We start from the raw sequence: 72089 nt of genomic DNA, 5'->3' as shown, positions 1-72089 counted from the left end.
GCTGAGATGGGGAAGCGCTGAATTTTGGACTCGGCTGGTGACAAAATGTTCCATACACACCCCATGCACAACTCCACCGGAGAAGGTGCCAGAAAGGAGTTCTGTTGGTAGTTCTTACACTACCCCGAAAGGCAGCTGAAGGACACCACAAAAGTTGTTCTACCTGCTTTCTGGGCTGGGATGGGGAAGCGCTGAATTTCGGACTCGGCTGGTGACAAAATGTTCCATACACACCCCATGCACAACTCCACCGGGGAAGGTGCCAGAAAGGATTTCTGTTGGTACTTTTTTCATTGCTCGGGTAGGCTGTTGAAAGTCACCACAAAACTTGTTCTACCTGCTTTCTGGGCTGAGATGGGGAAGCGCTGAATTTTGGACTCGGCTGGTGACAAAATGTCCCAAACACACCCCATGCACAACCCCACCGGGGAAGGTGCCAGAAAGGACTACTCTTGGTACTTTTTACATTGCTTGGGTAGGAAGCTGAATGGCCCCACAAAACTTGTTCTACCTGCTTTCTGGGCTGAGATGGGGAAGCGCTGAATTTTGGACTCGGCTGGTGACAAAATGTTCCACACACACCCCATGCACAACTCCACCGGGGAAGGCGCCAGAAAGGACGTCTGTTTGTAGTTTTTACATTGCTCCGGTAGGCAGTTGAAAGTCACCACAAAACTTGTTCTACCTGCTTTCTGGGCTGAGATGGGGAAGCGCTGAATTTCGGACTCGGCTGGTGACAAAATGTTCCAAACACACCCCATGCACAACTCCACCGGGGAAGGGGCCAGAAAGGAGTTCTGTTGGTACTTTTTACAATACCCTGGTAGGCAGCTGAAAGGCACCACGACAGTCCTTCTACCTGCTTTCTGGGCTAGAGATGGGGAAGCGCTGAATTTTGGACTCGGCTGGTGACAAAATGTTCCAAACACACCCCATGCACAACTCCACCGGGGAAGGTGCCAGAAAGGAGTTCTCTTGGTACTTTTTACATTGCTCCGGTAGGCAGTTGAAAGTCACCACAAAACTTGTTCTACCTGCTTTCTGGGCTGAGATGGGGAAGCGCTGAATTTTGGACTTGGCTGGTGACAAAATGTTCCAAACACACCCCATGCACAACTCCACCGGGGAAGGGGCCAGAAAGGACGTCTGTTGGTAGTTTTTACATTGCCCCGGTAGGAAGCTGAAGGACACCACAAAACTTGTTCTACCTGCTTTCTGGGCTGAGATGGGGAAGCGCTGAATTTCGGACTCGGCTGGTGACAAAATGTTCCAAACACACCCCATGCACAACTCCACCGGGGAAGGTGCCAGAAAGGAGTTCTGTTGGTAGTTTTTACAGTACCCTGGTAGGCAGCTGAAAGGCACCACGACAGTCCTTCTACCTGCTTTCTGGGCTGAGATGGGGAAGCGCTGAATTTTGGACTCGGCTGGTGACAAAATGTTCCAAACACACCCCATGCACAACTCCACCGGGGAAGGTGCCAGAAAGGACGTCTGTTGTTAGTTTTTACATTGCTCCGGTAGGCAGTTGAAGGACACCACAAAACTTGTTCTACCTGCTTTCTGGGCTGAGATGGGGAAGCGCTGAATTTTGGACTCGACTGGTGACAAAATGTTCCAAACACACCCCATGCACAACTCCACCGGGGAAGGTGCCAGAAAGGACGTCTGTTTGTAGTTTTTACATTGCTCCGGTAGGCAGTAGAAAGTCACCACAAAACTTGTTCTACCTGCTTTCTGGGCTGAGATGGGGAAGCACTGAATTTTGGACTCGGCTGGTGACAAAATGTTCCAAACACACCCCATGCACAACTCCACCGGGAATGGTGCCAGAAAGGAGTTCTGTTGCTAGTTCTTACACTACCCCGGTAGGAAGCTGAAGGACACCACAAAACTTGTTCTACCTGCTTTCTGGGCTGAGATGGGGAAGCGCTGACTTTCGGACTCGGCTGGTGACAAAATGTTCCACACACCCCCCATGCACAACCCCACCGGGGAAGGTGCCAGAAAGGACTTCTGTTGGTAGTTTTTACACTACCCCGAAAGGCAGCTGAATGGCCCCACAAAAGTTGTTCTACCTGCTTTCTGGGCTGGGATGGGGAAGCGCTGAATTTTGGACTCGGCTGGTGACAAAATGTCCCAAACACACCCCATGCACAACTCCACCGGGGAAGGTGCCAGAAAGGACTTCTGTTGGTACTTTTTATACTACATCGGTAGGCAGTTGAAGGACACCACAAAACTTGTTCTACCTGCTTTCTGGGCTGAGATGGGGAAGCGCTGAATTTTGGACTCGGCTGGTGACAAAATGTTACAAACACACCCCATGCACAACTCCACCGGGAATGGTGCCAGAAAGGAGTTCTGTTGCTAGTTCTTACACTATCCCGGTAGGAAGCTGAAGGACACCACAAAACTTGTTCTACCTGCTTTCTGGGCTGAGATGGGGAAGCGCTGAATTTTGGACTTAGCTGGTGTCAAAATGTTCCAAACACACCCCATGCACAACTCCACCGGGGAAGGTGCCAGAAAGGACGTCTGTTGGTAGTTTTTACATTGCTCCGTTAGGCAGTTGAAAGTCACCACAAAACTTGTTCTACCTGCTTTCTGGGCTGAGATGGGGAAGCACTGAATTTTGGACTCGGCTGGTGACAAAATGTTCCAAACACACCCCATGCACAACTCCACCGGGAATGGTGCCAGAAAGGAGTTCTGTTGCTAGTTCTTACACTACCCCGGTAGGAAGCTGAAGGACACCACAAAACTTGTTCTACCTGCTTTCTGGGCTGAGATGGGGAAGCGCTGAATTTTGGACTCGGCTGGTGACAAAATGTTCCACACCCCCCCCATGCACAACTCCACCGGGGAAGGCGCCAGAAAGGACGTCTGTTGGTAGCTTTTACGTTGCTCCGGTAGGCAGTTGAAAGTCACCACAAAACTTGTTCTACCTGCTTTCTGGGCTGAGATGGGGAAGCGCTGAATTTTGGACTCTGCTGGTGACAAAATGTTCCAAACACACCCCATGCACAACTCCACCGGGGAAGGGGCCAGAAAGGAGTTCTGTTGGTACTTTTTACAATACCCTGGTAGGCAGCTGAAAGGCCCCACGACAGTACTTCTACCTGCTTTCTGGGCTGAGATGGGGAAGCGCTGAATTTTGGACTCGGCTGGTGACAAAATGTTCCATACACACCCCATGCACAACTCCACCGGAGAAGGTGCCAGAAAGGAGTTCTGTTGGTAGTTCTTACACTACCCCGAAAGGCAGCTGAAGGACACCACAAAAGTTGTTCTACCTGCTTTCTGGGCTGGGATGGGGAAGCGCTGAATTTCGGACTCGGCTGGTGACAAAATGTTCCATACACACCCCATGCACAACTCCACCGGGGAAGGTGCCAGAAAGGATTTCTGTTGGTACTTTTTTCATTGCTCGGGTAGGCTGTTGAAAGTCACCACAAAACTTGTTCTACCTGCTTTCTGGGCTGAGATGGGGAAGCGCTGAATTTTGGACTCGGCTGGTGACAAAATGTCCCAAACACACCCCATGCACAACCCCACCGGGGAAGGTGCCAGAAAGGACTACTCTTGGTACTTTTTACATTGCTTGGGTAGGAAGCTGAATGGCCCCACAAAACTTGTTCTACCTGCTTTCTGGGCTGAGATGGGGAAGCGCTGAATTTTGGACTCGGCTGGTGACAAAATGTTCCACACACACCCCATGCACAACTCCACCGGGGAAGGCGCCAGAAAGGACGTCTGTTTGTAGTTTTTACATTGCTCCGGTAGGCAGTTGAAAGTCACCACAAAACTTGTTCTACCTGCTTTCTGGGCTGAGATGGGGAAGCGCTGAATTTCGGACTCGGCTGGTGACAAAATGTTCCAAACACACCCCATGCACAACTCCACCGGGGAAGGGGCCAGAAAGGAGTTCTGTTGGTACTTTTTACAATACCCTGGTAGGCAGCTGAAAGGCACCACGACAGTCCTTCTACCTGCTTTCTGGGCTAGAGATGGGGAAGCGCTGAATTTTGGACTCGGCTGGTGACAAAATGTTCCAAACACACCCCATGCACAACTCCACCGGGGAAGGGGCCAGAAAGGACGTCTGTTGGTAGTTTTTACATTGCTCCGGTAGGCAGTTGAAAGTCACCACAAAACTTGTTCTACCTTCTTTCTGGGCTGAGATGGGGAAGCACTGAATTTTGGACTCGGCTGGTGACAAAATGTTCCAAACACACCCCATGCACAACTCCACCGGGAATGGTGCCAGAAAGGAGTTCTGTTGCTAGTTCTTACACTACCCCGGTAGGAAGCTGAAGGACACCACAAAACTTGTTCTACCTGCTTTCTGGGCTGAGATGGGGAAGCGCTGAATTTTGGACTCGGCTGGTGACAAAATGTTCCACACACACCCCATGCACAACTCCACCGGGGAAGGCGCCAGAAAGGACGTCTGTTTGTAGTTTTTACATTGCTCCGGTAGGCAGTTGAAAGTCACCACAAAACTTGTTCTACCTGCTTTCTGGGCTGAGATGGGGAAGCGCTGAATTTTGGACTCGGCTGGTGACAAAATGTTCCAAACACACCCCATGCACAACTCCACCGGGGAAGGGGCCAGAAAGGACGTCTGTTGGTAGCTTTTACATTGCTCCGGTAGGCAGTTGAAAGTCACCACAAAACTTGTTCTACCTGCTTTCTGGGCTGAGATGGGGAAGCGCTGAATTTTGGACTCGGCTGGTGACAAAATGTTCCAAACACACCCCATGCACAACTCCACCGGGGAAGGGGCCAGAAAGGACGTCTGTTGGTAGCTTTTACATTGCTCCGGTAGGCAGTTGAAAGTCACCACAAAACTTGTTCTACCTGCTCTCTGGGCTGAGATGGGGAAGCGCTGAATTTTGGACTCGGCTGGTGACAAAATGTTCCACACACACCCCATGCACAACTCCACCGGGGAAGGTGCCAGAAAGGACTACTCTTGGTACTTTTTACATTGCTCGGGTAGGAAGCTGAATGGCCCCACAAAACTTGTTCTACCTGCTTTCTGGGCTGAGATGGGGAAGCGCTGAATTTTGGACTCGGCTGGTGACAAAATGTTCCAAACACACCCCATGCACAACTCCACCGGGGAAGGGGCCAGAAAGGAGTTCTGTTGGTACTTTTTACAATACCCTGGTAGGCAGCTGAAAGGCCCCACGACAGTACTTCTACCTGCTTTCTGGGCTGAGATGGGGAAGCGCTGAATTTTGGACTCGGCTGGTGACAAAATGTTCCATACACACCCCATGCACAACTCCACCGGAGAAGGTGCCAGAAAGGAGTTCTGTTGGTAGTTCTTACACTACCCCGAAAGGCAGCTGAAGGACACCACAAAAGTTGTTCTACCTGCTTTCTGGGCTGGGATGGGGAAGCGCTGAATTTCGGACTCGGCTGGTGACAAAATGTTCCATACACACCCCATGCACAACTCCACCGGGGAAGGTGCCAGAAAGGATTTCTGTTGGTACTTTTTTCATTGCTCGGGTAGGCTGTTGAAAGTCACCACAAAACTTGTTCTACCTGCTTTCTGCGCTGAGATGGGGAAGCGCTGAATTTTGGACTCGGCTGGTGACAAAATGTCCCAAACACACCCCATGCACAACCCCACCGGGGAAGGTGCCAGAAAGGACTACTCTTGGTACTTTTTACATTGCTTGGGTAGGAAGCTGAATGGCCCCACAAAACTTGTTCTACCTGCTTTCTGGGCTGAGATGGGGAAGCGCTGAATTTTGGACTCGGCTGGTGACAAAATTTTCCACACACACCCCATGCACAACTCCACCGGGGAAGGCGCCAGAAAGGAGTTCTGTTGGTAGTTTTTACATTGCTCCGGTAGGCAGTTGAAAGTCACCACAAAACTTGTTCTACCTGCTTTCTGGGCTGAGATGGGGAAGCGCTGAATTTTGGATTCGGCTGGTGACAAAATGTTCCAAACACACCCCATGCACAACTCCACCGGGGAAGGTGCCAGAAAGGAGTTCTCTTGGTACTTTTTACATTGCTCCGGTAGGCAGTTGAAAGTCACCACAAAACTTGTTCTACCTGCTTTCTGGGCTGAGATGGGGAAGCGCTGAATTTTGGACTTGGCTGGTGACAAAATGTTCCAAACACACCCCATGCACAACTCCACCGGGGAAGGGGCCAGAAAGGACGTCTGTTGGTAGTTTTTACATTGCCCCGGTAGGAAGCTGAAGGACACCACAAAACTTGTTCTACCTGCTTTCTGGGCTGAGATGGGGAAGCGCTGAATTTTGGACTCGGCTGGTGACAAAATGTTCCAAACACACCCCATGCACAACTCCACCGGGGAAGGGGCCAGAAAGGAGTTCTGTTGGTACTTTTTACAATACCCTGGTAGGCAGCTGAAAGGCACCACGACAGTCCTTCTACCTGCTTTCTGGGCTGAGATGGGGAAGCGCTGAATTTTGGACTCGGCTGGTGACAAAATGTTCCAAACACACCCCATGCACAACTCCACCGGGGAAGGTGCCAGAAAGGACGTCTGTTTGTAGTTTTTACATTGCTCCGTTAGGCAGTTGAAAGTCACCACAAAACTTGTTCTACCTTCTTTCTGGGCTGAGATGGGGAAGCACTGAATTTTGGACTCGGCTGGTGACAAAATGTTCCAAACACACCCCATGCACAACTCCACCGGGAATGGTGCCAGAAAGGAGTTCTGTTGCTAGTTCTTACACTACCCCGGTAGGAAGCTGAAGGACACCACAAAACTTGTTCTACCTCCTTTCTGGGCTGAGATGGGGAAGCGCTGAATTTTGGACTCGGCTGGTGACAAAATGTTCCACACACACCCCATGCACAACTCCACCGGGGAAGGCGCCAGAAAGGACGTCTGTTTGTAGTTTTTACATTGCTCCGGTAGGCAGTTGAAAGTCACCACAAAACTTGTTCTACCTGCTTTCTGGGCTGAGATGGGGAAGCGCTGAATTTTGGACTCGGCTGGTGACAAAATGTTCCAAACACACCCCATGCACAACTCCACCGGGGAAGGTGCCAGAAAGGAGTTCTCTTGGTACTTTTTACATTGCTCCGGTAGGCAGTTGAAAGTCACCACAAAACTTGTTCTACCTGCTTTCTGGGCTGAGATGGGGAAGCGCTGAATTTTGGACTTGGCTGGTGACAAAATGTTCCAAACACACCCCATGCACAACTCCACCGGGGAAGGGGCCAGAAAGGACGTCTGTTGGTAGTTTTTACATTGCCCCGGTAGGAAGCTGAAGGACACCACAAAACTTGTTCTACCTGCTTTCTGGGCTGAGATGGGGAAGCGCTGAATTTCGGACTCGGCTGGTGACAAAATGTTCCAAACACACCCCATGCACAACTCCACCGGGGAAGGGGCCAGAAAGGAGTTCTGTTGGTACTTTTTACAATACCCTGGTAGGCAGCTGAAAGGCACCACGACAGTCCTTCTACCTGCTTTCTGGGCTGAGATGGGGAAGCGCTGAATTTTGGACTCGGCTGGTGACAAAATGTTCCAAACACACCCCATGCACAACTCCACCGGGGAAGGTGCCAGAAAGGACGTCTGTTGTTAGTTTTTACATTGCTCCGGTAGGCAGTTGAAGGACACCACAAAACTTCTTCTACCTGCTTTCTGGGCTGAGATGGGGAAGCGCTGAATTTTGGACTCGACTGGTGACAAAATGTTCCAAACACACCCCATGCACAACTCCACCGGGGAAGGTGCCAGAAAGGACGTCTGTTTGTAGTTTTTACATTGCTCCGGTAGGCAGTAGAAAGTCACCACAAAACTTGTTCTACCTGCTTTCTGGGCTGAGATGGGGAAGCACTGAATTTTGGACTCGGCTGGTGACAAAATGTTCCAAACACACCCCATGCACAACTCCACCGGGAATGGTGCCAGAAAGGAGTTCTGTTGCTAGTTCTTACACTACCCCGGTAGGAAGCTGAAGGACACCACAAAACTTGTTCTACCTGCTTTCTGGGCTGAGATGGGGAAGCGCTGACTTTCGGACTCGGCTGGTGACAAAATGTTCCACACACCCCCCATGCACAACCCCACCGGGGAAGGTGCCAGAAAGGACTTCTGTTGGTAGTTTTTACACTACCCCGAAAGGCAGCTGAATGGCCCCACAAAACTTGTTCTACCTGCTTTCTGGGCTGGGATGGGGAAGCGCTGAATTTTGGACTCGGCTGGTGACAAAATGTCCCAAACACACCCCATGCACAACTCCACCGGGGAAGGTGCCAGAAAGGACTTCTGTTGGTACTTTTTATACTACATCGGTAGGCAGTTGAAGGACACCACAAAACTTGTTCTACCTGCTTTCTGGGCTGAGATGGGGAAGCGCTGAATTTCGGACTCGGCTGGTGACAAAATGTTCCAAACACACCCCATGCACAACTCCACCGGGGAAGGGGCCAGAAAGGACGTCTGTTGGTAGTTTTTACATTGCTCCGGTAGGCAGTTGAAAGTCACCACAAAACTTGTTCTACCTGCTTTCTGGGCTGAGATGGGGAAGCGCTGAATTTTGGACTCGGCTGGTGACAAAATGTTCCAAACACACCCCATGCACAACTCCACCGGGGAAGGGGCCAGAAAGGAGTTCTCTTGGTACTTTTTACATTGCTCCGGTAGGCAGTTGAAAGTCACCACAAAACCTGTTCTACCTGCTTTCTGGGCTGAGATGGGGAAGCGCTGAATTTTGGACTCGGCTGGTGACAAAATGTTCCATACACACCCCATGCACAACTCCACCGGGGAAGGGGCCAGAAAGGACGTCTGTTGGTAGTTTTTACATTGCCCCGGTAGGAAGCTGAAGGACACCACAAAACTTGTTCTACCTGCTTTCTGGGCTGAGATGGGGAAGCGCTGAATTTCGGACTCGGCTGGTGACAAAATGTTCCAAACACACCCCATGCACAACTCCACCGGGGAAGGGGCCAGAAAGGAGTTCTGTTGGTACTTTTTACAATACCCTGGTAGGCAGCTGAATGGCACCACGACAGTCCTTCTACCTGCTTTCTGGGCTGAGATGGGGAAGCGCTGAATTTTGGACTCGACTGGTGACAAAATGTTCCAAACACACCCCATGCACAACTCCACCGGGGAAGGGGCCAGAAAGGACGTCTGTTTGTAGTTTTTACATTGCTCCGGTAGGCAGTAGAAAGTCACCACAAAACTTGTTCTACCTGCTTTCTGGGCTGAGATGGGGAAGCACTGAATTTTGGACTCGGCTGGTGACAAAATGTTCCATACACACGCCATGCACAACTCCACCGGGGAAGGTGCCAGAAAGGACTTCTGTTGGTAGTTTTTACACTACCCCGAAAGGCAGCTGAATGGCCCCACAAAAGTTGTTCTACCTGCTTTCTGGGCTGGGATGGGGAAGCGCTGAATTTTGGACTCGGCTGGTGACAAAATGTCCCAAACACACCCCATGCACAACTCCACCGGGGAAGGTGCCAGAAAGGACTTCTGTTGGTACTTTTTATACTACATCGGTAGGCAGTTGATGGACACCACAAAACTTGTTCTACCTGCTTTCTGGGCTGAGATGGGGAAGCGCTGAATTTTGGACTCGGCTGGTGACAAAATGTTCCAAACACACCCCATGCACAACTCCACCGGGGAAGGGGCCAGAAAGGACGTCTGTTGGTAGTTTTTACATTGCTCCGGTAGGCAGTTGAAAGTCACACCAAAACTTGTTCTACTTGCTTTCTGGGCTGAGATGGGGAAGCGCTGAATTTCGGACTCGGCTGGTGACAAAATGTTCCAAACACACCCCATGCACAACTCCACCGGGGAAGGTGCCAGAAAGGAGTTCTGTTGGTACTTTTTACAATACCCTGGTAGGCAGCTGAAAGGCACCACTACAGTCCTTCTACCTGTTTTCTGGGCTGAGATGGGGAAGCGCTGAATTTTGGACTCGGCTGGTGACAAAATGTTCCAAACACACCCCATGCACAACTCCACCGGGAATGGTGCCAGAATGGAGTTCTGTTGCTAGTTCTTACACTACCCCGGTAGGAAGCTGAAGGACACCACAAAGCTTGTTCTTCCTGCTTTCTGGGCTGAGATGGGGAAGCGCTGACTTTTGGACTCGGCTGGTGACAAAATGTTCCACACACCCCCAATGCACAACCCCACCGGGGAAGGTGCCAGAAAGGACTACTCTTGGTACTTTTTACATTGCTCGGGTAGGATCCTCAATGGCCCCACAAAACTTGTTCTACCTGCTTTCTGGGCTGAGATGGGGAAGCGCTGAATTTTGGACTCGGCTGGTGACAAAATGTTCCATACACACGCCATGCACAACTCCACCGGGGAAGGTGCCAGAAAGGACTTCTGTTGGTAGTTTTTACACTACCCCGAAAGGCAGCTGAATGGCCCCACAAAAGTTGTTCTACCTGCTTTCTGGGCTGGGATGGGTAAGCGCTGAATTTTGGACTCGGCTGGTGACAAAATGTCCCAAACACACCCCATGCACAACTTCACCGGGGAAGGGGCCAGAAAGGAGTTCTGTTGGTACTTTTTATACTTCATCGGTAGCCAGTTGAAGGACACCACAAAACTTGTTCTACCTGCTTTCTGGGCTGAGATGGGGAAGCGCTGAATTTTGGACTCGGCTGGTGACAAAATGTTCCACACACCCCCCATGCACAACCCCACCGGGGAAGGTGCCAGAAAGGACTACTCTTGGTACTTTTTACATTGCTCGGGTAGGAAGCTGAATGGCCCCACAAAACTTGTTCTACCTGCTTTCTGGGCTGAGATGGGGAAGCGCTGAAATTTGGACTCGGCTGGTGACAAAATGTTCCAAACACACCCCATGCACAACTCCACCGGGGAAGGGGCCAGAAAGGAGTTCTCTTTGTAGTGTTTACAATATCCTGGTAGGCAGCTAAAGGCACCACGACAGTCCTTCTACCTGCTTTCTGGGCTGAGATGGGGAAGCGCTGAATTTTGGACTCGGCTGGTGACAAAATGTCCCAAACACACCCCATGCACAACTCCACCGGGGAAGGTGCCAGAAAGGAGTTCTCTTGGTACTTTTTACATTGCTCCGGTAGGCAGTTGAAAGTCACCACAAAACTTGTTCTACCTGCTTTCTGGGCTGAGATGGGGAAGCGCTGAATTTTGGACTCGGCTGGTGACAAAATGTTCCATACACACCCCATGCACAACTCCACCGGGGAACGTGTCAGAAAGGACGTCTGTTGGTAGTTTTTACATTGCTCCGGTAGGCAGTTGAAAGTCACCACAAAACTTGTTCTAAATGCTTTCCGGGCTGAGATGGGGAAGCGCTGAATTTTGGACTTGGCTGGTGACACTATGTTCCAAACACACCCCATGCACAACTCCACCGGGGAAGGTGCCAGAAAGGAGTTCTCTTGGTACTTTTTACAATACCCTGGTAGGCAGCTGAAAGGTACCACGACAGTTCTTCTACCTGCTTTCTGGGCTGAGATGGGGAAGCGCTGAATTTTGGACTCGGCTGGTGACAAAATGTTCCAAACACACCCCATGCACAACTCCACCGGGGAAGGTGCCAGAATGGACGTCTGTTGGTTGTTCTTACTCTTCCTCGGTAGGCAGCTGAAGGACACCAGAAAACTTGTTCTACCTGCTTTCTGGGCTGAGATGGGGAAGCGCTAAATTTTGGACTCGGCTGGTGAAAAAACGTTCCATACACACCCCATGCACAACTCCACCGGAGAAGGTGCCAGAAAGGACTTCTGTTGTTAGTTCTTTCATTGCTCCGGTAGGCAGTTGAGGGACACCACAAAACTTGTTCTACCTGCTTTCTGGGCTGAGATGGGGAAGCGCTGACTTTTGGACTCGGCTGGTGACAAAATGTTACAAACACACCCCATGCACAACTCCACCGGGGAAGGTGCCAGAAATGAGTTCTGTTGGTACTTTTTACATTGCTCTGGTAGGCTGTTGAAAGTCACCACAAAACTTGTTCTACCTGCTTTCTGGGCTGAGATGGGGAAGCGCTAAATTTTGGACTCGGCTGGTGAAAAAACGTTCCATACACACCCCATGCACAACTCCACCGGAGAAGGTGCCAGAAAGGACTTCTGTTGTTAGTTCTTTCATTGCTCCGGTAGGCAGTTGAGGGACACCACAAAACTTGTTCTACCTGCTTTCTGGGCTGAGATGGGGAAGCGCTGAATTTTGGACTCGGCTGGTGACAAAATGTTCCCATGCACAACTCCACCAGGGAAGGTGCCAGAAAGGAGTTCTCTTGGTACTTTTTATATTGCTCGGGTAGGAATCTGAATGGCCCCACAAAACTTGTTCTACCTGCTTTCTGGGCTGAGATGGGGAAGCGCTGAATTTTGGACTGGGCTGGTGACAAAATGTTCCAAACACACCCCATGCACAACTCCACCGGGGAAGGGGCCAGAAAGGACGTCTGTTGGTACTTTTTACAATACCCTGGTAGGCACCTGAATGGCCCCACAAAACTTGTTCTACCTGCTTTCTGGGCTGAGATGGGGAAGCGCTGAATTTTGGACTCGGCTGGTGACAAAATGTTCCACACACACCCCATGCACAACCCCACCGGGGAAGGTGTCAGAAAGGACTACTCTTGGTAATTTTTACATTGCTTCTGTAGGAAGCTGAATGGCCCCACAAAACCTGTTCTACCTGCTTTCTGGGCTGAGATGGGGAAGCGCTGAATTTTGGACTCGGCTGGTGACAAAATGTTCCATACACACCCCATGCACAACTCCACCGAAGAAGGTGCCAGAAAGGAGTTCTGTTGCTAGTTCTTACACTACCCCGGTAGGAAGCTGAAGGACACCACAAAACTTGTTCTACCTGCTTTCTGGGCTGAGATGGGGAAGCGCTGAATTTTGGACTCGGCTGGTGACAAAATGTTCCAAACACACCCCATGCACAACTCCACCGGGGAAGGGGCCAGAAAGGACGTTTGTTGGTAGTTTTTACATTGCCCCGGGAGGAAGCTGAAGGACACCACAAAACTTGTTCTACCTGCTTTCTGGGCTGAGATGGGGAAGCGCTGAATTTCGGACTCGGCTGCTGACAAAATGTTCCAAACACACCCCATGCACAACTCCACCGGGGAAGGTGCCAGAAAGGAGTTCTGTTGGTACTTTTTACAATACCCTGGTAGGCAGCTGAAAGGCACCACGACAGTTCTTCTACCTGCTTTCTGGGCTGAGATTGGGAAGCGCTGAATTTTGGACTCGGCTGGTGACAAAATGTTCCAAACACACCCCATGCACAACTCCACCGGGAAAGGTGCCAGAAAGGACTTCTGTTTGTAGTTTTTACATTGCTCCGGTAGGCAGTTGAGGGACACCACAAAACTTGTTCTACCTGCTTTCTGGGCTGAGATGGGGAAGCGCTGAATTTTGGACTCGGCTGGTGACAAAATGTTCCAAACAGACCCCATGCACAACCCCACCGGGGAAGGTGCCAGAAAGGACTACTCTTGGTACTTTTTACATTGCTCGGGTAGGAAGCTGAATGGCCCCACAAAACCTGTTCTACCTGCTTTCTGGGCTGAGATGGGGAAGCGCTGACTTTTGGACTCGGCTGGTGACAAAATGTTCCAAACACACCCCATGCACAACTCCACCAGGGAAGGGGCCAGAAAGGAGTTCCCTTGGTAGTTTTTACATTGCTCTGGTAGGCATTTGAAAGTCACGACAAAACTTGTTCTACCTGCTTTCTGGGCTGAGATGGGGAAGCGCTGAATTTTGGACTCGGCTGGTGACAAAATGTTCCAAACATACCCCATGCACAACTCCACCGGGGAAGGTGCCAGAAAGGACGTCTGTTGGTAGCTTTTACATTGCTCCGGTAGGCAGTTGAAAGTCACACCAAAACCTGTTCTACCTCTTTTCTGGGCTGAGTTGGGGAAGCGCTGAATTTTGGACTCGGCTGGTGACAAAATGTCCCAAACACACCCCATGCACAACCCCACCGGGGAAGGTGCCAGAAAGGACTACTCTTGGTACTTTTTACATTGCTCGGGTAGGAAGTTGAATGGCCCCACAAAACTTGTTCTACCTGCTTTCTGGGCTGAGATGGGGAAGCGCTGAATTTTGGACTTGGCTGGTGACAAAATGTTCCAAACACACCCCATGCACAACTCCACCGGGAAGGGGCCAGAAAGGACGTCTGTTGGTCTTTTTACAATACCCTGGTAGGCAGCTGAAAGGCACCACAAAACTTGTTCTACCTGCTTTCTGGGCTGAGATGGGGAAGCGCTGAATTTTGGACTCGGCTGGTGACAAAATGTTCCAAACACACCCCATGCACAACTCCACCGGGGAAGGGGCCAGAAAGGACTACTCTTGGTACTTTTTACATTGCTCGGGTAGGAATCTGAATGGCCCCACAAAACCTGTTCTACCTGCTTTCTGGGCTGAGATGGGGAAGCGCTGAATTTTGGACTCGGCTGGTGACAAATCGTTCCATACACACCCCATGCACAACTCCACCGGGGAAGGTGCCAGAAAGGAGTTCTGTTGGTAGTTTTTACATTGCTCCAGTAGGCAGTTGAAGGACACCACAAAACTTGTTCTACCTGCTTTCTGGGCTGAGATGGGGAAGCGCTGAATTTTGGACTCGGCTGGTGACAAAAAGTTCCAAACACACCCCATGCACAACTCCAGCGGGGAAGGGGCCAGAAAGGAGTTCTCTTGGTAGTTTTTACTATACCCCGGTAGGCAGCTGCAAGGCACCACAAAACTTGTTCTACCTGCTTTCTGGGCTGAGATGGGGAAGTGCTGAATTTTGGACTCGGCTGGTGACAAAATGTTCCACACACACCCCATGCACAACCCCACCGGGGAAGGTGGCAGAAAGGAGTTCTCTTGGTACTTTTTACATTGCTCGGGTAGGAAGCTGAATGGCCCCACAAAACTTGTTCTACCTGCTTTCTGGGCTGAGATGGGGAAGCGCTGCATTTTGGACTCGGCTGGTAACAAAATGTTCCAAACACACCCCATGCACAACTCCACCGGGGAACGTGTCAGAAAGGACGTCTGTTGGTAGTTTTTACATTGCTCCGGTAGGCAGTTGAAAGTCACCACAAAACTTGTTCTAAATGCTTTCCGGGCTGAGATGGGGAAGCGCTGAATTTTGGACTTGGCTGGTGACACTATGTTCCAAACACACCCCATGCACAACTCCACCGGGGAAGGTGCCAGAAAGGAGTTCTCTTGGTACTTTTTACAATACCCTGGTAGGCAGCTGAAAGGTACCACGACAGTTCTTCTACCTGCTTTCTGGGCTGAGATGGGGAAGCGCTGAATTTTGGACTCGGCTGGTGACAAAATGTTCCAAACACACCCCATGCACAACTCCACCGGGGAAGGTGCCAGAATGGACGTCTGTTGGTTGTTCTTACTCTTCCTCGGTAGGCAGCTGAAGGACACCAGAAAACTTGTTCTACCTGCTTTCTGGGCTGAGATGGGGAAGCGCTAAATTTTGGACTCGGCTGGTGAAAAAACGTTCCATACACACCCCATGCACAACTCCACCGGAGAAGGTGCCAGAAAGGACTTCTGTTGTTAGTTCTTTCATTGCTCCGGTAGGCAGTTGAGGGACACCACAAAACTTGTTCTACCTGCTTTCTGGGCTGAGATGGGGAAGCGCTGACTTTTGGACTCGGCTGGTGACAAAATGTTACAAACACACCCCATGCACAACTCCACCGGGGAAGGTGCCAGAAATGAGTTCTGTTGGTACTTTTTACATTGCTCTGGTAGGCTGTTGAAAGTCACCACAAAACTTGTTCTACCTGCTTTCTGGGCTGAGATGGGGAAGCGCTAAATTTTGGACTCGGCTGGTGAAAAAACGTTCCATACACACCCCATGCACAACTCCACCGGAGAAGGTGCCAGAAAGGACTTCTGTTGTTAGTTCTTTCATTGCTCCGGTAGGCAGTTGAGGGACACCACAAAACTTGTTCTACCTGCTTTCTGGGCTGAGATGGGGAAGCGCTGAATTTTGGACTCGGCTGGTGACAAAATGTTCCCATGCACAACTCCACCAGGGAAGGTGCCAGAAAGGAGTTCTCTTGGTACTTTTTATATTGCTCGGGTAGGAATCTGAATGGCCCCACAAAACTTGTTCTACCTGCTTTCTGGGCTGAGATGGGGAAGCGCTGAATTTTGGACTGGGCTGGTGACAAAATGTTCCAAACACACCCCATGCACAACTCCACCGGGGAAGGGGCCAGAAAGGACGTCTGTTGGTACTTTTTACAATACCCTGGTAGGCACCTGAATGGCCCCACAAAACTTGTTCTACCTGCTTTCTGGGCTGAGATGGGGAAGCGCTGAATTTTGGACTCGGCTGGTGACAAAATGTTCCACACACACCCCATGCACAACCCCACCGGGGAAGGTGTCAGAAAGGACTACTCTTGGTAATTTTTACATTGCTTCTGTAGGAAGCTGAATGGCCCCACAAAACCTGTTCTACCTGCTTTCTGGGCTGAGATGGGGAAGCGCTGAATTTTGGACTCGGCTGGTGACAAAATGTTCCATACACACCCCATGCACAACTCCACCGAAGAAGGTGCCAGAAAGGAGTTCTGTTGCTAGTTCTTACACTACCCCGGTAGGAAGCTGAAGGACACCACAAAACTTGTTCTACCTGCTTTCTGGGCTGAGATGGGGAAGCGCTGAATTTTGGACTCGGCTGGTGACAAAATGTTCCAAACACACCCCATGCACAACTCCACCGGGGAAGGGGCCAGAAAGGACGTTTGTTGGTAGTTTTTACATTGCCCCGGGAGGAAGCTGAAGGACACCACAAAACTTGTTCTACCTGCTTTCTGGGCTGAGATGGGGAAGCGCTGAATTTCGGACTCGGCTGCTGACAAAATGTTCCAAACACACCCCATGCACAACTCCACCGGGGAAGGTGCCAGAAAGGAGTTCTGTTGGTACTTTTTACAATACCCTGGTAGGCAGCTGAAAGGCACCACGACAGTTCTTCTACCTGCTTTCTGGGCTGAGATTGGGAAGCGCTGAATTTTGGACTCGGCTGGTGACAAAATGTTCCAAACACACCCCATGCACAACTCCACCGGGAAAGGTGCCAGAAAGGACTTCTGTTTGTAGTTTTTACATTGCTCCGGTAGGCAGTTGAGGGACACCACAAAACTTGTTCTACCTGCTTTCTGGGCTGAGATGGGGAAGCGCTGAATTTTGGACTCGGCTGGTGACAAAATGTTCCAAACAGACCCCATGCACAACCCCACCGGGGAAGGTGCCAGAAAGGACTACTCTTGGTACTTTTTACATTGCTCGGGTAGGAAGCTGAATGGCCCCACAAAACCTGTTCTACCTGCTTTCTGGGCTGAGATGGGGAAGCGCTGACTTTTGGACTCGGCTGGTGACAAAATGTTCCAAACACACCCCATGCACAACTCCACCAGGGAAGGGGCCAGAAAGGAGTTCCCTTGGTAGTTTTTACATTGCTCTGGTAGGCATTTGAAAGTCACGACAAAACTTGTTCTACCTGCTTTCTGGGCTGAGATGGGGAAGCGCTGAATTTTGGACTCGGCTGGTGACAAAATGTTCCAAACATACCCCATGCACAACTCCACCGGGGAAGGTGCCAGAAAGGACGTCTGTTGGTAGCTTTTACATTGCTCCGGTAGGCAGTTGAAAGTCACACCAAAACCTGTTCTACCTCTTTTCTGGGCTGAGTTGGGGAAGCGCTGAATTTTGGACTCGGCTGGTGACAAAATGTCCCAAACACACCCCATGCACAACCCCACCGGGGAAGGTGCCAGAAAGGACTACTCTTGGTACTTTTTACATTGCTCGGGTAGGAAGTTGAATGGCCCCACAAAACTTGTTCTACCTGCTTTCTGGGCTGAGATGGGGAAGCGCTGAATTTTGGACTTGGCTGGTGACAAAATGTTCCAAACACACCCCATGCACAACTCCACCGGGAAGGGGCCAGAAAGGACGTCTGTTGGTCTTTTTACAATACCCTGGTAGGCAGCTGAAAGGCACCACAAAACTTGTTCTACCTGCTTTCTGGGCTGAGATGGGGAAGCGCTGAATTTTGGACTCGGCTGGTGACAAAATGTTCCAAACACACCCCATGCACAACTCCACCGGGGAAGGGGCCAGAAAGGACTACTCTTGGTACTTTTTACATTGCTCGGGTAGGAATCTGAATGGCCCCACAAAACCTGTTCTACCTGCTTTCTGGGCTGAGATGGGGAAGCGCTGAATTTTGGACTCGGCTGGTGACAAATCGTTCCATACACACCCCATGCACAACTCCACCGGGGAAGGTGCCAGAAAGGAGTTCTGTTGGTAGTTTTTACATTGCTCCAGTAGGCAGTTGAAGGACACCACAAAACTTGTTCTACCTGCTTTCTGGGCTGAGATGGGGAAGCGCTGAATTTTGGACTCGGCTGGTGACAAAAAGTTCCAAACACACCCCATGCACAACTCCAGCGGGGAAGGGGCCAGAAAGGAGTTCTCTTGGTAGTTTTTACTATACCCCGGTAGGCAGCTGCAAGGCACCACAAAACTTGTTCTACCTGCTTTCTGGGCTGAGATGGGGAAGTGCTGAATTTTGGACTCGGCTGGTGACAAAATGTTCCACACACACCCCATGCACAACCCCACCGGGGAAGGTGGCAGAAAGGAGTTCTCTTGGTACTTTTTACATTGCTCGGGTAGGAAGCTGAATGGCCCCACAAAACTTGTTCTACCTGCTTTCTGGGCTGAGATGGGGAAGCGCTGCATTTTGGACTCGGCTGGTAACAAAATGTTCCAAACACACCCCATGCACGACTCCACAGGGAAGGGGCCAGAAAGGAGTTCTGTTGGTAGTTTTTACAATACCCTGGTAGGCAGCTGAAAGGCACCACAAAACTTGTTCTACCTGCTTTCTGGGCTGAGATGGGGAAGCGCTGAATTTTGGACTCCGCTGGTGTCAAAATGTTCCAAACACCCCCCATGCACAACTCCACCGGGGAAGGTGCCAGAAAGGACTTCTGTTGGTACTTTTTACATTGCTCGGGTAGGAAGCTGAATGGCCCCACAAAACTTGTTCTACCTGCTTTCTGGGCTGAGATGGGGAAGCGCTGAATTTTGGACTCGGCTGGTGACAAAATGTTCCATACACACCCCATGCACAACTCCACCGGGGAAGTTGCCAGAAAGGAGTTCTCTTGGTAGTTTTTACATTGCTCCGGTAGGCAGCTGAAAGTCACCACAAAACTTTTTCTACCTGCTTTCTGGGCTGAGATGGGGAAGCGCTGAATTTTGGACTCGGCTGGTGACAAAATGTTCCATACACACCCCATGCACAACTCCACCGGAGAAGGTGCCAGAAAGGAGTTCTGTTGGTAGGTCTTAAAGTACCCCAGTAGGCAGCTGAAGGACACCACAAAAGTTGTTCTACCTGCTTTCTGGGCTGAGATGGGGAAGTGCTGACTTTTGGACTTGGCTGGTGACAAAATGTTCCAAACACACCCCATGCACAACTCCACCGGGGAAGGGGCCAGAAAGGACGTCTGTTGGTACTTTTTACATTGCTCGGGTAGGATGCTCAATAGCCCCACAAAATTTGTTCTACCTGCTTTCTGGGCTGAGATGGGGAAGCGCTGAATTTTGGACTCGGCTGGTGACAAAATGTTCCAAACATACCCCATGCACAACTCCACCGGGGAAGGGGCCAGAAAGGACGTCTGTTGGTAGCTTTTACATTGCTCGGGTAGGCAGTTGAAAGTCACACCAAAACTTGTTCTACCTGCTTTCTGGGCTGAGATGGGGAAGCGCTGAATTTTGGACTCGGCTGGTGACAAAATGTTCCACACACACCCCATGCACAACCCCACCGGGGAAGGTGCCAGAAAGGACGTCTGTTGGTACTTTTTACATTGCTTGGGTAGGAAGCTGAATGGCCCCACAAAACTTGTTCTACCTGCTTTCTGGGCTGAGATGGGGAAGCGCTGAATTTTGGACTCGGCTGGTGACAAAATGTTCCACACACACCCCATGCACAACCCCACCGGGGAAGGTGCCAGAAAGGACTACTCTTGGTACTTTTTACATTGCTCGGGTAGGAAGCTGAATGGCCCCACAAAACTTGTTCTACCTGCTTTCTGGGCTGAGATGGGGAAGCGCTGAATTTTGGACTTGGCTGGTGACAAAATGTTCCAAACACACCCCATGCACAACTCCACCGGAGAAGGTGCCAGAAAGGAGTTCTGTTGGTAGTTCTTAAAGTACCCCAGTAGGCAGCTGAAGGACACCACAAAAGTTGTTCTACCTGCTTTCTGGGCTGAGATGGGGAAGTGCTGAATTTTGGACTTGGCTGGTGACAAAATGTTCCAAACACACCCCATGCACAACTCCACCGGGGAAGGGGCCAGAAAGGACGTCTGTTGGTACTTTTTACATTCCTCCGGTAGGATGCTCAATAGCCCCACAAAATTTGTTCTACCTGCTTTCTGGGCTGAGATGGGGAAGCGCTGAATTTTGGACTCGGCTGGTGACAAAATGTTCCAAACATACCCCATGCACAACTCCACCGGGGAAGGGGCCAGAAAGGACGTCTGTTGGTAGCTTTTACATTGCTCGGGTAGGCAGTTGAAAGTCACACCAAAACTTGTTCTACCTGCTTTCTGGGCTGAGATGGGGAAGCGCTGAATTTTGGACTCGGCTGGTGACAAAATGTTCCACACACACCCCATGCACAACCCCACCGGGGAAGGTGCCAGAAAGGACGTCTGTTGGTACTTTTTACATTGCTTGGGTAGGAAGCTGAATGGCCCCACAAAACTTGTTCTACCTGCTTTCTGGGCTGAGATGGGGAAGCGCTGAATTTTGGACTCGGCTGGTGACAAAATGTTCCACACACACCCCATGCACAACTCCACCGGGGAAGGTGCCAGAAAGGACTACTCTTGGTACTTTTTACATTGCTCGGGTAGGAAGCTGAATGGCCCCACAAAACTTGTTCTACCTGCTTTCTGGGCTGAGATGGGGAAGCGCTGAATTTTGGACTTGGCTGGTGACAAAATGTTCCAAACACACCCCATGCACAACCCCACCGGGGAAGGTGCCAGAAAGGACTACTCCTGGTACTTTTTACATTGCTCGGGTAGGAAGCTGAATGGCCCCACAAAACTTGTTCTACCTGCTTTCTGGGCTGAGATGGGGAAGCGCTGAATTTTGGACTCGGCTGGTGACAAAATGTTCCAAACACACCCCATGCACAACTCCACCGGGGAAGGGGCCAGAAAGGACGTCTGTTGGTAGCTTTTACATTGCTCCGGTAGGCAGTTGAAAGTCACCACAAAACTTGTTCTACCTGCTTTCTGGGCTGAGATGGGGAAGCGCTGAATTTTGGACTCGGCTGGTGACAAAATGTTCCAAACACACCCCAGGCACAACTCCACCGGGGAAGGTGCCAGAAAGGACTTCTATTGGTACTTTTTAAATTGCTCGGGTAGGATGCTCAATGGCCGCACAAAACTTGTTCTACCTGCTTTCTGGGCTGAGATGGGGAAGTGCTGCATTTTGGACTCGGCTGGTGACAAAATGTTCCATACACACCCCATGCACAACTCCACCGGGGAAGGTGCCAGAAAGGAGTTCTGTTGCTAGTTCTTACAGTACCCCGGTAGGCAGCTGAAGGACACCACAAAAGTTGTTCTACCTGCTTTCTGGGCTGAGATGGGGAAGCGCTGAATTTTGGACTCGGCTGGTAACAACATGTTCCAAACACACCCCATGCACAACTCCACCGGGGAAGGGGCCAGAAAGGAGTTCTCTTGGTAGTTTTTACAATACCCCGGTAGGCAGCTAAAGGCACCACAACAGTCCTTCTATCTGCTTTCTGGGCTGAGATGGGGAAGCGCTGAATTTTGGACTCGGCTGGTGACAAAATGTTCCACACACACCCCATGCACAACTCCACCGGGGAAGGTGCCAGAAAGGACTACTCTTGGTACTTTTTACATTGCTCGGGTAGGAAGCTGAATGGCCCCACAAAACTTGTTCTACCTGCTTTCTGGGCTGAGATGGGTAAGCGCTGCATTTTGGAGTAGGCTGGTAACAAAATGTTCCAAACACACCCCATGCACGACTCCACAGGGAAGGGGCCAGAAAGGAGTTCTGTTGGTAGTTTTTACAATACCCTGGTAGGCAGCTGAAAGGCACCACAAAACTTGTTCTACCTGCTTTCTGGGCTGAGATGGGGAAGCGCTGAATTTTGGACTCGGCTGGTGACAAAATGTTCCAAACACACCCCATGCACAACTCCACCGGAGAAGGTGCCAGAAAGGAGTTCTGTTGGTAGTTTTTACATTGCTCCGGTAGGCAGTTGAAAGTCACCACAAAAGTTGTTCTACCTGCTTTCTGGGCTGAGATGGGGAAGCGCTGAATTTTGGACTCGGCTGGTGACAAAATGTTCCACACACACCCCATGCACAACCCCACCGGGGAAGGTGCCAGAAAGGACTACTCTTGGTACATTTACATTGCTCGGGTAGGAAGCTGAATGGCCCCACAAAACTTGTTCTACCTGCTTTCTGGGCTGAGATGGGGAAGCGCTGAATTTTGGACTCGGCTGGTGACAAAATGTTCCATACACACCCCATGCACAACTCCACCGGAGAAGGCGCCAGAAAGGAGTTCTGTTGGTAGTTCTTACAGTACCCCGGTAGGCAGCTGAATGACAGCACAAAAGTTGTTCTACCTGCTTTCTGGGCTGAGATGGGGAAGTGCTGAATTTTGGACTTGGCTGGTGACAAAATGTTCCAAACACACCCCATGCACAACTCCACCGGGGAAGGGGCCAGAAAGGACTTCTGTTGGTACTTTTTACATTGCTCGGGTAGGATGCTCAATAGTCCCACAAAATTTGTTCTACCTGCTTTCTGGGCTGAGATGGGGAAGCGCTGAATTTTGGACTCGGCTGGTGACAAAATGTTCCATACACACCCCATGCACAACTCCACCGGGGAAGGGGCCAGAAAGGACGTCTGTTGGTAGTTTTTACATTGCTCCGGTAGGCAGTTGAAAGTCACCACAAAACTTGTTCTACCTGCTTTCTGGGCTGAGATGGGGAAGCGCTGAATTTTGGACTCGGCTGGTGACAAAATGTTCCACACACACCCCATGCACAACCCCACCGGGGAAGGTGCCAGAAAGGACTACTCTTGGTACATTTACATTGCTCGGGTAGGAAGCTGAATGGCCCCACAAAACTTGTTCTACCTGCTTTCTGGGCTGAGATGGGGAAGCGCTGAATTTTGGACTCGGCTGGCGACAAAATGTTCCAAACACACCCCATGCACAACTCCACCGGAGAAGGTGCCAGAAAGGAGTTCTGTTGGTAGTTCTTACAGTACCCCGGTAGGCAGCTGAATGACAGCACAAAAGTTGTTCTACCTGCTTTCTGGGCTGAGATGGGGAAGCGCTGAATTTTGGACTCGGCTGGTGACAAAATGTTCCAAACACACCCCATGCACAACTCCACCGGGGAAGGGGCCAGAAAGGAGTTCTCCTGGTACTTTTTGCATTGCTCGGGTAGGATGCTCAATAGCCCCACAAAATTTGTTCTACCTGCTTTCTGGGCTGAGATGGGGAAGCGCTGAATTTTGGACTCGGCTGGTGACAAAATGTTCCATACACACCCCATGCACAACTCCACCGGGGAAGGGGCCAGAAAGGACGTCTGTTGGTAGTTTTTACATTGCTCCGGTAGGCAGTTGAAAGTCACCACAAAACTTGTTCTACCTGCTTTCTGGGCTGAGATGGGGAAGCGCTGAATTTTGGACTCGGCTGGTGACAAAATGTCCCAAACACACCCCATGCACAACTCCACCGGGGAAGGTGCCAGAAAGGACTTCTGTTGCTAGTTCTTACACTACCTTGGTAGGAAGCTGAAGGACACCACAAAACTTGTTCTACCTGCTTTCTGGGCTGAGATGGGGAAGCGCTGAATTTTGGACTCGGCTGGTGACAAAATGTTCCAAACACACCCCATGCAGAACTCCACCGGGAAAGGTGCCAGAAAGGAGTTCTCTCGGTAGTTTTTACAATACCCTGGTACGCAGCTGAAAGGTACCACGACAGTTCTTCTACCTGCTTTCTGGGCTGAGATGGGGAAGCGCTGAATTTTGGACTCGGCTGGTGACAAAATGTTCCAAACACACCCCATGCACAACTCCACCGGGGAAGGTGCCAGAAAGGACGTCTGTTGATTGTTCTTACTCTTACTCGGTAGGCAGCTGAAGGACACCACAAAACTTGTTCTACCTGCTTTCTGGGCTGAGATGGGGAAGCGCTAAATTTTGGACTCGGCTGGTGAAAAAACGTTCCATACACACCCCATGCACAACTCCACCGGAGAAGGTGCCAGAAAGGACTTCTGTTGTTACTTCTTTCATTGCTCCGGTAGGCAGTTGAGGGACACCACAAAACTTGTTCTACCTGCTTTCTGGGCTGAGATGGGGAAGCGCTAAATTTTGGACTCGGCTGGTGAAAAAACGTTCCATACACAACCCATGCACAACTCCACCGGAGAAGGTGCCAGAAAGGACTTCTGTTGTTAGTTCTTTCATTGCTCCGGTAGGCAGTTGAGGGACACCACAAAACTTGTTCTACCTGCTTTCTGGGCTGAGATGGGGGAAGCGCTGAATTTTGGACTTGGCTGGTGACAAAATGTTCCAAACACACCCCATGCACAACTCCACCGGGGAAGGTGCCAGAAAGGACTACTTTTGGTACTTTTTACATTGCTTGGGTAGGAAGCTGAATGGCCCCACAAAACTTGTTCTACCTGCTTTCTGGGCTGAGATGGGGAAGCGCTGAATTTTGGACTCGGCTGGTGACAAAATGTTCCAAACACACCCCATGCACAACTCCACCGGGGAAGGGGCCAGAAAGGACGTCTGTTGGTACTTTTTACATTGCTCCGGTAGGCAGTTGAAAGTCACCACAAACCTTGTTCTACCTGCTTTCTGGGCTGAGATGGGAAGCGCTGAATTTTGGACTCGGCTGGTGACAAAATGTTCCAAACACACCCCATGCACAACTCCACCGGGGAAGGTGCCAGAAAGGACGTCTGTTGGTTGTTCTTACTCTTACTCGGTAGGCAGCTGAAGGACACCACAAAACTTGTTCTACCTGCTTTCTGGGCTGAGATGGGGAAGCGCTAAATTTTGGACTCGGCTGGTGACAAAATGTTCCAAACACACCCCATGCACAACCCCACCGGGGAAGGTGCCAGAAAGGACTACTCTTGGTACTTTTTACATTGCTTGGGTAGGAAGCTGAATGGCCCCACAAAACTTGTTCTACCTGCTTTCTGGGCTGAGATGGGGAAGCGCTGAATTTTGGACTCGGCTGGTGACAAAATGTTCCAAACACACCCCATGCACAACTCCACCGGGGAAGGTGCCAGAAAGGACGTCTGTTGGTAGCTTTTACATTGCTCCGGTAGGCAGTTGAAAGTCACCACAAAACTTGTTCTACCTGCTTTCTGGGCTGAGATGGGGATGCGCTGAATTTTGGACTCTGCTGGTGACAAAATGTTCCACACACACCCCATGCACAACTCCACCGGGGAAGGTGCCAGAAAGGACTACTCTTGGTACTTTTTACATTGCTCGGGTAGGAAGCTGAATGGCCCCACAAAACTTGTTCTACCTGCTTTCTGGGCTGAGATGGGGAAGCGCTGAATTTTGGACTCGGCTGGTGACAAAATGTTCCAAACACACCCCATGCACAACCCCACCGGGGAAGGTGCCAGAAAGGACTACTCTTGGTACTTTTTACATTGCTTGGGTAGGAAGCTGAATGGCCCCACAAAACTTGTTCTACCTGCTTTCTGGGCTGAGATGGGGAAGCGCTGAATTTTGGACTCGGCTGGTGACAAAATGTTCCAAACACACCCCATGCACAACTCCACCGGGGAAGGGGCCAGAAAGGACGTCTGTTGGTACTTTTTACATTGCTCCGGTAGGCAGTTGAAGGACACCACAAACCTTGTTCTACCTGCTTTCTGGGCTGAGATGGGGAAGCGCTGACTTTTGGAGTCGGCTGGTGACAAAATGTTCCAAACACACCCCATGCACAACCCCACCGGGGAAGGTGCCAGAAAGGACGACTTTTGGTTGTTCTTACTCTTACTCGGTAGGCAGCTGAAGGACACCACAAAACTTGTTCTACCTGCTTTCTGGGCTGAGATGGGGAAGCGCTAAATTTTGGACTCGGCTGGTGACAAAATGTTCCAAACACACCCCATGCACAACCCCACCGGGGAAGGTGCCAGAAAGGACTACTCTTGGTACTTTTTACATTGCTTGGGTAGGAAGCTGAATGGCCCCACAAAACTTGTTCTACCTGCTTTCTGGGCTGAGATGGGGAAGCGCTGAATTTTGGACTCGGCTGGTGACAAAATGTTCCAAACACACCCCATGCACAACTCCACCGGGGAAGGTGCCAGAAAGGACGTCTGTTGGTAGCTTTTACATTGCTCCGGTAGGCAGTTGAAAGTCACCACAAAACTTGTTCTACCTGCTTTCTGGGCTGAGATGGGGACGCGCTGAATTTTGGACTCGGCTGGTGACAAAATGTTCCACACACACCCCATGCACAACTCCACCGGGGAAGGTGCCAGAAAGGACTACTCTTGGTACTTTTTACATTGCTCGGGTAGGAAGCTGAATAGCCCCACAAAACTTGTTCTACCTGCTTTCTGGGCTGAGATGGGGAAGCGCTGAATTTTGGACTCGGCTGGTGACAAAATGTTCCAAACACACCCCATGCACAACCCCACCGGGGAAGGTGCCAGAAAGGACTACTCTTGGTACTTTTTACATTGCTTGGGTAGGAAGCTGAATGGCCCCACAAAACTTGTTCTACCTGCTTTCTGGGCTGAGATGGGGAAGCGCTGAATTTTGGACTCGGCTGGTGGCAAAATGTTCCATACACACCCCATGCACAACTCCACCGGGGAAGGGGCCAGAAAGGACGTCTGTTGGTACTTTTTACATTGCTCCGGTAGGCAGTTGAAGGACACCACAAACCTTGTTCTACCTGCTTTCTGGGCTGAGATGGGGAAGCGCTGAATTTTGGACTCGGCTGGTGACAAAATGTTCCAAACACACCCCATGCACAACTCCACCGGGGAAGGTGCCAGAAAGGACGTCTTTTGGTTGTTCTTACTCTTACTCGGTAGGCAGCTGAAGGACACCACAAAACTTGTTCTACCTGCTTTCTGGGCTGAGATGGGGAAGCGCTAAATTTTGGACTCGGCTGGTGACAAAATGTTCCAAACACACCCCATGCACAACCCCACCGGGGAAGGTGCCAGAAAGGACTACTCTTGGTACTTTTTACATTGCTTGGGTAGGAAGCTGAATGGCCCCACAAAACTTGTTCTACCTGCTTTCGGGGCTGAGATGGGGAAGCGCTGAATTTTGGACTCGGCTGGTGACAAAATGTTCCAAACACACCCCATGCGCAACTCCACCGGGGAAGGTGCCAGAAAGGAGTTCTGTTGGTACTTTTTACAATACCCTGATAGGCAGCTTAAAGGCAACACGACAGTTCTTCTACCTGCTTTCTGGGCTGAGATGGGGAAGCGCTGAATTTTGGACTCGGCTGGTGACAAAATGTTCCAAACACACCCCATGCACAACTCCACCGGGGAAGGTGTCAAAAAGGACGTCTGTTGGTAGTTTTTACATTGCTTGGGTAGGCAGTTGAAAGTCACCACAAAACTTGTTCTACCTGCTTTCTGGGCTGAGATGGGGAAGCGCTGAATTTTGGACTCGGCTGGTGACAAAATGTTCCAAACACACCCCATGCACAACTGCACCGGGGAAGGTGCCAGAAAGGACGTCTGTTGGTAGTTTTTACATTGCTCCAGTAGGCAGTTGAAAGTCACCACAAAACTTGTTCTACCTGCTTTCTGGGCTGAGATGGGGAAGCGCTGAATTTTGGACTCGGCTGGTGACAAAATGTTCCAAACACACCCCATGCACAACTCCACCGTGGAAGGGGCCAGAAAGGAGTTCTGTTGGTAGTTTTTACATTGCTCTGGTAGGCAGTTGAAAGTCACCACAAAACTTGTTCTACCTGCTTTCTGGGCTGAGATGGGGAAGCGCTGAATTTTGGACTCGGCTGGTGACAAAATGTTCCAAACACACCCCATGCACAACTCCACCGGGAAAGGTGCCAGAAAGGAGGTCTGTTGGTAGTTTTTACAATACCCTGGTAGGCAGCTGAAAGGCACCACGACAGTCCTTCTACCTGCTTTCTGGGCTGAGATGGGGAAGCGCTGAATTTTGGACTCGGCTGGTGACAATATGTTCCAAACACACCCCATGCACAACTCCACCGGGGAAGGTGCCAGAAAGGACTTCTTTTGGTACTTTCTATACTACATCGGTAGGCACCTGAATGGCCCCACAGAACTTGTTCTACCTGCTTTCTGGGCTGAGATGGGGAAGCGCTGAATGTTGGACTCGGCTGGTGACAAAATGTTCCACACACCCCCCATGCACAACCCCACCGGGGAAGGTGCCAGAAAGGAGTTCTCTTGGTACTTTTTACATTGCTCCGGTAGGCAGTTGAAAGTCACCACAAAACTTGTTCTACCTGCTTTCTGGGCTGAGATGGGGAAGCGCTGAATTTTGGACTCGGCTGGCGACAAAATGTTCCAAACACACCCCATGCACAACTCCACCGGGGAAGGTGCCAGAAAGGAGTTCTGTTGGTACTTTTTACACTACGTCGGTAGGCAGTTGAAAGTCACCACAAAACTTGTTCTACCTGCTTTCTGGGCTGAGATGGGGAAGCGCTGAATTTTGGACTCGGCTGGTGACAAAATGTTCCATACACCCCCCATTTACACCCCCACCGGGGAAGGGGCCAGAAAGGACGTCTGTTGTTAGTTTTTACATTGCTCCAGTAGGCAGTTGAAAGTCACCACAAAACTTGTTCTACCTGCTTTCTGGGCTGAGATGGGGAAGCGCTGAATTTTGGACTCGGCTGGTGACAAAATGTTGCAAACACACCCCATGCACAACTCCACCGGGGAAGGGGCCAAAAAGGACGTCTGTTGGTAGTTTTTACATTGCTCCGGTAGGCAGTTGAAAGTCACCACAAAATTTGTTCTACCTGCTTTCTGGGCTGAGATGGGGAAGCGCTGAATTTTGGACTCGGCTGGTGACAAAATGTTCCAAACACACCCCATGCACAACTCCACCGGGAAAGGTGCCAGAAAGGACGTCTGTTGGTAGTTTTTTCATTGCTCCGGTAGGCAGTTGAAAGTCACCACAAAACTTGTTCTGCCTGCTTTCTGGGCTGAGATGGGGAAGCGCTGAATTTTGGACTCGGCTGGTGACAAAATGTTCCAAACACACCCCATGCACAACTCCACCGGGGAAGGGGCCAGAAAGGACGTCTGTTGGTAGTTTTTTCATTGCTCCGGTAGGCAGTTGAAAGTCACCACAAAACTTGTTCTACCTGCTTTCTGGGCTGAGATGGGGAAGCGCTGAATGTTGGACTCGGCTGGTGACAAATATTCCAAACACACCCCATGCACAACTCCACCGGGGAAGGGGCCAGAAAGGAGTTCTGTTGGTAGTTCTTACACTACCCCGAAAGGCAGCTGAAGGACACCACAAAACTTGTTCTACCTGCTTTCTGGGCTGAGATGGGGAAGCGCTGAATTTTGGACTCGGCTGGTGACAAAATGTTCCAAACACACCCCATGCACAACTCCACCGGGGAAGGGGCCAGAAAGGAGTTCTGTTGGTAGTTTTTACAATACCCCGGTAGGCACCTGAAAGGCACCACGACAGTTGTTCTACCTGCTTTCTAGGCTGAGATGGGGAAGCGCTGAATTTTGGACTCGGCTGGTGACAAAATGTTCCAAACACACCCCATGCACAACTCCACCGGGGAAGGGGCCAGAAATGAGTTCTGTTGGTAGTTTTTACAATACCCCGGTAGGCACCTGAAAGGCACCACGACAGTTGTTCTACCTGCTTTCTAGGCTGAGATGGGGAGGAAGCGCTGAATTTTGGACTCGGCTGGTGACAAAATGTTCCATACACCCCCCATTTACAACCCCACCGGGGAAGGTGCCAGAAAGGATGTCTGTTGTAGTTTTTACATTGCTCCAGTAGGCAGTTGAAAGTCACCACAAAACTTGTTCTACCTGCTTTCTGGGCTGAGATGGGGAAGCTCTGAATTTTGGACTCGGCTGGTGACAAAATGTTCCAAACACACCCCATGCACAACTCCACCGGGGAAGGGGCCAGAAAGGACGTCTGTTGGTAGTTTTTACATTGCTCCAGTAGGCAGTTGAAAGTCACCACAAAACTTGTTCTACCTGCTTTCTGGGCTGAGATGGGGAAGCGCTGAATTTTGGACTCGGCTGGTGACAAAATGTTCCAAACACACCCCATGCACAACTCCACCGGGAAAGGTGCCAGAAAGGACTTCTGTTGGTACTTTCTATACTACATCGGTAGGCACCTGAATGGCCCCACAGAACTTGTTCTACCTGCTTTCTGGGCTGAGATGGGGAAGCGCTGAATTTTGGACTCGGCTGGTGACAAAATGTTCCAAACACACCCCATGCACAACTCCACCGGGAGAAGGGGCCAGAAAGGAGTTCTCTTGGTACTTTTTACATTGCTCCGGGTAGGCAGTTGAAAGTCACCACAAAACTTGTTCTACCTGCTTTCTGGGCTGAGATGGGGAAGCGCTGAATTTTGGACTCTGCTGGTGACAAAATGTTCGAAAACACACCCCATGCACAACTCCACCGGGGAAGGGGCCAGAAAGGACTTCTGTTTGTAGTTTTTACACTACCCCGGTAGGCACCTGAAAGACACCAGAAAACTTGTTCTACCTGCTTTCTGGGCTGAGATGGGGAAGCGCTGAATTTTGGACTCGGCTGGTGACAATATGTTCCAAACACACCCCATGCACAACTCCACCGGGAAAGGTGCCAGAAAGGACTTCTGTTGGTACTTTCTATACTACATCGGTAGGCACCTGAATGGCCCCACAGAACTTGTTCTACCTGCTTTCTGGGCTGAGATGGGGAAGCGCTGAATTTTGGACTCGGCTGGTGACAAAATGTTCCACACACACCCCATGCACAACCCCACCGGGGAAGGTGCCAGAAAGGACGTCTGTTGGTACTTTTTTACATTGCTCGGGTAGGAAGCTGAATGGCCCCACAAAACCTGTTCTACCTGCTTTCTGGGCTGAGATGGGGAAGCGCTGAATTTTGGACTCGGCTGGGTGACAAAATGTTCCAAACATACCCCATGCGCAACTCCACCGGGGAAGGGGCCAGAAAGGAGTTCTGTTGGTACTTTTTACAATACCCTGGTAGGAAGCTGAAAGGCACCACGACAGTTCTTATACCTGCTTTCTGGGCTGAGATGGGGAAGCGCTGAATTTTGGACTCGGCTGGTGACAAAATGTTCCAAACACACCCCATGCACAACTCCACCAGGAAAGGTGCCAGAAAGGACTTCTGTTGGTACTTTCTATACTACATCGGTAGGCACCTGAATGGCCCCACAGAACTTGTTCTACCTGCTTTCTGGGCTGAGATGGGGAAGCGCTGAATTTTGGACTCGGCTGGTGACAAAATAATCCACACACACGCCATGCACAACCCCACCGGGGAAGGTGCCAGAATGGAGTTCTCTTGGTACTTTTTACATTGCTCGGGTAGGAATCTGTATGGCCCCACAAAACCTGTTCTACCTGCTTTCTGGGCTGAGATGGGGAAGCGCTGAATTTTGGACTCGGCTGGTGACAAAATGTTCCAAACACACCCCATGCACAACTCCACCGGGGAAGGGGCCAGAAAGTACGTCTGTTGGTAGTTTTTACATTGCTCCGGTAGGCAGTTGAAAGTCACCACAAAACTTGTTCTACCTGCTTTCTGGGCTGAGATGGGGAAGCGCTGAATGTTGGACTCGGCTGGTGACAAATATTCCAAACACACCCCATGCACAACTCCACCGGGGAAGGGGCCAGAAAGGAGTTCTGTTGGTAGTTCTTACACTACCCCGAAAGGCAGCTGAAGGACACCACAAAACTTGTTCTACCTGCTTTCTGGGCTGAGATGGGGAAGCGCTGAATTTTGGACTCGGCTGGTGACAAAATGTTCCAAACACACCCCATGCACAACTCCACCGGGGAAGGGGCCAGAAAGGAGTTCTGTTGGTAGTTTTTACAATACCCCGGTAGGCACCTGAAAGGCACCACGACAGTTGTTCTACCTGCTTTCTAGGCTGAGATGGGGAAGCGCTGAATTTTGGACTCGGCTGGTGACAAAATGTTCCAAACACACCCCATGCACAACTCCACCGGGGAAGGGGCCAGAAATGAGTTCTGTTGGTAGTTTTTACAATACCCTGGTAGGCAGCTGAAAGGCACCACAACAGTCCTTCTACCTGCTTTCTGGGCTGAGATGGGGAAGCGCTGAATTTTGGACTCGGCTGGTGACAAAATGTTCCATACACCCCCCATTTACAACCCCACCGGGGAAGGTGCCAGAAAGGATGTCTGTTGGTAGTTTTTACATTGCTCCGGTAGGCAGTTGAAAGTCACCACAAAACTTGTTCTACCTGCTTTCTGGGCTGAGATGGGGAAGCGCTGAATTTTGGACTCGGCTGGTGACAATATGTTCCAAACACACCCCATGCACAACTCCACCGGGAAAGGTGCCAGAAAGGACTTCTGTTGGTACTTTCTATACTACATCGGTAGGCACCTGAATGGCCCCACAGAACTTGTTCTACCTGCTTTCTGGGCTGAGATGGGGAAGCGCTGAATTTTGGACTCGGCTGGTGACAAAATGTTCCAAACACACCCCATGCACAACTCCACCGGGGAAGGGGCCAGAAAGGAGTTCTCTTGGTACTTTTTACATTGCTCCGGTAGGCAGTTGAAAGTCACCACAAAACTTGTTCTACCTGCTTTCTGGGCTGAGATGGGGAAGCGCTGAATTTTGGACTCTGCTGGTGACAAAATGTTCGAAACACACCCCATGCACAACTCCACCGGGGAAGGGGCCAGAAAGGACTTCTGTTTGTAGTTTTTACACTACCCCAGTAGGCACCTGAAAGACACCAGAAAACTTGTTCTACCTGCTTTCTGGGCTGAGATGGGGAAGCGCTGAATTTTGGACTCGGCTGGTGACAATATGTTCCAAACACACCCCATGCACAACTCCACCGGGAAAGGTGCCAGAAAGGACTTCTGTTGGTACTTTCTATACTACATCGGTAGGCACCTGAATGGCCCCACAGAACTTGTTCTACCTGCTTTCTGGGCTGAGATGGGGAAGCGCTGAATTTTGGACTCGGCTGGTGACAAAATGTTCCACACACACCCCATGCACAACCCCACCGGGGAAGGTGCCAGAAAGGAGTTCTCTTGGTACTTTTTACATTGCTCGGGTAGGAAGCTGAATGGCCCCACAAAACCTGTTCTACCTGCTTTCTGGGCTGAGATGGGGAAGCGCTGAATTTTGGACTCGGCTGGTGACAAAATGTTCCAAACATACCCCATGCGCAACTCCACCGGGGAAGGGGCCAGAAAGGAGTTCTGTTGGTACTTTTTACAATACCCTGGTAGGAAGCTGAAAGGCACCACGACAGTTCTTATACCTGCTTTCTGGGCTGAGATGGGGAAGCGCTGAATTTTGGACTCGGCTGGTGACAAAATGTTCCAAACACACCCCATGCACAACTCCACCAGGAAAGGTGCCAGAAAGGACTTCTGTTGGTACTTTCTATACTACATCGGTAGGCACCTGAATGGCCCCACAGAACTTGTTCTACCTGCTTTCTGGGCTGAGATGGGGAAGCGCTGAATTTTGGACTCGGCTGGTGACAAAATAATCCACACACACGCCATGCACAACCCCACCGGGGAAGGTGCCAGAATGGAGTTCTCTTGGTACTTTTTACATTGCTCGGGTAGGAATCTGTATGGCCCCACAAAACCTGTTCTACCTGCTTTCTGGGCTGAGATGGGGAAGCGCTGAATTTTGGACTCGGCTGGTGACAATATGTTCCAAACACACCCCATGCACAACTCCACCGGGAAAGGTGCCAGAAAGGACTTCTGTTGGTACTTTCTATACTACATCGGTAGGCACTTGAATGGCCCCACAGAACTTGTTCTACCTGCTTTCTGGGCTGAGATGGGGAAGCGCTGAATTTTGGACTCGGCTGGTGACAAAATGTTCCACACACACCCCCCATGCACCACCCCACCGGGGAAGGGGCCAGAAAGGAGTTCTCTTGGTACTTTTTACATTGCTCGGGTAGGAAGCTGAATGGCCCCACAAAACCTGTTCTACCTGCTTTCTGGGCTGAGATGGGGAAGCGCTGAATTTTGGACTCGGCTGGCGACAAAATGTTCCAAACACACCCCATGCGCAACTCCACCGGGGAAGGGGCCAGAAAGGAGTTCTGTTGGTACTTTTTACAATACCCTGGTAGGCAGCTGAAAGGCACCACGACAGTTCTTATACCTGCTTTCTGGGCTGAGATGGGGAAGCGCTGAATTTTGGACTCGGCTGGTGACAAAATGTTCCAAAACACACCCCATGCACAACTCCACCGGGGAAGGGGCCAGAAAGGACGTCTGTTGGTAGTTTTTACATTGCTCCGGTAGGCAGTTGAAAGTCACCACAAAACTTGATCTACCTGCTTTCTGGGCTGAGATGGGGAAGCGCTGAATTTTGGACTCGGCTGGTGACAATATGTTCCAAACACACCCCATGCACAACTCCACCGGGGAAGGTGCCAGAAAGGACTTCTGTTGGTACTTTCTATACTACATCGGTAGGCACCTGAATGGCCCCACAGAACTTGTTCTACCTGCTTTCTGGGCTGAGATGGGGAAGCGCTGAATTTTGGACTCGGCTGGTGACAAAATGTTCCAAACACACCCCATGCACAACTCCACCGGGGAAGGGGCCAGAAAGGAGTTCTCTTGGTACTTTTTACATTGCTCCGGTAGGCAGTTGAAAGTCACCACAAAACTTGTTCTACCTGCTTTCTGGGCTGAGATGGGGAAGCGCTGAATTTTGGACTCTGCTGGTGACAAAATGTTCGAAACACACCCCATGCACAACTCCACCGGGGAAGGGGCCAGAAAGGACTTCTGTTTGTAGTTTTTACACTACCCGGGTAGGCACCTGAAAGACACCAGAAAACTTGTTCTACCTGCTTTCTGGGCTGAGATGGGGAAGCGCTGAATTTTGGACTCGGCTGGTGACAATATGTTCCAAACACACCCCATGCACAACTCCACCGGGAAAGGTGCCAGAAAGGACTTCTGTTGGTACTTTCTATACTACATCGGTAGGCACCTGAATGGCCCCACAGAACTTGTTCTACCTGCTTTCTGGGCTGAGATGGGGAAGCGCTGAATTTTGGACTCGGCTGGTGACAAAATGTTCCACACACACCCCATGCACAACCCCACCGGGGAAGGTGCCAGAAAGGAGTTCTCTTGGTACTTTTTACATTGCTTGGGTAGGAAGCTGAATGGCCCCACAAAACCTGTTCTACCTGCTTTCTGGGCTGAGATGGGGAAGCGCTGAATTTTGGACTCGGCTGGCGACAAAATGTTCCAAACATACCCCATGCGCAACTCCACCGGGGAAGGGGCCAGAAAGGAGTACTGTTGGTACTATTTACAATACCCTGGTAGGAAGCTGAAAGGCACCACGACAGTTCTTATACCTGCTTTCTGGGCTGAGATGGGGAAGCGCTGAATTTTGGACTCGGCTGGTGACAAAATGTTCCAAACACACCCCATGCACAACTCCACCAGGAAAGGTGCCAGAAAGGACTTCTGTTGGTACTTTCTATACTACATCGGTAGGCACCTGAATGGCCCCACAGAACTTGTTCTACCTGCTTTCTGGGCTGAGATGGGGAAGCGCTGAATTTTGGACTCGGCTGGTGACAAAATAATCCACACACACGCCATGCACAACCCCACCGGGGAAGGTGCCAGAATGGAGTTCTCTTGGTACTTTTTACATTGCTCGGGTAGGAATCTGTATGGCCCCACAAAACCTGTTCTACCTGCTTTCTGGGCTGAGATGGGGAAGCGCTGAATTTTGGACTCGGCTGGTGACAATATGTTCCAAACACACCCCATGCACAACTCCACCGGGAAAGGTGCCAGAAAGGACTTCTGTTGGTACTTTCTATACTACATCGGTAGGCACTTGAATGGCCCCACAGAACTTGTTCTACCTGCTTTCTGGGCTGAGATGGGGAAGCGCTGAATTTTGGACTCGGCTGGCGACAAAATGTTCCAAACACACCCCATGCGCAACTCCACCGGGGAAGGGGCCAGAAAGGAGTTCTGTTGGTACTTTTTACAATACCCTGGTAGGCAGCTGAAAGGCACCACGACAGTTCTTATACCTGCTTTCTGGGCTGAGATGGGGAAGCGCTGAATTTTGGACTCGGCTGGTGACAAAATGTTCCAAACACACCCCATGCACAACTCCACCGGGGAAGGGGCCAGAAAGGACGTCTGTTGGTAGTTTTTACATTGCTCCGGTAGGCAGTTGAAAGTCACCACAAAACTTGATCTACCTGCTTTCTGGGCTGAGATGGGGAAGCGCTGAATTTTGGACTCGGCTGGTGACAATATGTTCCAAACACACCCCATGCACAACTCCACCGGGGAAGGTGCCAGAAAGGACTTCTGTTGGTACTTTCTATACTACATCGGTAGGCACCTGAATGGCCCCAGAGAACTTGTTCTACCTGCTTTCTGGGCTGAGATGGGGAAGCGCTGAATTTTGGACTCGGCTGGTGACAAAATAATCCACACACACGCCATGCACAACCCCACCGGGGAAGGTGCCAGAATGGAGTTCTCTTGGTACTTTTTACATTGCTCGGGTAGGAATCTGAATGGCCCCACAAAACCTGTTCTGACTGCTTTCTGGTCTGAGATGGGGAAGCGCTGAATTTTGGACTCGGCTGGTGACAAAATGTTCCAAACACACCCCATGCACAACTCCACCGGGGAAGGGGCCAGAAAGGAGTTCTGTTGGTACTTTTTACAATACCCTGGTAGGCAGCTGAAAGGCACCACGACAGTTCTTCTACCTGCTTTCTGGGCTGAGATGGGGAAGCGCTGAATTTTGGACTCGGCTGGTGACAAAATGTTCCAAACACACCCCATGCACAACTCCACCGGGAAAGGTGCCAGAAAGGACTTCTCTTGGTAGTTTTTACATTGCTCCGGTAGGCAGTTGAAAGTCACCACAAAACTTGTTCTACCCACTTTCTGGGCTGAGATGGGGAAGCGCTGAATTTTGGACTCGGCTGGCGACAAAATGTTCCAAACACCCCCCATGCACAACTCCACCGGGGAAGGGGCCAGAAAGGACTACTCTTGGTACTTTTTACATTGCTCGGGTAGGAATCTGAATGGCCCCACAAAACCTGTTCTACCTGCTTTCTGGGCTGAGATGGGGAAGCGCTGAATTTTGGACTCGGCTGGTGACAAAATGTTCCAAACACACCCCATGCACAACTCCACCGGGGAAGGGGCCAGAAAGGAGTTCTCTCGGTACTTTTTACAATACCCTGGTAGGCAGCTGAAAGGCACCACGACAGTTCTTCTACCTGCTTTCTGGGCTGAGATGGGGAAGCGCTGAATTTTGGACTCGGCTGGTGACAAAATGTTCCAAAAAACACCCCATGCACAACTCCACCGGGGAAGGTGTCAGAAAGGACGTCTGTTGGTAGTTTTTACATTGCTCCGGTAGGCAGTTGAAAGTCACCACAAAACTTGTTCTACCTGCTTTCTGGGCTGAGATGGGGAAGCGCTGAATTTTGGACTCGGCTGGTGACAAAATGTTCCAAACACACCCCATGCACAACTCCACCGGGGAAGGGGCCAGAAAGGACGTCTGTTGGTAGTTTTTACATTGCTCCGGTAGGCAGTTGAAAGTCACCACAAAACTTGTTCTACCTGCTTTCTGGGCTGAGATGGGGAAGCGCTGAATTTTGGACTCGGCTGGTGACAAAATGTTCCAAACACACCCCATGCACAACTCCACCGGGGAAGGGGCCAGAAAGGAGTTCTGTTGGTAGTTCTTACACTACCCCGAAAGGCACCTGAAGGACACCACGACAGTCCTTCTACCTGCTTTCTGGGCTGAGATGGGGAAGCACTGAATTTTTGTTTCGGCTGGTGACAAAATGTTCCAACCACACCCCATGCACAACTCCACCGGGGAAGGTGCCAGAAAGGACTTCTTTTGGTACTTTCTATACTCCATCGGTAGGCACCTGAATGGCCCCAGGTAACTTGTTCTACCTGCTTTCTGGGCTGAGATGGGGAAGCGCTGAATTTTGGACTCGGCTGGTGACAAAATGTTCCACACACCCCCCATGCACAACTCCACCGGGGAAGGTGCCAGAAAGGAGTTCTCTTGGTACTTTTTACATTGCTCCCGGTAGGCAGTTGAAAGTCACCACAAAACTTGTTCTTCCTGCTTTCTGGGCTGGGATGGGGAAGCGCTGAATTTTGGACTCGGCTGGTGACAAAATGTTCCATACACACCCCATGCACAACTCCACCGGAGAAGGTGCCAGAAAGGAGTTCTGTTGGTAGTTCTTACACTACCCCGAAAGGCAGCTGAAGGACACCACAAAACTTGTTCTACCTGCTTTCTGGGCTGAGATGGGGAAGCGCTGAATTTTGGACTCGGCTGGTGACAAAATGTTCCAAACACACCCCATGCACAACTCCACCGGGGAAGGGGCCAGAAAGGAGTTCTGTTGGTAGTTTTTACAATACCCTGGTAGGCAGCTGAAAGGCACCACGACAGTCCTTCTACCTGCTTTCTGGGCTGAGATTGGGAAGCGCTGAATTTTGGACTCGGCTGGTGACAAAATGTTCCATACACCCCCCATTTACAACCCCACCGGGGAAGGTGCCAGAAAGGACGTCTGTTGGTAGTTTTTACATTGCTCCGGTAGGCAGTAGAAAGTCACCACAAAACTTGTTCTACCTGCTTTCTGGGCTGAGATGGGGAAGCGCTGAATTTTGGACTCGGCTGGTGACAAAATGTTCCAAACACACCCCATGCACAACTCCACCGGGGAAGGTGCCAGAAAGGAGTTCTGTTGGTACTTTTTACAATACCCTGGTAGGCAGCTGAAAGGCACCACAAAACTTGTTCTACCTGCTTTCTGGGCTGAGATGGGGAAGCGCTGAATTTTGGATTCGGCTGGCGACAAAATGTTCCAAACACACCCCATGCACAACTCCACCGGGAAAGGTGCTAGAAAGGAGTTCTGTTGGTAGTTCTTACACTACCCCCGAAAGGCAGCTGAAGGACACCACAAAACTTGTTCTACCTGCTTTCTGGGCTGAGATGGGGAAGCGCTGAATTTTGGAATCGGCTGGTAACAAAACGTTCCATACACACCCCATGCACAATTCCACCGGAGAAGGTGCTAGAAAGGATGTCTGTTGATAGTTTTTACATTGCTCCGGTAGGCAGTTGAAAGTCACCACAAAACTTGTTCTACCTGCTTTCTGGGCTGAGATGGGGAAGCGCTGAATTTTGGACTCGGCTGGTGACAAAATGTTCCACACACACCCCATGCACAACTCCACCGGGAAAGGTGCCAGAAAGGAGTTCTCTTGGTACTTTTTATACTACATCGGTAGGCACCTGAATGGCCCCACAAAACTTGTTCTACCTGCTTTCTGGGCTGAGATGGGGAACAGCTGAATTTTGGACTCTGCTGGTGACAAAATGTTCCACACACACCCCATGCACAACTCCACCGGGGAACGTGCCAGAAAGGACTACTCTTGGTACTTTTTACATTGCTCGGGTAGGAAGCTGAATGGCCCCACAAAACCTGTTCTACCTGCTTTCTGGGCTGAGATGGGGAACAGCTGAATTTTGGACTCGGCTGGTGACAAAATGTTCCAAACACACCCCATGCACAACTCCACCGGGGAAGGGGCCAGAAAGGAGTTCTGTTGGTAGTTTTTACACTACCCCAGTAGGCACCTGAAAGACACCACAAAACTTGTTCTACCTGCTTTCTGGGCTGAGATGGGGAAGCGCTGAATTTTGGACTCGGCTGGTGACAAAATGTTCCAAACACACCCCATGCACAACCCCACCGGGGAAGGTGCCAGAAAGGACTTCTGTTGGTAGTTTTTACATTGCTCCGGTAGGCAGTAGAAAGTCACCACAAAACTTGTTCTACCTGCTTTCTGGGCTGAGATGGGGAAGCGCTGAATTTTGGACTCGGCTGGTGACAAAATGTTCCAAACACACCCCATGCACAACTCCACCGTGGAAGGTGCCAGAAAGGAGTTCTGTTGGTACTTTTTACAATACCCTGGTAGGCAGCTGAAAGGCACCACAAAACTTGTTCTACCTGCTTTCTGGGCTGAGATGGGGAAGCGCTGAATTTTGGATTCGGCTGGCGACAAAATGTTCCAAACACACCCCATGCACAACTCCACCGGGAAAGGTGCTAGAAAGGAGTTCTGTTGGTAGTTCTTACACTACCCCGAAAGGCAGCTGAAGGACACCACAAAACTTGTTCTACCTGCTTTCTGGGCTGAGATGGGGAAGCGCTGAATTTTGGAATCGGCTGGTAACAAAACGTTCCATACACACCCCATGCACAATTCCACCGGAGAAGGTGCTAGAAAGGATGTCTGTTGATAGTTTTTACATTGCTCCGGTAGGCAGTTGAAAGTCACCACAAAACTTGTTCTACCTGCTTTCTGGGCTGAGATGGGGAAGCGCTGAATTTTGGACTCGGCTGGTGACAAAATGTTCCACACACACCCCATGCACAACTCCACCGGGAAAGGTGCCAGAAAGGAGTTCTCTTGGTACTTTTTATACTACATCGGTAGGCACCTGAATGGCCCCACAAAACTTGTTCTACCTGCTTTCTGGGCTGAGATGGGGAACAGCTGAATTTTGGACTCTGCTGGTGACAAAATGTTCCACACACACCCCATGCACAACTCCACCGGGGAACGTGCCAGAAAGGACTACTCTTGGTACTTTTTACATTGCTCGGGTAGGAAGCTGAATGGCCCCACAAAACCTGTTCTACCTGCTTTCTGGGCTGAGATGGGGAACAGCTGAATTTTGGACTCGGCTGGTGACAAAATGTTCCAAACACACCCCATGCACAACTCCACCGGGGAAGGGGCCAGAAAGGAGTTCTGTTGGTAGTTTTTACACTACCCCAGTAGGCACCTGAAAGACACCACAAAACTTGTTCTACCTGCTTTCTGGGCTGAGATGGGGAAGCGCTGAATTTTGGACTCGGCTGGTGACAAAATGTTCCAAACACACCCCATGCACAACTCCATTGGGGAAGGGGCCAGAAAGGAGTTCTGTTGGTAGTTTTTACAATACCCTGGTAGGCAGCTGAAAGGCACCACGACAGTCCTTCTACCTGCTTTCTGGGCTGAGATGGGGAAGCGCTGAATTTTGGACTCGGCTGGTGACAAAATGTTCCATACACCCCCCATTTACAACCCCACCGGGGAAGGTGCCAGAAAGGACGTCTGTTGGTAGTTTTTACATTGCTCCGGTAGGCAGTAGAAAGTCACCACAAAACTTGTTCTACCTGCTTTCTGGGCTGAGATGGGGAAGCGCTGAATTTTGGACTCGGCTGGTGACAAAATGTTCCAAACACACCCCATGCACAACTCCACCGTGGAAGGTGCCAGAAAGGAGTTCTGTTGGTACTTTTTACAATACCCTGGTAGGCAGCTGAAAGGCACCACAAAACTTGTTCTACCTGCTTTCTGGGCTGAGATGGGGAAGCGCTGAATTTTGGATTCGGCTGGCGACAAAATGTTCCAAACACACCCCATGCACAACTCCACCGGGAAAGGTGCTAGAAAGGAGTTCTGTTGGTAGTTCTTACACTACCCCGAAAGGAAGCTGAAGGACACCACAAAACTTGTTCTACCTGCTTTCTGGGCTGAGATGGGGAAGCGCTGAATTTTGGAATCGGCTGGTAACAAAACGTTCCATACACACCCCATGCACAATTCCACCGGAGAAGGTGCTAGAAAGGATGTCTGTTGATAGTTTTTACATTGCTCCGGTAGGCAGTTGAAAGTCACCACAAAACTTGTTCTACCTGCTTTCTGGGCTGAGATGGGGAAGCGCTGAATTTTGGACTCGGCTGGTGACAAAATGTTCCACACACACCCCATGCACAACTCCACCGGGAAAGGTGCCAGAAAGGAGTTCTCTTGGTACTTTTTATACTACATCGGTAGGCACCTGAATGGCCCCACAAAACTTGTTCTACCTGCTTTCTGGGCTGAGATGGGGAACAGCTGAATTTTGGACTCTGCTGGTGACAAAATGTTCCACACACACCCCATGCACAACTCCACCGGGGAACGTGCCAGAAAGGACTACTCTTGGTACTTTTTACATTGCTCGGGTAGGAAGCTGAATGGCCCCACAAAACCTGTTCTACCTGCTTTCTGGGCTGAGATGGGGAACAGCTGAATTTTGGACTCGGCTGGTGACAAAATGTTCCAAACACACCCCATGCACAACTCCACCGGGGAAGGGGCCAGAAAGGAGTTCTGTTGGTAGTTTTTACACTACCCCAGTAGGCACCTGAAAGTCACCACAAAACTTGTTCTACCTGCTTTCTGGGCTGAGATGGGGAAGCGCTGAATTTTGGACTCGGCTGGTGACAAAATGTTCCAAACACACCCCATGCACAACTCCATTGGGGAAGGGGCCAGAAAGGAGTTCTGTTGGTAGTTTTTACAATACCCTGGTAGGCAGCTGAAAGGCACCACGACAGTCCTTCTACCTGCTTTCTGGGCTGAGATGGGGAAGCGCTGAATTTTGGACTCGGCTGGTGACAAAATGTTCCATACACCCCCCATTTACAACCCCACCGGGGAAGGTGCCAGAAAGGACGTCTGTTGGTAGTTTTTACATTGCTCCGGTAGGCAGTAGAAAGTCACCACAAAACTTGTTCTACCTGCTTTCTGGGCTGAGATGGGGAAGCGCTGAATTTTGGACTCGGCTGGTGACAAAATGTTCCAAACACACCCCATGCACAACTCCACCGGGGAAGGTGCCAGAAAGGAGTTCTGTTGGTACTTTTTACAATACCCTGGTAGGCAGCTGAAAGGCACCACAAAACTTGTTCTACCTGCTTTCTGGGCTGAGATGAGGAAGCGCTGAATTTTGGATTCGGCTGGCGACAAAATGTTCCAAACACACCCCATGCACAACTCCACCGGGAAAGGTGCTAGAAAGGAGTTCTGTTGGTAGTTCTTACACTACCCCGAAAGGCAGCTGAAGGACACCACAAAACTTGTTCTACCTGCTTTCTGGGCTGAGATGGGGAAGCGCTGAATTTTGGAATCGGCTGGTAACAAAACGTTCCATACACACCCCATGCACAATTCCACCGGAGAAGGTGCTAGAAAGGATGTCTGTTGATAGTTTTTACATTGCTCCGGTAGGCAGTTGAAAGTCACCACAAAACTTGTTCTACCTGCTTTCTGGGCTGAGATGGGGAAGCGCTGAATTTTGGACTCGGCTGGTGACAAAATGTTCCACACACACCCCATGCACAACTCCACCGGGAAAGGTGCCAGAAAGGAGTTCTCTTGGTACTTTTTATACTACATCGGTAGGCACCTGAATGGCCCCACAAAACTTGTTCTACCTGCTTTCTGGGCTGAGATGGGGAACAGCTGAATTTTGGACTCTGCTGGTGACAAAATGTTCCACACACACCCCATGCACAACTCCACCGGGGAACGTGCCAGAAAGGACTACTCTTGGTACTTTTTACATTGCTCGGGTAGGAAGCTGAATGGCCCCACAAAACCTCTTCTACCTGCTTTCTGGGCTGAGATGGGGAACAGCTGAATTTTGGACTCGGCTGGTGACAAAATGTTCCAAACACACCCCATGCACAACTCCACCGGGGAAGGGGCCAGAAAGGAGTTCTGTTGGTAGTTTTTACACTACCCCAGTAGGCACCTGAAAGACACCACAAAACTTGTTCTACCTGCTTTCTGGGCTGAGATGGGGAAGCGCTGAATTTTGGACTCGGCTGGCGACAAAATGTTCCAAACACACCCCATGCACAACTCCACCGGGGAAGGGGCCAGAAAGGACGTCTGTTGGTAGTTTTTACACTACGTCGGTAGGCAGTTGAAAGTCACCACAAAATTTGTTCTACCTGCTTTCTGGGCTGAGATGGGGAAGCGCTGACTTTTGGAGTCGGCTGGTGACAAAATGTTCCACACCCCCGCCCCTTGCACAACTCCACCGGGGAAGGTGCTAGAAAGGACTTCTGTTGGTAGTTCTTACACTACCCCGGTAGGCAGCTGAAGGACACCACAAAATTTGTTCTACCTGCTTTCTGGGCTGAGATGGGGAAGCGCTGAATTTTGGACTCGGCTGGTAACAAAACGTTCCATACACACCCCATGCACAATTCCACCGGATAAGGTGCTAGAAAGGATGTCTGTTGATAGTTTTTACATTGCTCCGGTAGGCAGTTGAAAGTCACCACAAAACTTGTTCTACCTGCTTTCTGGGCTGAGATGGGGAAGCGCTGAATTTTGGACTCGGCTGGTGACAAAATGTTCCAAACACACCCCATGCACAACTCCACACCGGAAGGTGCCAGAAAGGAGTTCTGTTGGTACTTTTTACAAAACCCTGGTAGGCAGCTGAAAGGCACCACAAAACTTGTTCTACCTGCTTTCTGGGCTGAGATGGGGAAGCGCTGAATTTTGGATTCGGCTGGCGACAAAATGTTCCAAACACACCCCATGCACAACTCCACCGGGAAAGGTGCCAGAAAGGACTTCTGTTGGTACTTTTTATACTACGTTGGTAGGCACCTGAATGGCCCCACAAATCTTGTTCTACCTGCTTTCTGGGCTGAGATGGGGAAGCGCTGAATTTTGGACTCGGCTGGTGACAAAATGTTCCACACACACCCCATGCACAACCCCACCGGGGAAGGTGCCAGAAAGGACGTCTGTTGGTACTTTTTATACTACATCGGTAGGCACCTGAATGGCCCCACAAAACTTGTTCTACCTGCTTTCTGGGCTGAGATGGGGAAGCGCTGAATTTTGGACTCTGCTGGTGACAAAATGTTCCACACACACCCCATGCACAACCCCACCGGGGAAGGTGCCAGAAAGGACTACTCTTGGTACTTTTTACATTGCTCGGGTAGGAAGCTGTATGGCCCCAAAAAACCTGTTCTACCTGCTTTCTGGGCTGAGATGGGGAACAGCTGAATTTTGGACTCTGCTGGTGACAAAATGTTCCACACACACCCCATGCACAACCCCACCGGGGAAGGTGCCAGAAAGGACTACTCTTGGTACTTTTTACATTGCTCGGGTAGGAAGCTGTATGGCCCCACAAAACCTGTTCTACCTGCTTTCTGGGCTGAGATGGGGAACAGCTGAATTTTGGACTCGGCTGGTGACAAAATGTTCCAAACACACCCCATGCACAACTCCACCGGGGAAGGGGCCAGAAAGGAGTTCTGTTGGTAGTTTTTACACTACCCCAGTAGGCACCTGAAAGACACCACAAAACTTGTTCTACCTGCTTTCTGGGCTGAGATGGGGAAGCGCTGAATTTTGGACTCGGCTGGTGACAAAATGTTCCACACACCCCCCATGCACAACTCCACCGGGAAAGGTGCCAGAAAGGACTTCTCTTGGTACTTTTTATACTACATCGGTAGGCACCTGAATGGCCCCACAAAACTTGTTCTACCTGCTTTCTGGGCTGAGATGGGGAAGCGCTGAATTTTGGACTCGGCTGGTGACAAAATGTTCCACACACACCCCATGCACAACCCCACCGGGGAAGGTGCCAGAAAGGACTACTCTTGGTACTTTTTACATTGCTCGGGTAGGAAGCTGAATGGCCCCAAAAAACCTGTTCTACCTGCTTTCTGGGCTGAGATGGGGAACAGCTGAATTTTGGACTCGGCTGGTGACAAAATGTTCCAAACACACCCCATGCACAACTCCACCGGGGAAGGGGCCAGAAAGGATGTCTGTTGGTAGTTTTTACACTACCCCAGTAGGCACCTGAAAGACACCACAAAACTTGTTCTACCTGCTTTCTGGGCTGAGATGGGGAAGCGCTGAATTTTGGACTCGGCTGGTGACAAAATGTTCCACACTCACCCCATGCACAACCCCACCGGGGAAGGTGCCAGAAAGGACTACTCTTGGTACTTTTTACATTGCTCGGGTAGGAAGCTGAATGGCCCCAAAAACCTGTTATACCTGCTTTCTGGGCTGAGATGGGGAACAGCTGAATTTTGGACTCGGCTGGTGACAAAATGTTCCACACACACCCCATGCACAACTCCACCGGGGAAGGGGCCAGAAAGGACATCTGTTGGTACTTTTTACAATACCCTGGTAGGCAGCTGAAGGACACCACAAAACTTGTTCTACCTGCTTTCTGGGCTGAGATGGGGAAGCGCTGAATTTTGGACTCGGCTGGTGACAAAATGTTCCAAACACACCCCATGCACAACTCCACCGGGAAAGGTGCCAGAAAGGACTTCTCTTGGTACTTTTTATACTACATCGGTAGGCACCTGAATGGCCCCACAAAACTTGTTCTACCTGCTTTCTGGGCTGAGATGGGGAACAGCTGAATTTTGGACTCTGCTGGTGACAAAATGTTCCAAACACACCCCATGCACAACTCCACCGGGGAAGGGGCCAGAAAGGAGTTCTGTTGGTAGTTTTTACACTACCCCAGTAGGCACCTGAAAGACACCACAAAACTTGTTCTACCTGCTTTCTGGGCTGAGATGGGGAAGCGCTGAATTTTGGACTCGGCTGGCGACAAAATGTTCCAAACACACCCCATGCACAACTCCACCGGGGAAGGTGCCAGAAAGGACGTCTGTTGGTAGTTTTTACACTACGTCGGTAGGCAGTTGAAAGTCACCACAAAATTTGTTCTACCTGCTTTCTGGGCTGAGATGGGGAAGCGCTGACTTTTGGAGTCGGCTGGTGACAACATGTTCCACACCCCCGCCCCTTGCACAACTCCACCGGGGAAGGTGCTAGAAAGGACTTCTGTTGGTAGTTCTTACACTACCCCGGTAGGCAGCTGAAGGACACCACAAAATTTGTTCTACCTGCTTTCTGGGCTGAGATGGGGAAGCGCTGAATTTTGGAATCGGCTGGTAACAAAACGTTCCATACACACCCCATGCACAATTCCACCGGATAAGGTGCTAGAAAGGATGTCTGTTGATAGTTTTTACATTGCTCCGGTAGGCAGTTGAAAGTCACCACAAAACTTGTTCTACCTGCTTTCTGGGCTGAGATGGGGAAGCGCTGAATTTTGGACTCGGCTGGTGACAAAATGTTCCAAACACACCCCATGCACAACTCCACACCGGAAGGTGCCAGAAAGGAGTTCTGTTGGTACTTTTTACAAAACCCTGGTAGGCAGCTGAAAGGCACCACAAAACTTGTTCTACCTGCTTTCTGGGCTGAGATGGGGAAGCGCTGAATTTTGGATTCGGCTGGCGACAAAATGTTCCAAACACACCCCATGCACAACTCCACCGGGAAAGGTGCCAGAAAGGACTTCTGTTGGTACTTTTTATACTACGTTGGTAGGCACCTGAATGGCCCCACAAATCTTGTTCTACCTGCTTTCTGGGCTGAGATGGGGAAGCGCTGACTTTTGGAGTCGGCTGGTGACAAAATGTTCCACACACACCCCATGCACAACTCCACCGGGAAAGGTGCCAGAAAGGACGTCTGTTGGTACTTTTTATACTACATCGGTAGGCACCTGAATGGCCCCACAAAACTTGTTCTACCTGCTTTCTGGGCTGAGATGGGGAAGCGCTGAATTTTGGACTCGGCTGGTGACAAAATGTTCCACACACACCCCATGCACAACCCCACCGGGGAAGGTGCCAGAAAGGACTACTCTTGGTACTTTTTACATTGCTCGGGTAGGAAGCTGTATGGCCCCAAAAAACCTGTTCTACCTGCTTTCTGGGCTGAGATGGGGAACAGCTGAATTTTGGACTCTGCTGGTGACAAAATGTTCCACACACACCCCATGCACAACCCCACCGGGGAAGGTGCCAGAAAGGACTACTCTTGGTACTTTTTACATTGCTCGGGTAGGAAGCTGTATGGCCCCACAAAACCTGTTCTACCTGCTTTCTGGGCTGAGATGGGGAACAGCTGAATTTTGGACTCGGCTGGTGACAAAATGTTCCAAACACACCCCATGCACAACTCCACCGGGGAAGGGGCCAGAAAGGAGTTCTGTTGGTAGTTTTTACACTACCCCAGTAGGCACCTGAAAGACACCACAAAACTTGTTCTACCTGCTTTCTGGGCTGAGATGGGGAAGCGCTGAATTTTGGACTCGGCTGGCGACAAAATGTTCCAAACACACCCCATGCACAACTCCACCGGGGAAGGTGCCAGAAAGGACGTCTGTTGGTAGTTTTTACACTACGTCGGTAGGCAGTTGAAAGTCACCACAAAATTTGTTCTACCTGCTTTCTGGGCTGAGATGGGGAAGCGCTGACTTTTGGAGTCGGCTGGTGACAACATGTTCCACACCCCCGCCCCTTGCACAACTCCACCGGGGAAGGTGCTAGAAAGGACTTCTGTTGGTAGTTCTTACACTACCCCGGTAGGCAGCTGAAGGACACCACAAAATTTGTTCTACCTGCTTTCTGGGCTGAGATGGGGAAGCGCTGAATTTTGGAATCGGCTGGTAACAAAACGTTCCATACACACCCCATGCACAATTCCACCGGATAAGGTGCTAGAAAGGATGTCTGTTGATAGTTTTTACATTGCTCCGGTAGGCAGTTGAAAGTCACCACAAAACTTGTTCTACCTGCTTTCTGGGCTGAGATGGGGAAGCGCTGAATTTTGGACTCGGCTGGTGACAAAATGTTCCAAACACACCCCATGCACAACTCCACACCGGAAGGTGCCAGAAAGGACTTCTGTTGGTACTTCCTATACTACATCGGTAGGCAGCTGAATGGCCCCACAGAACTTGTTCTACCTGCTTTCTGGGCTGAGATGGGGAAGCGCTGAATTTTGGACTCGGCTGGTGACAAAATGTTCCAAACACACCCCATGCACAACTCCACCGGGGAAGGTGCCAGAAAGGACTTCTGTTGGTACTTTTTACATACCTCCGGTAGGCAGTTGAAAGGCACCACGACAGTTCTTCTACCTGCTTTCTGGGCTGAGATGGGGAAGCGCTGAATTTTGGACTCGGCTGGTGACAAAATGTTCCAAACACACCCCATGCACAACTCCACCGGGGAAGGGGCCAGAAAGGACTTCTGTTGGTACTTTTTACAATACCCTGGTAGGCAGCTGAAAGGCACCACGACAGTTCTTCTACCTGCTTTCTGGGCTGGGATGGGGAAGCGCTGAATTTTGGACTCGGCTGGTGACAAAATGTTCCAAACACACCCCATGCACAACTCCACCGGGGAAGGGGCCAGAAAGGACGTCTGTTGGTAGTTTTTACATTGCTCCGGTAGGCAGTTGAAAGTCACCACAAAACTTGTTCTACCTGCTTTCTGGGCTGAGATGGAGAAGCGCTGAATTTTGGACTCGGCTGGCGACAAAATGTTCCAAACACACCCCAAGCACAACTCCACCGGGGAAGGTGCCAGAAAGGAGTTCTGTTGGTAGTTCTTACACTACCCCGGTAGGCAGCTGAAGGACACCACAAAACTTGTTCTACCTGCTTTCTGGGCTGAGATGGGGAAGCGCTGAATTTTGGACTCGGCTGGTGACAAAATGTTCCAAACACACCCCATGCACAACTCCACCGGGGGAGGGGACAGAAAGGAGTTCTCTTGGTACTTTTTACAATACCCTGGTAGGCAGCTGAAAGGCACCACGACAGTTCTTCTACCTGCTTTCTGGGCTGAGATGGGGAAGCGCTGAATTTTGGACTCGGCTGGTGACAAAATGTTCCAAACACCCCCCATGCACAACTCCACCGGGGAAGGGGCCAGAAAGGACGTCTGTTGGTAGTTCTTACACTACCCCGAAAGGCAGCTGAAGGACACCACAAAACTTGTTCTACCTGCTTTCTGCGCTGAGATGGGGAAGCGCTGAATTTTGGACTCGGGTGGTGACAAAATGTTCCAAACACACCCCATGCACAACTCCACCGGGGAAGGGGCCAGAAAGGAGTTCTGTTGGTAGTTCTTACACTACCCCGAAAGGCAGCTGAAGGACACCACAAAACTTGTTCTACCTGCTTTCTGCGCTGAGATGGGGAAGCGCTGAATTTTGGACTCGGGTGGTGACAAAATGTTCCAAACACACCCCATGCACAACTCCACCGGGGAAGGGGCCAGAAAGGACGTCTGTTGGTACTTTTTACAATACCCTGGTAGGCAGCTGAAAGGCACCACGACAGTCCTTCTACCTGCTTTCTGGGCTGAGATGGGGAAGCGCTGAATTTTGGACTCGGCTGGTGACAAAATGTTCCATACACCCCCCATTTACAACCCCACCGGGGAAGGTGCCAGAAAGGACGTCTGTTGGTAGTTTTTACATTGCTCCGGTAGGCAGTTGAAAGTCACCACAAAACTTGTTCTACCTGCTTTCTGGGCTGAGATGGGGAAGCGCTGAATTTTGGACTCGGCTGGCGACAAAATGTTCCAAACACACCCCATGCACAACTCCACCGGGGAAGGTGCCAGAAAGGACATCTGTTGGTAGTTTTTAAATTGCTTGGGTAGGATGCTCAATGGCCCCACAAAATTTGTTCTACCTGCTTTCTGGGCTGAGATGGGGAAGCGCTGAATTTTGGACTCGGCTGGTGACAAAATGTTCCAAACACACCCCATGCACAACTCCACCGGGGAAGGTGCCAGAAAGGACGTCTGTTGGTAGTTTTTACATTGCTCCGGTAGGCAGTTGAAAGTCACCACAAAACTTGTTCTACCTGCTTTCTGGGCTGAGATGGGGAAGCGCTGAATTTTGGACTCGGCTGGCGACAAAATGTTCCAAACACACCCCATGCACAACTCCACCGGGGAAGGTGCCAGAAAGGACTTCTGTTGGTACTTTTTAAATTGCTCGGGTAGGAATCTGAATGGCCCCACAAAATTTGTTCTACCTGCTTTCTGGGCTGAGATGGGGAAGCGCTGAATTTTGGACTCGGCTGGTGACAAAATGTTCCAAACACACCCCATGCACAACTCCACCGGGGAAGGTGCCAGAAAGGACGTCTGTTGGTAGTTTTTAAATTGCTCGGTAGGATGCTCAATGGCCCCACAAAATTTGTTCTACCTGCTTTCTGGGCTGAGATGGGGAAGCGCTGAATTTTGGATTCGGCTGGCGACAAAATGTTCCAAACACACCCCATGCACAACTCCACCGGGAAAGGTGCCAGAAAGGACTTCTGTTGGTACTTTTTATACTACATCGGTAGGCAGCTGAAGGACACCACAAAACTTGTTCTACCTGCTTTCTGGGCTGAGATGGGGAAGCGCTGACTTTTGGAGTCGGCTGGTGACAAAATGTTCCAAACACACCCCATGCACAACTCCACCGGATAAGGTGCCAGAAAGGACGTCTGTTGGTAGTTTTTACATTTCTCTGGTAGGCAGTTTAAGGACACCACAAAACTTGTTCTACCTGCTTTGTGGGCTGAGATGGGGAAGCGCTGAATTTTGGACTTGGGTGGTGACAAAATGTTCCAAACACACCCCATGCACAACTCCACCGGGGAAGGTGCCAGAAAGGACTTCTGTTGGTACTTTTTAAATTGCTCGGGTAGGAATCTGAATGGCCCCACAAAATTTGTTCTACCTGCTTTCTGGGCTGAGATGGGGAAGCGCTGAATTTTGGACTCGGCTGGTGACAAAATGTTCCAAACACACCCCATGCACAACTCCACCGGGGAAGGTGCCAGAAAGGACGTCTGTTGGTAGTTTTTAAATTGCTCGGTAGGATGCTCAATGGCCCCACAAAATTTGTTCTACCTGCTTTCTGGGCTGAGATGGGGAAGCGCTGAATTTTGGATTCGGCTGGCGACAAAATGTTCCAAACACACCCCATGCACAACTCCACCGGGAAAGGTGCCAGAAAGGACTTCTGTTGGTACTTTTTATACTACATCGGTAGGCAGCTGAAGGACACCACAAAACTTGTTCTACCTGCTTTCTGGGCTGAGATGGGGAAGCGCTGACTTTTGGAGTCGGCTGGTGACAAAATGTTCCAAACACACCCCATGCACAACTCCACCGGATAAGGTGCCAGAAAGGACGTCTGTTGGTAGTTTTTACATTTCTCTGGTAGGCAGTTTAAGGACACCCACAAAACTTGTTCTACCTGCTTTGTGGGCTGAGATGGGGAAGCGCTGAATTTTGGACTTGGGTGGTGACAAAATGTTCCAAACACACCCCATGCACAACTCCACCGGGGAAGGGGCCAGAAAGGAGTTCTGTTGGTAGTTTTTACATTGCTCCGGTAGGCAGTTGAAAGTCACCACAAAACTTGTTCTACCTGCTTTCTGGGCTGAGATGGGGAAGCGCTGAATTTTGGACTCGGCTGGTGACAAAATGTTCCATACACACCCCATGTACAACTCCACCGGGAAAGGTGCCACTAAGGTCTTCTGTTGGTACTTTTTATACTACATCGGTAGGCACCTGAATGGCCCCACAAAACTTGTTCTACCTGCTTTCTGGGCTGAGATGGGGAAGCGCTGAATTTTGGACTCGGCTGGTGACAAAATGTTCCACACACCCCCCATGCACAACCCCACCGGGGAAGGTGCCAGAAAGGACTACTCTTGGTACTTTTTACATTGCTCGGGTAGGAAGCTGAATGGCCCCACAAAACCTGTTCTACCTGCTTTCTGGGCTGAGATGGGGAACAGCTGAATTTTGGACTCGGCTGGTGACAAAATGTTCCACACACACCCCATGCACAACTCCACCGGGGAAGGGGCCAGAAAGGAGTTCTTTTGGTAGTTTTTACATTGCTCCGGTAGGCAGTTGAAAGTCACCACAAAACTTGTTCTACCTGCTTTCTGGGCTGAGATCGGGAAGCGCTGAATTTTGGACTCGGCTGGCGACAAAATGTTCCAAACACACCCCATGCACAACTCCACCGGGGAAGGTGCCAGAAAGGAGTTCTCTTGGTACTTTTTACACTACGTCGGTAGGCAGTTGAAAGTCACCACAAAACTTGTTCTACCTGCTTTCTGGGCTGAGATGGGGAAGCGCTGAATTTTGGACTCGGCTGGTGACAAAATGTTCCACACCCCCGCCCCTTGCACAACTCCACCAGGGAAGGGGCCAGAAAGGAGTTCTGTTGGTAGTTCTTACACTACCCCGGTAGGCAGCTGAAGGACACCACAAAATTTGCTCTACCTGCTTTCTGGGCTGAGATGGGGAAGCGCTGAATTTTGGACTCGGCTGGTAACAAAACGTTCCATGCACACCCCATGCACAACTCCACCGGGGAAGGGGCCAGAAAGGAGTTCTGTTGCTAGTTCTTACACTACCCCGGTAGGAAGCTGAAGGACACCACAAAACTTGTTCTACCTGCTTTCTGGGCTGAGATGGGGAAGCGCTGAATTTTGGACTCGGCTGGTGACAAAATGTTCCACACCCCCGCCCCTTGCACAACTCCACCAGGGAAGGGGCCAGAAAGGAGTTCTGTTGGTAGTTCTTACACTACCCCGGTAGGCAGCTGAAGGACACCACAAAATTTGCTCTACCTGCTTTCTGGGCTGAGATGGGGAAGCGCTGAATTTTGGACTCGGCTGGTAACAAAACGTTCCATGCACACCCCATGCACAATTCCACCGGAGAAGGTGCTAGAAAGGATGTCTGTTGGTAGTTTTTACATTGCTCCAGTAGGGAGTTGAAGGACACCACAAAACTTGTTCTACCTGCTTTCTGGGCTGAGATGGGGAAGCGCTGAATTTTGGACTCGGCTGGTGACAAAATGTTCCAAACACACCCCATGCACAACTCCACCGGGGAAGGTGCCAGAAAGGACGTCTGTTGGTAGTTTTTACATTGCTCCGGTAGGCAGTTGAAAGTCACCACAAAACTTGTTCTACCTGCTTTCTGGGCTGAGATGGGGAAGCGCTGAATTTTGGACTCGGCTGGTGACAAAATGTTCCAAACACACCCCATGCACAACTCCACCGGGGAAGGGGCCAGAAAGGACGTCTGTTGGTACTTTTTACATTGCTCCGGTAGGCAGTTGAAGGACACCACAAAACTTGTTCTACCTGCTTTCTGGGCTGAGATGGGGAAGCGCTGAATTTTGGACTCGGCTGGTGACAAAATGTTCCAAACACACCCCATGCACAACTCCACCGGGGAAGGGGCCAGAAAGGACGTCTGTTGGTAGTTTTTTCATTGCTCCGGTAGGCAGTTGAAGGACACCACAAAACTTGTTCTACCTGCTTTCTGGGCTGAGATGGGGAAGCGCTGAATTTTGGACTCGGCTGGTGACAAAATGTTCCAAACACACCCCATGCACAACTCCACCGGGGAAGGGGCCAGAAAGGACGTCTGTTAGTAGTTTTTACATTGCTCCGGTAGGTAGTTGAAAGTCACCACAAAACTTGTTCTACCTGCTTTCTGGGCTGAGATGGGGAAGCGCTGAATTTTGGACTCGGCTGGTGACAATATGTTCCAAACACACCCCATGCACAACTCCACCGGGAAAGGTGCCAGAAAGGAGTTCTGTTGGTAGTTCTTACTCTACCCCGGTAGGAATCTGGAGGACACCACAAAATTTGTTCTACCTGCTTTCTGGGCTGAGATGGGGAAGCGCTGAATTTTGGACTCGGCTGGTGACAAAATGTTCCAAACACACCCCATGCACAACTCCACCGGAGAAGGTGCCAGAAAGGACGTCTGTTGGTAGTTTTTTCATTGCTCCGGTAGGCAGTTGAAAGTCACCACAAAACTTGTTCTACCTGCTTTCTGGGCTGAGATGGGGAAGCGCTGAATTCTGGACTCAGCTGGTGACAAAATGTTCCAAACACACCCCATGCACAACTCCACCGGGGAAGGTGCCAGAAAGGACGTCTGTTGGTATTTTTTACATTGCTCCGGTAGGCAGTTGAAGGGCACCACAAAAGTTGTTCTACCTGCTTTCTGGGCTGAGATGGGGAAGCGCTGAATTTTGGACTCGGCTGGTGACAAAATGTTCCAAACACACCCCATGCACAACTCCACCGGGGAAGGTGCCAGAAAGGACTTCTGTTGGTAGTTTTTACATTGCTCGGGTAGGATGCTCAATGGCCCCACAAAATTTGTTCTACCTGCTTTCTGGGCTGAGATGGGGAAGCGCTGAATTTTGGAATCGGCTGGTGACAAAATGTTCCAAACACACCCCATGCACAACTCCACCGGGGAAGGGGCCAGAAAGGACGTCTTTTGGTACTTTTTACAATACCCTCGTAGGCAGCTGAAAGGCACCACAAAACTTGTTCTACCTGCTTTCTGGGCTGAGATGGGGAAGCGCTGAATTTTGGATTCGGCTGGCGACAAAATGTTCCAAACACACCCCATGCACAACTCCATCGGGAAAGGTGCCAGAAAGGACTTCTGTTAGTACTTTTTATACTACGTCGGTAGGCACCTGAATGGCCCCACAAAACTTGTTCTACCTGCTTTCTGGGCTGAGATGGGGAAGCGCTGACTTTTGGAGTCGGCTGGTGACAAAATGTTCCAAACACAACCCCATGCACAACTCCACCGGGGAAGGTGCTAGAAAGGAGTTCTGTTGGTAGTTCTTACACTACCCTGGTAGGCAGCTGAAGGACACCACAAAATTTGTTCTACCTGCTTTCTGGGCTGAGATGGGGAACAGCTGAATTTTGGACTCGGCTGGTGACAAAATGTTCCAAACACACCCCATGCACAACTCCACCGGAAAAGGTGCCAGAAAGGACGTCTGTTGGTAGTTTTTACATTACTCCGGTAGGCAGTTTAAGGACACCACAGAACTTGTTCTACCTGCTTTCTGGGCTGAGATGGGGAGGCGCTGAATTTTGGACTCGGCTGGCGACAAAATGTTCAATACACACCCCATGCACAACTCCACCGGGGAAGGTGCCAGAAAGGACGTCTGTTGGTACTTTTTACATTGCTCCGGTAGGCAGTTGAAAGTCACCACAAAACTTGTTCTACCTGCTTTCTGGGCTGAGATGGGGAAGCGCTGAATTTTGGACTCGGCTGGTGACAAAATGTTCCAAACACACCCCATGCACAACTCCACCGGGGAAGGGGCCAGAAAGGACGTCTGTTGGTAGTTTTTACAATACCCTGGTAGGCAGCTGAAAGGCACCACGACAGTCCTTCTACCTGCTTTCTGGGCTGAGATGGGGAAGCGCTGAATTTTGGACTCGGCTGGTGACAAAATGTTCCATACACCCCCCATTTACAACCCCACCGGGGAAGGTGCCAGAAAGGACGTCTGTTGGCAGTTTTTACATTGCTCCGGTAGGCAGTTGAAAGTCACCACAAAACTTGTTCTACCTGCTTTCTGGGCTGAGATGGGGAAGCGCTGAATTTTGGACTCGGCTGGCGACAAAATGTTCCAAACACACCCCATGCACAACTCCACCGGGGAAGGTGCCAGAAAGGACTTCTGTTGGTACTTTTTAAATTGCTCGGGTAGGATGCTCAATGGCCCCACAAAATTTGTTCTACCTGCTTTCTGGGCTGAGATGGGGAAGCGCTGAATTTTGGACTCGGCTGGTGACAAAATGTTCCAAACACACCGCATGCACAACTCCACCGGGGAAGGGGCCAGAAAGGACGTCTGTTGGTAGTTTTTAACATTGCTCCGGTAGGCAGTTGAAAGTCACCACAAAACTTGTTCTACCTGCTTTCTGGGCTGAGATGGGGAAGCGCTGAATTTTGGACTCGGCTGGCGACAAAATGTTCCAAACACACCCCATGCACAACTCCACCGGGGAAGGTGCCAGAAAGGACTTCTGTTGGTACTTTTTAAATTGCTCGGGTAGGAATCTGAATGGCCCCACAAAATTTGTTCTACCTGCTTTCTGGGCTGAGATGGGGAAGCGCTGAATTTTGGGACTCGGCTGGTGACAAAATGTTCCAAACACACCCCATGCACAACTCCACCGGGGAAGGTGCCAGAAAGGACGTCTGTTGGTAGTTTTTAAAATTGCTCGGTAGGATGCTCAATGGCCCCACAAAATTTGTTCTACCTGCTTTCTGGGCTGAGATGGGGAAGCGCTGAATTTTGGATTCGGCTGGCGACAAAATGTTCCAAACACACCCCATGCACAACTCCACCGGGAAAGGTGCCAGAAAGGACTTCTGTTGGTACTTTTTATACTACATCGGTAGGCAGCTGAAGGACACCACAAAACTTGTTCTACCTGCTTTTCTGGGCTGAGATGGGGAAGCGCTGACTTTTGGAGTCGGCTGGTGACAAAATGTTCCAAACACACCCCATGCACAACTCCACGGATAAGGTGCCAGAAAGGACGTCTGTTGGTAGTTTTTACATTTCTCTGGTAGGCAGTTTAAGGACACCAACAAAACTTGTTCTACCTGCTTTGTGGGCTGAGATGGGGAAGCGCTGAATTTTGGACTTGGGGTGGTGACAAAATGTTCCAAACACACCCATGCACAACTCCACCGGGGAAGGGGCCAGAAAGGAGTTCTGTTGGTAGTTTTTTACATTGCTCCGGTAGGCAGTTGAAAGTCACCACAAAACTTGTTCTACCTGCTTTCTGGGCTGAGATGGGGAAGCGCTGAATTTTGGACTCGGCTGGTGACAAAATGTTCCATACACACCCCATGTACAACTCCACCGGGAAAGGTGCCACTAAGGTCTTCTGTTGGTACTTTTTATACTACATCGGTAGGCACCTGAATGGCCCCACAAAACTTGTTCTACCTGCTTTCTGGGCTGAGATGGGGAAGCGCTGAATTTTGGACTCGGCTGGTGACAAAATGTTCCACACACACCCCATGCACAACCCCACCGGGGAAGGTGCCAGAAAGGACTACTCTTGGTACTTTTTACATTGCTCGGGTAGGAAGCTGAATGGCCCCAAAAAACCTGTTCTACCTGCTTTCTGGGCTGAGATGGGGAACAGCTGAATTTTGGACTCGGCTGGTGACAAAATGTTCCAAACACACCCCATGCACAACTCCACCGGGGAAGGGGCCAGAAAGGAGTTCTTTTGGTAGTTTTTACATTGCTCCGGTAGGCAGTTGAAAGTCACCACAAAACTTGTTCTACCTGCTTTCTGGGCTGAGATCGGGAAGCGCTGAATTTTGGACTCGGCTGGCGACAAAATGTTCCAAACACACCCCATGCACAACTCCACCGGGGAAGGTGCCAGAAAGGAGTTCTCTTGGTACTTTTTACACTACGTCGGTAGGCAGTTGAAAGTCACCACAAAACTTGTTCTACCTGCTTTCTGGGCTGAGATGGGGAAGCGCTGAATTTTGGACTCGGCTGGTGACAAAATGTTCCACACCCCCCGCCCCTTGCACAACTCCACCAGGGAAGGGGCCAGAAAGGAGTTCTGTTGGTAGTTCTTACACTACCCCGGTAGGCAGCTGAAGGACACCACAAAATTTGCTCTACCTGCTTTCTGGGCTGAGATGGGGAAGCGCTGAATTTTGGACTCGGCTGGTAACAAAACGTTCCATGCACACCCCATGCACAATTCCACCGGAGAAGGTGCTAGAAAGGATGTCTGTTGGTAGGTTTTTACATTGCTCCAGTAGGGAGTTGAAGGACACCACAAAACTTGTTCTACCTGCTTTCTGGGCTGAGATGGGGAAGCGCTGAATTTTGGACTCGGCTGGTGACAAAATGTTCCAAACACACCCCATGCACAACTCCACCGGGGAAGGTGCCAGAAAGGACGTCTGTTGGTAGTTTTTACATTGCTCCGGTAGGCAGTTGAAAGTCACCACAAAACTTGTTCTACCTGCTTTCTGGGCTGAGATGGGGAAGCGCTGAATTTTGGACTCGGCTGGTGACAAAATGTTCCAAACACACCCCATGCACAACTCCACCGGGGAAGGTGTCAGAAAGGACGTCTGTTGGTACTTTTTACATTGCTCCGGTAGGCAGTTGAAGGACACCACAAAACTTGTTCTACCTGCTTTCTGGGCTGAGATGGGGAAGCGCTGAATTTTGGACTCGGCTGGTGACAAAATGTTCCAAACACACCCCATGCACAACTCCACCGGGGAAGGGGCCAGAAAGGACGTCTGTTGGTAGTTTTTTCATTGCTCCGGTAGGCAGTTGAAGGACACCACAAAACTTGTTCTACCTGCTTTCTGGGCTGAGATGGGGAAGCGCTGAATTTTGGACTCGGCTGGTGACAAAATGTTCCAAACACACCCCATGCACAACTCCACCGGGGAAGGGGCCAGAAAGGACGTCTGTTAGTAGTTTTTACATTGCTCCGGTAGGCAGTTGAAAGTCACCACAAAACTTGTTCTACCTGCTTTCTGGGCTGAGATGGGGAAGCGCTGAATTTTGGACTCGGCTGGTGACAAAATGTTCCAAACACACCCCATGCACAACTCCACCGGAGAAGGTGCCAGAAAGGACGTCTGTTGGTAGTTTTTTCATTGCTCCGGTAGGCAGTTGAAAGTCACCACAAAACTTGTTCTACCTGCTTTCTGGGCTGAGATGGGGAAGCGCTGAATTCTGGACTCAGCTGGTGACAAAATGTTCCAAACACACCCCATGCACAACTCCACCGGGGAAGGTGCCAGAAAGGACGTCTGTTGGTATTTTTTACATTGCTCCGGTAGGCAGTTGAAGGGCACCACAAAAGTTGTTCTACCTGCTTTCTGGGCTGAGATGGGGAAGTGCTGAATTTTGGAGTCGGCTGGTGACAAAATGTTCCAAACACACCCCATGCACAACTCCACCGGGGAAGGGGCCAGAAAGGAGTTCTGTTGCTAGTTCTTACACTACCCCGGTAGGAAGCTGAAGGACACCACAAAACTTGTTCTACCTGCTTTCTGGGCTGAGATGGGGAAGCGCTGAATTTTGGACTCGGCTGGTGACAAAATGTTCCAAACACACCCCATGCACAACTCCACCGGGGAAGGTGCCAGAAAGGACTTCTGTTGGTAGTTTTTACATTGCTCGGGTAGGATGCTCAATGGCCCCACAAAATTTGTTCTACCTGCTTTCTGGGCTGAGATGGGGAAGCGCTGAATTTTGGAATCGGCTGGTGACAAAATGTTCCAAACACACCCCATGCACAACTCCACCGGGGAAGGGGCCAGAAAGGACGTCTGTTGGTACTTTTTACAATACCCTCGTAGGCAGCTGAAAGGCACCACAAAACTTGTTCTACCTGCTTTCTGGGCTGAGATGGGGAAGCGCTGAATTTTGGATTCGGCTGGCGACAAAATGTTCCAAACACACCCCATGCACAACTCCATCGGGAAAGGTGCCAGAAAGGACTTCTGTTGGTACTTTTTATACTACGTCGGTAGGCACCTGAATGGCCCCACAAAACTTGTTCGACCTGCTTTCTGGGCTGAGATGGGGAAGCGCTGACTTTTGGAGTCGGCTGGTGACAAAATGTTCCACACCCCCCCCATGCACAACTCCACCGGGGAAGGTGCTAGAAAGGAGTTCTGTTGGTAGTTCTTACACTACCCCGGTAGGCAGCTGAAGGACACCACAAAATTTGTTCTACCTGCTTTCTGGGCTGAGATGGGGAACAGCTGAATTTTGGACTCGGCTGGTGACAAAATGTTCCAAACACACCCCATGCACAACTCCACCGGGGAAGGTGCCAGAAAGGACGTCTGTTGGTAGTTTTTACATTACTCCGGTAGGCAGTTTAAGGACACCACAAAACTTGTTCTACCTGCTTTCTGGGCTGAGATGGGGAAGCTCTGACTTTTGGACTCGGCTGGCGACAAAATGTTCCAAACACACCCCATGCACAACTCCACCGGGGAAGGTGCCAGAAAGGACATCTGTTGGTACTTTTTACATTGCTCCGGTAGGCAGTTGAAAGTCACCACAAAACTTGTTCTACCTGCTTTCTGGGCTGAGATGGGGAAGCGCTGAATTTTGGACTCGGCTGGTGACAAAATGTTCCAAACACACCCCCATGCACAACCCCACCGGGGAAGGGGCCAGAAAGGACGTCTGTTAGTAGTTTTTACATTGCTCCGGTAGGCAGTTGAAAGTCACCACAAAACCTGTTCTACCTGCTTTCTGGGCTGAGATGGGGAAGCGCTGACTTTTGGACTCGGCTGGTGACAAAATAATCCACACACCCCCCATGCACAACTCCACCGGGGAAGGTGCCAGAAAGGAGTTCTCTTGGTACTTTTTACATTGCTCGGGTAGGAATCTGAATGGCCCCACAAAACCTGTTCTACCTGCTTTCTGGGCTGAGATGGGGAACAGCTGAATTTTGGACTCGGCTGGTGACAAAATGTTCCAAACACACCCCATGCACAACTCCACCGTGGAAGGGGCCAGAAAGGACGTCTGTTGGTAGCTTTTACAATATCCTGGTAGGCAGTTGAAAGGCACCACGACAGTTCTTCTACCTGCTTTCTGGGCTGAGATGGGGAAGTGCTGAATTTTGGACTCGGCTGGTGACAAAATGTTCCAAACACACCCCATGCACAACTCCACCGGGGAAGGTGCCAGAAAGGACGTCTGTTGGTACTTTTTATACTACATCGGTAGGCACCTGAATGGCCCCACAAAACTTGTTCTACCTGCTTTCTGGGTTGAGATGGGGAACAGCTGAATTTTGGACTCTGCTGGTGACAAAATGTTCCACACACACCCCATGCACAACCCCACCGGGGAAGGTGCCAGAAAGGACTACTCTTGGTACTTTATACATTGCTCGGGAAGGAATCTGAATGGCCCCACAAAACTTTTTCTACCTGCTTTCTGGGCTGAGATGGGGAAGCGCTGAATTTTGGACTCGGCTGGTGACAAAATGTTCCACACACCCCCCATGCACAACTCCACCGGGGAAGGTGCCAGAAAGGACTACTCTTGGTACTTTTTACATTGCTCGGGAAGGAATCTGAATGGCCCCACAAAACCTGTTCTACCTGCTTTCTGGGCTGAGATGGGGAAGCGCTGAATTTTGGACTCGACTGGTGACAAAATGTTCCAAACACACCCCATGCACAACTCCACCGGGGAAGGTGCCAGAAAGGACGTCTGTTGGTACTTTTTACATTGCTCCGGTAGGCAGTTGAAAGTCACCACAAAACTTGTTCTACCTGCTTTCTGGGCTGAGATGGGGAAGCGCTGAATTTTGGACTCGGCTGGTGACAAAATGTTCCAAACACACCCCATGCACAACTCCACCGGGGAAGGTGCCAGAAAGGACTTCTGTTGGTACTTTTTACATACCTCCGGTAGGCAGTTGAAAGGCACCACGACAGTTCTTCTACCTGCTTTCTGGGCTGAGATGGGGAAGCGCTGAATTTTGGACTCGGCTGGTGACAAAATGTTCCAAACACACCCCATGCACAACTCCACCGGGGAAGGTGCCAGAAAGGAGTTCTGTTGGTAGTTTTTACATTGCTCCGGTAGGCAGTTGAAAAACACCACAAAACTTGTTCTACCTGCTTTCTGGGCTGAGATGGGGAAGCGCTGAATTTTGGACTCGGCTGGTGAGAAAATGTTCCAAACACACCCCATGCACAACTCCACCGGGGAAGGTGCCAGAAAGGACGTCTGTTGTACTTTTTACATTGCTCCGGTAGGCAGTTGAAGGACACCACAAAACTTGTTCTACCTGCTTTCTGGGCTGAGATGGGGAAGTGCTGAATTTTGGACTCGGCTGGTGACAAAATGTTCCAAACACACCCCATGCACAACTCCACCGGGGAAGGGGCCAGAAAGGACGTCTGTTAGTAGTTTTTACATTGCTCCGGTAGGCAGTTGAAAGTCACCACAAAACTTGTTCTACCTGCTTTCTGGGCTGAGATGGGGAAGCGCTGAATTTTGGACTCGGCTGGTGACAAAATGTTCCACACACACCCCATGCACAACCCCACCGGAGAAGGGGCCAGAAAGGAGTTCTCTTGGTACTTTTTACATTGCTCGAAAAGGAATCTGAATGGCCCCACAAAACCTGTTCTACCTGCTTTCTGGGCTGAGATGGGGAAGCGCTGAATTTTGGACTCGGCTGGTGACAAAATGTTCCACACACCCCCCATGCACAACTCCACCGGGGAAGGTGCCAGAAAGGACTACTCTTGGTACTTTTTACATTGCTCGGGAAGGAATCTGAATGGCCCCACAAAACCTGTTCTACCTGCTTTCTGGGCTGAGATGGGGAAGCGCTGAATTTTGGACTCGACTGGTGACAAAATGTTCCAAACACACCCCATGCACAACTCCACCGGGGAAGGTGCCAGAAAGGACGTCTGTTGGTACTTTTTACATTGCTCCGGTAGGCAGTTGAAAGTCACCACAAAACTTGTTCTACCTGCTTTCTGGGCTGAGATGGGGAAGCGCTGACTTTTGGAGTCGGCTGGTGACAAAATGTTCCACACCCCCGCCCCTTGCACAACTCCACCGGGGAAGGTGCCAGAAAGGAGTTCTGTTGGTAGTTCTTACATTGCTCGGGTAGTAATCTGAATGGCCCCACAGAACTTGTTCTACCTGCTTTCTGGGCTGAGATGGGGAAGCGCTGAATTTTGGACTCGGCTGGTGACAAAATGTTCCAAACACACCCCATGCACAACTCCACCGGGGAAGGGGCCAGAAAGGACGTCTGTTAGTAGTTTTTACATTGCTCCGGTAGGCAGTTGAAAGTCACCACAAAACCTGTTCTACCTGCTTTCTGGGCTGAGATGGGGAAGCGCTGACTTTTGGACTCGGCTGGTGACAAAATGTTCCACACACCCCCCATGCACAACTCCACCGGGGAAGGTGCCAGAAAGGAGTTCTCTTGGTACTTTTTACATTGCTCGGGTAGGAATCTGAATGGCCCCACAAAACCTGTTCTACCTGCTTTCTGGGCTGAGATGGGGAACAGCTGAATTTTGGACTCGGCTGGTGACAAAATGTTCCAAACACACCCCATGCACAACTCCACCGGGGAAGGGGCCAGAAAGGACGTCTGTTGGTAGCTTTTACAATATCCTGGTAGGCAGTTGAAAGGCACCACGACAGTTCTTCTACCTGCTTTCTGGGCTGAGATGGGGAAGTGCTGAATTTTGGACTCGGCTGGTGACAAAATGTTCCAAACACACCCCATGCACAACTCCACCGGGGAAGGGGCCAGAAAGGACGTCTGTTGGTAGTTTTTACATTGCTCCGGTAGGCACCTGAATGGCCCCACAAAACTTGTTCTACCTGCTTTCTGGGCTGAGATGGGGAAGCGCTGAATTTTGGACTCAGCTGGTGACAAAATGTTCCAAACACACCCCATGCACAACTCCACCGGGGAAGGTGCCAGAAAGGACGTCTGTTGGTACTTTTTATACTACATCGGTAGGCACCTGAATGGCCCCACAAAACTTGTTCTACCTGCTTTCTGGGTTGAGATGGGGAACAGCTGAATTTTGGACTCTGCTGGTGACAAAATGTTCCACACACACCCCATGCACAACCCCACCGGGGAAGGTGCCAGAAAGGACTACTCTTGGTACTTTATACATTGCTCGGGAAGGAATCTGAATGGCCCCACAAAACTTTTTCTACCTGCTTTCTGGGCTGAGATGGGGAAGCGCTGAATTTTGGACTCGGCTGGTGACAAAATGTTCCACACACCCCCCATGCACAACTCCACCGGGGAAGGTGCCAGAAAGGACTACTCTTGGTACTTTTTACATTGCTCGGGAAGGAATCTGAATGGCCCCACAAAACCTGTTCTACCTGCTTTCTGGGCTGAGATGGGGAAGCGCTGAATTTTGGACTCGACTGGTGACAAAATGTTCCAAACACACCCCATGCACAACTCCACCGGGGAAGGTGCCAGAAAGGACGTCTGTTGGTACTTTTTACATTGCTCCAGTAGGCAGTTGAAAGTCACCACAAAACTTGTTCTACCTGCTTTCTGGGCTGAGATGGGGAAGCGCTGACTTTTGGAGTCGGCTGGTGACAAAATGTTCCACACCCCCGCCCCTTGCACAACTCCACCGGGGAAGGTGCCAGAAAGGAGTTCTGTTGGTAGTTCTTACATTGCTCGGGTAGTAATCTGAATGGCCCCACAGAACTTGTTCTACCTGCTTTCTGGGCTGAGATGGGGAAGCGCTGAATTTTGGACTCGGCTGGTGACAAAATGTTCCACACACCCCCCATGCACAACTCCACCGGGGAAGGTGCCAGAAAGGAGTTCTCTTGGTACTTTTTACATTGCTCGGGTAGGAATCTGAATGGCCCACAAAACCTGTTCTACCTGCTTTCTGGGCTGAGATGGGGAAGCGCTGAATTTTGGACTCGGCTGGTGACAAAATGTTCCAAACACACCCCATGCACAACTCCACCGGGGAAGGTGCCAGAAAGGACTTCTGTTGGTACTTTTTACATACCTCCGGTAGGCAGTTGAAAGGCACCACGACAGTTCTTCTACCTGCTTTCTAGGCTGAGATGGGGAAGCGCTGAATTTTGGACTCGGCTGGTGACAAAATGTTCCAAACACACCCCATGCACAACTCCACCGGGGAAGGTGCCAGAAAGGACTTCTGTTGGTACTTTTTACATACCTCCGGTAGGCAGTTGAAAGGCACCACGACAGTTCTTCTACCTGCTTTCTGGGCTGAGATGGGGAAGCGCTGAATTTTGGACTCGGCTGGTGACAAAATGTTCCAAACACACCCCATGCACAACTCCACCGGGGAAGGTGCCAGAAAGGAGTTCTGTTGGTAGTTTTTACATTGCTCCGGTAGGCAGTTGAAAAACACCACAAAACTTGTTCTACCTGCTTTCTGGGCTGAGATGGGGAAGCGCTGAATTTTGGACTCGGCTGGTGAGAAAATGTTCCAAACACACCCCATGCACAACTCCACCGGGGAAGGTGCCAGAAAGGACGTCTGTTGTACTTTTTACATTGCTCCGGTAGGCAGTTGAAGGACACCACAAAACTTGTTCTACCTGCTTTCTGGGCTGAGATGGGGAACAGCTGAATTTTGGACTCGGCTGGTGACAAAATGTTCCAAACACACCCCATGCACAACTCCACCGGGGAAGGGGCCAGAAAGGACGTCTGTTAGTAGTTTTTACATTGCTCCGGTAGGCAGTTGAAAGTCACCACAAAACTTGTTCTACCTGCTTTCTGGGCTGAGATGGGGAAGCGCTGAATTTTGGACTCGGCTGGTGACAAAATGTTCCACACACACCCCATGCACAACCCCACCGGAGAAGGGGCCAGAAAGGAGTTCTCTTGGTACTTTTTACATTGCTCGGAAAGGAATCTGAATGGCCCCACAAAACCTGTTCTACCTGCTTTCTGGGCTGAGATGGGGAAGCGCTGAATTTTGGACTCGGCTGGTGACAAAATGTTCCAAACACACCCCATGCACAACTCCACCGGGGAAGGTGCCAGAAAGGACTTCTGTTGGTACTTTTTACATACCTCCGGTAGGCAGTTGAAAGGCACCACGACAGTTCTTCTACCTGCTTTCTGGGCTGAGATGGGGAAGCGCTGAATTTTGGACTCGGCTGGTGACAAAATGTTCCAAACACACCCCATGCACAACTCCACCGGGGAAGGTGCCAGAAAGGACGTCTGTTGGTAGTTTTTACATTGCTCCGGTAGGCAGTTGAAGGACACCACAAAACTTGTTCTACCTGCTTTCTGGGCTGAGATGGGGAAGCGCTGAATTTTGGACTCGGCTGGTGACAAAATGTTCCAAACACACCCCATGCACAACTCCACCGGGGAAGGTGCCAGAAAGGACGTCTGTTGGTACTTTTTACATTGCTCCGGTAGGCAGTTGAAAGTCACCACAAAACTTGTTCTACCTGCTTTCTGGGCTGAGATGGGGAAGCGCTGACTTTTGGAGTCGGCTGGTGACAAAATGTTCCACACCCCCGCCCCTTGCACAACTCCACCGGGGAAGGTGCTAGAAAGGAGTTCTGTTGGTACTTTTTACATTGCTCGGGTAGGCAGCTGAAGGACACCACAAAAGTTGTTCTACCTGCTTTCTGGGCTGAGATGGGGAAGCGCTGAATTTTGGACTCGGCTGGTGACAAAATGTTCCAAACACACCCCATGCACAACTCCATCGGGGAAGGGGCCAGAAAGGAGTTCTGTTGGTACTTTTTACAATACCCTGGTAGGCAGCTGAAAGGCACCACGACAGTTCTTCTACCTGCTTTCTGGGCTGAGATGGGGAAGCGCTGAATTTTGGACTCGGCTGGTGACAAAATGTTCCAAACACACCCCATGCACAACTCCACCGGGGAAGGTGCCAGAAAGGACGTCTGTTGTACTTTTTACATTGCTCCGGTAGGCAGTTGAAGGACACTACAAAACTTGTTCTACCTGCTTTCTGGGCTGAGATGGGGAAGTGCTGAATTTTGGACTCGACTGGTGACAAAATGTTCCAAACACACCCCATGCACAACTCCACCGGGGAAGGGGCCAGAAAGGACGTCTGTTAGTAGTTTTTACATTGCTCCGGTAGGCAGTTGAAAGTCACCACAAAACCTGTTCTACCTGCTTTCTGGGCTGAGATGGGGAAGCGCTGAATTTTGGACTCGGCTGGTGACAAAATGTTCCACACACACCCCATGCACAACCCCACCGGAGAAGGGGCCAGAAAGGAGTTCTCTTGGTACTTTTTACATTGCTCGGAAAGGAATCTGAATGGCCCCACAAAACCTGTTCTACCTGCTTTCTGGGCTGAGATGGGGAAGCGCTGAATTTTGGACTCGGCTGGTGACAAAATGTTCCAAACACACCCCATGCACAACTCCACCGGGGAAGGTGCCAGAAAGGAGTTCTCTTGGTACTTTTTACATACCTCCGGTAGGCAGTTGAAAGGCACCACGACAGTTCTTCTACCTGCTTTCTGGGCTGAGATGGGGAAGCGCTGAATTTTGGACTCGGCTGGTGACAAAATGTTCCAAACACACCCCATGCACAACTCCACCGGGGAAGGTGCCAGAAAGGACGTCTGTTGGTAGTTTTTACATTGCTCCGGTAGGCAGTTGAAGGACACCACAAAACTTGTTCTACCTGCTTTCTGGGCTGAGATGGGGAAGCGCTGAATTTTGGACTCGGCTGGTGACAAAATGTTCCAAACACACCCCATGCACAACTCCACCGGGGAAGGTGCCAGAAAGGACGTCTGTTGGTACTTTTTACATTGCTCCGGTAGGCAGATGAAAGTCACCACAAAACTTGTTCTACCTGCTTTCTGGGCTGAGATGGGGAAGCGCTGACTTTTGGAGTCGGCTGGTGACAAAATGTTCCACACCCCCGCCCCTTGCACAACTCCACCGGGGAAGGTGCTAGAAAGGAGTTCTGTTGGTACTTTTTACATTGCTCGGGTAGGCAGCTGAAGGACACCACAAAAGTTGTTCTACCTGCTTTCTGGGCTGAGATGGGGAAGCGCTGAATTTTGGACTCGGCTGGTGACAAAATGTTCCAAACACACCCCATGCACAACTCCATCGGGGAAGGGGCCAGAAAGGAGTTCTGTTGGTACTTTTTACAATACCCTGGTAGGCAGCTGAAAGGCACCACGACAGTTCTTCTACCTGCTTTCTGGGCTGAGATGGGGAAGCGCTGAATTTTGGACTCGGCTGGTGACAAAATGTTCCAAACACACCCCATGCACAACTCCACCGGGGAAGGTGCCAGAAAGGACGTCTGTTGTACTTTTTACATTGCTCCGGTAGGCAGTTGAAGGACACCACAAAACTTGTTCTACCTGCTTTCTGGGCTGAGATGGGGAAGTGCTGAATTTTGGACTCGACTGGTGACAAAATGTTCCAAACACACCCCATGCACAACTCCACCGGGGAAGGGGCCAGAAAGGACGTCTGTTAGTAGTTTTTACATTGCTCCGGTAGGCAGTTGAAAGTCACCACAAAACCTGTTCTACCTGCTTTCTGGGCTGAGATGGGGAAGCGCTGAATTTTGGACTCGGCTGGTGACAAAATGTTCCACACACACCCCATGCACAACCCCACCGGAGAAGGGGCCAGAAAGGAGTTCTCTTGGTACTTTTTACATTGCTCGGAAAGGAATCTGAATGGCCCCACAAAACCTGTTCTACCTGCTTTCTGGGCTGAGATGGGGAAGCGCTGAATTTTGGACTCGGCTGGTGACAAAATGTTCCAAACACACCCCATGCACAACTCCACCGGGGAAGGTGCCAGAAAGGACTTCTGTTGGTACTTTTTACATACCTCCGGTAGGCAGTTGAAAGGCACCACGACAGTTCTTCTACCTGCTTTCTGGGCTGAGATGGGGAAGCGCTGAATTTTGGACTCGGCTGGTGACAAAATGTTCCAAACACACCCCATGCACAACTCCACCGGGGAAGGTGCCAGAAAGGACGTCTGTTGGTAGTTTTTACATTGCTCCGGTAGGCAGTTGAAGGACACCACAAAACTTGTTCTACCTGCTTTCTGGGCTGAGATGGGGAAGCGCTGAATTTTGGACTCGGCTGGTGACAAAATGTTCCAAACACACCCCATGCACAACTCCACCGGGGAAGGTGCCAGAAAGGACGTCTGTTGGTACTTTTTACATTGCTCCGGTAGGCAGATGAAAGTCACCACAAAACTTGTTCTACCTGCTTTCTGGGCTGAGATGGGGAAGCGCTGACTTTTGGAGTCGGCTGGTGACAAAATGTTCCACACCCCCGCCCCTTGCACAACTCCACCGGGGAAGGTGCTAGAAAGGAGTTCTGTTGGTACTTTTTACATTGCTCGGGTAGGCAGCTGAAGGACACCACAAAAGTTGTTCTACCTGCTTTCTGGGCTGAGATGGGGAAGCGCTGAATTTTGGACTCGGCTGGTGACAAAATGTTCCAAACACACCCCATGCACAACTCCATCGGGGAAGGGGCCAGAAAGGAGTTCTGTTGGTACTTTTTACAATACCCTGGTAGGCAGCTGAAAGGCACCACGACAGTTCTTCTACCTGCTTTCTGGGCTGAGATGGGGAAGCGCTGAATTTTGGACTCGGCTGGTGACAAAATGTTCCAAACACACCCCATGCACAACTCCACCGGGGAAGGTGCCAGAAAGGAGGTCTGTTGGTAGTTTTTACACTACCCCAGTGGGCACCTGAAAGACACCAGAAAACTTGTTCTACCTGCTTTCTGGGCTGAGATGGGGAAGCGCTGAATTTTGGACTCGGCTGGTGACAAAATGTTCCACACACCCCCCATGCACAACCCCACCGGGGAAGGTGCCAGAAAGGAGTTCTCTTGGTACTTTTTACATTGCTCGGGTAGGAATCTGAATGGCCCCACAAAACCTGTTCTACCTGCTTTCTGGGCTGAGATGGGGAAGCGCTGAATTTTGGACTCGGCTGGTGACAAAATGTTCCAAACACACCCCATGCACAACTCCACCGGGGAAGGGGCCAGAAAGGACTTCTGTTGGTACTTTTTACATACCTCCGGTAGGCAGTTGAAAGGCACCACGACAGTTCTTCTACCTGCTTTCTGGGCTGAGATGGGGAAGCGCTGAATTTTGGACTCGGCTGGTGACAAAATGTTCCAAACACACCCCATGCACAACTCCACCGGGGAAGGTGCCAGAAAGGACGTCTGTTGGTAGTTTTTACATTGCTCCGGTAGGCAGTTGAAAAACACCACAAAACTTGTTCTACCTGCTTTCTGGGCTGAGATGGGGAAGCGCTGAATTTTGGAGTCAGCTGGTGACAAAATGTTCCAAACACACCCCATGCACAACTCCACCGGGGAAGGGGCCAGAAAGGACGTCTGTTGGTAGTTTTTACACTACCCCAGTAGGCAGTTGAAGGACACCACAAAACTTGTTCTACCTGCTTTCTGGGCTGAGATGGGGAAGCGCTGAATTTTGGACTCGGCTGGTGACAATATGTTCCAAACACACCCCATGCACAACTCCACCGGGGAAGGGGCCAGAAAGGACGTCTGTTAGTAGTTTTTACATTGCTCCGGTAGGCAGTTGAAAGTCACCACAAAACTTGTTCTACCTGCTTTCTGGGCTGAGATGGGGAAGCGCTGAATTTTGGACTCGGCTGGTGACAAAATGTTCCACACACACCCCATGCACAACCCCACCGGGGAAGGTGCCAGAAAGGACTTCTGTTGGTACTTTTTACATTGCTCGGGTAGGAATCTGAATGGCCCCACAAAACCTGTTCTACCTGCTTTCTGGGCTGAGATGGGGAAGCGCTGAATTTTGGACTCGGCTGGTGACAAAATGTTCCAAACACACCCCATGCACAACTCCACCGGGGAAGGTGCCAGAAAGGAGTTCTGTTGGTAGTTTTTACATTGCTCCGGTAGGCAGTTGAAAGTCACCACAAAACTTGTTCTACCTGCTTTCTGGGCTGAGATGGGGAAGCGCTGAATTTTGGACTCGGCTGGTGACAAAATGTTCCAAACACACCCCATGCACAACTCCACCGTGGAAGGGGCCAGAAAGGACGTCTGTTGGTACTTTTTACATTGCTCCGGTAGGCACCTGAATGGCCCCACAGAACTTGTTCTACCTGCTTTCTGGGCTGAGATGGGGAAGCGCTGAATTTTGGACTCGGCTGGTGACAAAACGTTCCACACACCCCCCATGCACAACTCCACCGGGGAAGGGGCCAGAAAGGACTACTCTTGGTACTTTTTACCTTTCTCCGGTAGGCACCTGAATGGCCCCACAGAACTTGTTCTACCTGCTTTCTGGGCTGAGATGGGGAAGCGCTGAATTTTGGACTCGGCTGGTGACAAAAT

This window comes from Falco cherrug, chromosome 9 (genome assembly GCF_023634085.1).
Source record: "Falco cherrug isolate bFalChe1 chromosome 9, bFalChe1.pri, whole genome shotgun sequence".
Taxonomy (NCBI): Eukaryota; Metazoa; Chordata; class Aves; order Falconiformes; family Falconidae; genus Falco; species Falco cherrug.
Note: the sequence above shows the minus strand (reverse complement) of the source record.